Raw genomic sequence first — 72,089 nt, 5'->3', positions numbered from 1 at the left:
TTTTTTTTAAGATTCTGTTTACTTATTTTAGAGAGAGAGAGAAAGAGAGAGAGAGAGCAGGGGTAAAAGGAGAGAAAGAGGGACAGAGAATCTCCAGGAGACTCCCTGCTGGGCACAGAGCCCATGACCAGTCTGGTTCTCATGACCCTGAGATCATGACCTGAGCTGAAATCAAGATGTGGACACAAACTCACTGAGCCATCCAGTCACCTCTTATTTTAGTATTTATGTTGGGTAAATTTTAAAAATTACAGTAGAAAATAAAATATGACTTAGCAGACATTTAGTTGATTTCTCACACAATCTTTTTCAAAAACATAAAACACATTTAATCTTTTTTTTTAATTTAAATTTATTTTTTCAGTGTTCCAAGATTCATTGTTTATGCACCACACCAAGTGCTCCATGCAATACCATCAGGGAAATTCAAATCAAAACCACAAGCTTAATCTCTTCAACATGTCAATGAATCTATTGAATAAATGGGAATTTATGATGAATTTAATTCCTGGCATATAGGTTATTAGCATTTACTTCTGTATCAGTTTCCATGGTAAATTATATCAAATATCAATTTTTCCTAATTCAAATGACTTCTTGAGAGATAGAATTATGTTTTATTTTCTCTAAAACTAGAGTTACTCTAAGTGTCAATCCTTAAAACACATAGATGCCACAATTCTATAATTCTCCCAATGTTTATGCCACTATGCCTGTTGGTTTATACCATAGAGGTGATTAAGTTGTTAGCTCAAGGCTATCTTCCATATGTGCCAGTGGTATTTGATCTTGTCTATGCCTATAGTTACCATACATTTCTCTTGTCAATACTCTTGTTTCAAATTAAATATATGCCTTTTAAGTGAAGTTCTGTCATAAATATAAGTAAATAATTAGAAGTCTTATCAGTGTTTGAAGCTGTTTCCATCTCTTCAATTCTGATTATTCCCCAATTCCCTTTGGTATCTCTGTTTCCACTTGTTGTTTTCATTATTTTAATTAGCCTGGAACGCCTTATTTGGCTTCTTTTGAGGCATCTTTGCTGTTGCTGTTTTCTATATTGTATTTGGGTCTTAGATTATGGTATTAATTTTGATGACATTGATTAGGGGAAGAAACTGGTTTGTTACTATGTTGTGTGTCTTCTGTAGAATTTATATAGATTTAAATATTATTACTTTCCTTCCTTCCCTAGAACATTGAAGGAAAGACTAAGTCAGAAGTGGAGATATGTTTACTTACTTGGAAATATATTTTATAGTTTAACAGTGAGGGAAGCCACTATGCGTGAGTTTGGTTTGAAAGAAAAAGGAGTTTGATTAAGGTGAGATTAGGATGTATTCTTAAACATCTTTAAGAGGGTTAATATGACTACATTATTGGCACAAAGCAATGAAACAAGTCAGAAGCTGTAGTTAAATATTTAGAGGGCTTTCTTCTTTGATTTTACACTGCTTTGTTAAAACTTCAGGTTCTTTGAAAGAAATGTCATCTTCTTTGTGAAATCATTAAAAGCTTGTTGCACTTGCTTATTCCTCAACGTGTAAATGAAGGGGTTCAACAGGGGTGCAACAGAAGTGTTGAGCACTGAAACACCTTTATTTATGGCTACCTCTTCTTTTGCTGATGGCTTGATATAGATGAAGATGCAGCTACCATAGGAGATGGAAACAACAATCATGTGTGATGAGCAGGTAGAAAAGGCCTTTTTTCTTTGTTGGACAGAGGGGAATCTCAGAATTGTCCTGACGATGTATGTGTAGGACAGAAATACACACACTAGGGTGATAATGAGTGCAAATACGGCCACAAGGATAACCATTTGTTCTAGTACCCATGTATCTGAACATGAGATCTTTAGGAGGGGACCTGCGTCACAGCCAAAATGATCAATGGCATTGGAGTCACAGAATTCAATCTGGAGGCCCAAGCTTAGGGGAGGGAGAATGATCATCAAACCAGACACCCAGCAACAGAGGATTAATAAGGTGCACACCCTATTGTTCATGATGGTCATGTAATGAAGGGGTTTACAGATAGCAACATAGCGATCATAGGACATGGCTTCCAGGAGAAAAAATTCTGTTGCTCCAAAGAGAAAAACAAAAAATATTTGACTTGCACAAGCATTGTAGGTAATAGTATTGTCCCCAGTTGATATACTGTATAGGAATCTAGGAATACATACAGTGGTAAATGAGACTTCTAAGAAAGAGAAATTTCTAAGAAAAAAGTACATAGGGGTTTTAAGATGAGAGTCTACCAATGTGAGGGTTATAATTGTCAGGTTCCCTGTTACACTCAAGATATAGGTGAGCAATAGAAAGATAAAAAGCAGGATTTGCAGTTGTGGGTCATCTGTCAGTCCCAGCAGGATAAAAGTTGTTATTGCTGTGTAGTTTCTCATCACTGACTTTTGACATCTATCCATCAGCATGTGAAAATAAGAGAGATTTTTATGAGATCAATATTTAAATTCTGTAAGAAAAAACTGACTATAAAAGGCTAGCAAACCAAGTCTACATTTATTTTCTCATTTCACATCATAATCAATATTACCACTAGTCCAGTTAGCCTTCCTGAATATTCCACGCCTGAGCAGTAAAGATTATTCAGAGTTCATGTTTCTGTAAAACAATGCAACATTTTCTCAGATCATTCTTTGCCCCTCGAAATTTGCATCTGTACATGTTGATTGTTTATAATTCATCACATGGATTGGATTTACAAATAAGTTAGAGCAAAAAAAAAAAAACGGTGGTTTTTCTTAATGTGTACTTAAATATTGTTTATCCAAGACAAATCTTGGATATATATCATATCCAGATAACAAAGAACATGACTTCTCTTCAGTTGTTATTATCAAGGATTGTTTTAACGGTAAGATGCATTTCTGCTGGAAAACAAACAACAATGACAACAAAATGCAACACTGGACCCTGAGATTTTCCCTAATTTCGTTATTCTTATCTGCTTGTATTCATTATCTTAACTCAAAGATGGTTTGATATACAACTGTTTTATCTTCCATGTCAAAAAAGGAATATCTTCACTATGGGTACATGTTGTTTTTCACTTGACTGTGGCTCCATATCTCTCAAAAGCCCTGAAATGCAATCTATGTTTAATACCAATAAATACAGTCTTCCAGAGCTATGCAGCTTTTTATTTCTTATTTATTTATTTATTTTTTTATTTTTAGAGAGGAAGAATGAGGATCAGGAGAGGGAGGGAGAGAATTAAACAAGTTCCATGCCCAGTGCAGAGCCCAACTCGGGGCTCAGTCTCATTAACCTGAGATCATAACCTGAGCTGAAATCAAGATTAGAGCATTTAACCAACTGAGCTACTCAGGCTCCCCGCAGGCTATGAATCTTTAATTGTGTGTTTAATTTTTTCAAAAAGATACTATCATCGTCACCTTCTCATCTTGCCCCAACTTTGTTTAGGTCTTCAGGCTCTGCAAACTTTCATGTCCAACCTCCCACTGCTCTAACATCCACAGGAACATTATTACTATTGAAGTCATTGGCATATTTTTTTGTAGTTCCTTTGCCTGACATCCCCACAATTTTTTTTTTTAAGTTAAGATTCTGTCATGCTTCAAACTGATTCCATGCCATCATCCTGACTTTCTTCCTGACTTTCTCTCTATTTTTAAAGATTTTATTTATTCATTTGACAGAAAGAGACAGAACACAAGCAGAGGGAGTAGCAGGCAGTGGAAGAGGGAGAAACAAGTCTCGTAGAGCAGGGGGAACCTGATGTGGGATTTGACCCCAGGACCCTGGGATCATGACCTGAGCCAAAAGCACTTGTCCAATTAACTGAGCCACCCAGGCACTCTATATCTTTCTTTTTACTGACCTACAGTCACCTCATTCTCTATTCACCTATGAAGTATTTCTGTTCCCCAATATTTTATCTTGAGATCCCTCTTTTCTTGCTTGCTCTTTGTTCTTCTTCCTACTGCATGCTCTACAAGAGGATTTCACTTCATACAATTGATTTTATTCTCATTTATATGCATTCCAAAGGCCAAAACTTTTCCAAATAAAACAATTGCTAAGTGCACATTTCCAGTTGACTGTTCCATGGACACTTCATACACCATGAATTCAAAGTGAAATCATGGTCCTTCTCTAAGCCTTATTCTCTTCCAGTGTTAACTATTTATTGATGAAGATTAGTCTCTTGTGCGTAGCCTGCAAGACTCTTCATGGACAGGACCTTCCTTATTTTCTCACTTTATCACTTACATATTCCTTACCTTTCTTTCTGCTAACTTAAATTCCACAAACATTGGCAGCTTGTATTCTTCATATTTTTTCAAAGTCTCTCTCCTCTTCCCTTCCCTTTCCTTCCTTTCTCTTTTCTCCTCTCCTCTCTTCTCTTCTCTTGAATGGCTATCTTTTTTTTCTCTCTTCTTTTTTTTCTCAAGGGCTGTTTTCTCTTCCAGGGCTACTCTTTGATTAAGTCAATTGGTCCTTCAGAATTCTCCTTAGTATCAGTTTTCCAAGGAAATTTTCATTCACCCTCCCAGAGTATGTGAGATTAGGATACCATGTTATTTCTAAACACCTGTTGTTTACTCCTCCTTGGAATAAACCACATGGTATACTTCCATATGCTTATACGTCTCCTCTATGTTTCTGTACACTTTTCCAAAATAGAGGTTATTTTTTGTTATGTATGTGTGAACTGGAGGAAAAAAAAGAGTCATCTATATACTTTGACTAAGCTATCCTCTTTAATGCCTATTTTGGTCAGGATTTGGTCAGCATTCTTATTTTTCTTTATGGTGATCAAGAATTTCATATGATGTTAATGTCTGAGCTCCACCCAGACAATTAAGGAAGTGTGTTGCCCAGCCTCATCACTCATATCCATGCCTCCATTCCAATCAGTGCTGTTATAGAATGTACAGTCACCTCATTTATATATTTACATTATGATTGGAGATACACATGAAGGATGAGTAAAATATTGACTGGCTCCCTTTTCTTATATCATGAGTCTCTTTTTGTTGATATTATATGTGACCATTATGTATATTATTCAACAACAGGAAAGGACTCTATTTCTGTTTGTGGAGTCGTAACCACTCCTAGTCCTCAATAAGCGTTAATTATTTATAATGGAACTACGAGAATATGTCCTATATGAAAACAGTCTAGGGTTTCTGCTATTGCTCCATTACTAAAGGACATGGTATCTTCCCAGGAAACATCAAGCAGTTTGCTATATGAGTGATTTTTCACTAGATTGGTTTTAAAATAATCCCTGCAAATGAAAGAGCCCTCTGAGTGTGGCAATATTAATTCTCTCTTCCTAAGGACATGTGCCTTCTAAAGACTTATGAGCTATATAAGTCAAAGCAAGCCTTGTTTTAAAGGGACCATCACAGGAAAATGGATGCTCCTGAAGGGACTCTAATTAAAAAGTTTGGAAAAGGAAATAGTGTGGACAGGATACAACTAAAGTGAAGACACTAGCACAGCTGCTGGCCAACATGAAGGGCACCTGGGGGGTTCAGTCAGTTATGTGTCTGCCTTTAGCTCAGGTGATGGTGCTAGGGTCCTGGGACTGAGCTCTGAGTTGGGCTCCCTGCTCAGTAAGCAGTCTGGTTCTCTCTTGGCCTATCCCCAACCCGTCCCCACATACCGACCCAATCATGTGGTGTCTCTCTCAAATAAATAAATAAAATCTTAAAAAAAAAAAAGCTACTGGCCAACCTTATGTAAAGACAGCCTCTCAGATGCATTTCCATCATGCTAAAACTCCAAAGGTGTTTCAAAACATCAAAACTGTTTCTTTGATGACTCTTCCACTGCTAAAGAATGATCTCTTTGTGAGCCTCTCATACCAATCAATGGCTTATGCAAGGAAAGAAAAACAGGCTATTTGTTTTCAAACTTTCTGACATTTTTCATTTCCTCTCAATATTCTTTATTTGGGAAATTCTATTTTTGCTTACATTAGAAAGTTCAATTTATTAATAGTTTTTCGTTCATGCAAGTGAAATAGTGTACTAATAATTTACTATAGCTTATTCTTTGCCTTATCCTTTGATTCGGTTTATCTAAGAATTGATTCTCTCTAACTACTTCAGGACTCCAAAAAGGGCAATAAGTAGAACTAACTACAAAGGAACTAAAAGTTGACATCCTGCTCTCATCTCCTTTTTCATATTTCCCTCTGGGTATACAGCAAGCAGAAGTTGTCCTGGTGGAAATACTCTTCTCAACTTTGCTATCCTGAACAGTGTTCCATGAACAATAAAAATGGTTTCTCTCTCCTCATTCATCAAATTACTCAAATTATTTTTATTGAAGAATTAGATTTTAAGAGAACATTTCTGTTTAACTAATAGATGTCTAGGAGGGGTTGTTTTCGTTCTGTTTAAGTTTTTCATCATAAAAGAATATTTACAAATTAGAAAATATTAACATTTTAAGCAATGTAATATTCTTTCTGGGTGCAAATCCCAGGCATATTTCTGTATGTTTTTGAAACTACACTGCGTGGGTGACTACTTACGGATGCAAAGTATAGCTCTGGCTACTTACGAAGGGCTACTGCATAGTTCATAATATGTCTACTACAATTTTCCACATTAAAAGTTAAAACAAGCTTAAGTAACCATATTACAGAAGAAAATACCAACAAAAATTACTTTCTATTATCTCTTAAGGGAGAAAATAATTCTCATGTCTACCTACAGTACTTACTCTTTAGGTAATTATTCGTGGTTTTAGCTGGCAGCTTTTTCCTGTTTCTCTATGGTTTGGGGAAAGAGATGTGTAATAGAAAGCCCAGGTCCAATGGGATCAAGTCACAGTCCCTCTTCAGGCATTTTCTGGAGGAACTTGAGTTCCTTAAGTTTCCTGTTTTCACTCTCATTAGAGACTCTTATTTTAAACCTTGGAAGCATTTTCTTTGATCTCTGTCATGAAGGGAAGAAACTTAATGTAAGGGAGGAGAACAAACACATTTTCTCTGGGTTTTGGAAGAGCTCTGATTGTTCTGAGCCAGGATTTGGCTTTCCTCCTCTAAAAATAATGATATTTATGTTCCTCAGCTCTATCTTCTGGGGTGCACTGGGATCACATGTATGAATAAAGTAAAGGATCCTTAGTGACCTGGGGTCTAATGTCACTAAGGAATCTTCTGCTTAATGAATGTTGGCAAAACAATTAAAATAGATAGCCGCAGGGATGTTGTCCTTTGAGACAGTAGGATAGAACAACAGCACCAGACAGAGGCCAGGTGCCCATCACATTAATGAGAAAAAGTGTGCAAGCCTGATTTAATTCTCTATTACACTTTCTAAAGATATGGTATAAGAGACTTTAATAATCAAAATATTTTGCCTTCCATAATCTCCCAAGTCATTTTTTGTTTGTAAATATTTAATATGAAAATATGTATTGAAAAATTACTATGTTCAATGATATTGCAGACTGAATTTATATTTTTTAATCACAGGAGTATTTACCTACATTTGAAAACCAGGGAAAAATATATATGGCAGGCATATTTTATTCTACCTACAGATGATGCTTGATAAGACTATGATTACATGGATGACTCAAAAACATTTCACTCAAGTAAAAACCATGGCTCTAATAATTTCTGCTGTGAAATATCTGCCCCCCAAAACTTGCAATATGTATTAAAAGGGACCCATCTGAAAATACTTTAAGACATAAACTAAGGTTTGAAGGACTGGTTAAAAAATGCTGCTCGTGATCCATTATAAAAGGGTAATAGAAATTATAGTAGTTTGGAGATGACTGTTTAGAAATCTTGAAAAACCTTATATGTTTACATATTAGTTGCTTTAGGAGTTATGGTTTGATGATTGTAGATTAGGGCTCATGATGAATATATTTGTCATGATTAAGAAAGAAAGCTCCTACATTTAAAGGAAGGAGAAAATGTCCTTGTTGCAAAATGCTTGAATAAATTAATCTAATCTCTCTTTATTATTACTTTTTATTATACCAGCATCACTTCTATGGCTTCTTTCCCTAATTTTCTTTTTTCTCTTCCTTTTTTTTCTTTTTCTTTCTTTTGTTTTTTATTATGCTCCATTAGCCACCATATAGTACATCATTAGTTTCTGTTGTAGTGTTCAATGATTCAATAGTTGCATATAACACCCTGTGCTCATCACAACACATGCCCTCCTTAATACCCATCACCTGGATACTCCATCCCCCTAACCCCTTTCCCTCTGAAACCCTCAGTTTGTTTCTCAGAGTCCAGAGTCTCCCTCTCTGATTTGTCTCCCTCTCTGATTCTTTCCCTAATTTTCATTTTATATTATAATTAAGGCAGTTATTTGTTGTTTAAGTCCTTCTTAATAATTTTTCACACAATAAAGTTTTTTTGCTATTAGGATTTATGTTGTGGGAGACAATATATTATATGAGTAGGTTCTTTTTTTTAAATTTTATTTATTTATGTGAGAGAGAGAGAGAGAGAGAGAGCACACATGAACCTGCACATGAGTGTGGGGAAGGGGCAGAGGGATAAGGAGACTCCCTGGTGAAATGGGAGTCTCAGGGCTCAATTAATGAGAAAATTGTTCCTCTGCTCTACCTTCTGGGGTGCACTGGGATCACATGTATGAATAAAGTAAAGGATCCTTAGTGACCTGGGGTCTAATGTCACTAAGGAATCTTTTGCTTAATGAATGTTGGCAAAACCATTAAAATAGATAGCCACAGGGATGTTGTCCTTTGAGACAGTAGGATAGAACAACATCAGGGCTCAATCCCAAGACTCAGGGCTCAATCCCAAGACCCTGGGACCATGACCAGAGCAAAAGGCAGACACTTAGCCACCCAGGTACCCTGGAATAATTTCTTACAATGCCAATTAGTACTTAAATTTTTGGTCTGGGGATTAGAAAGAGGATAAACAGTGAATTTAAGATTTCTAAAAACTATGATTTTATATGTTGGATTGTAAATAGTAAGAACAAATCATACCTTGCATGTAATATTGTGCAACTTCAAAAAGGTTTAATTCTTGATAGTTTTAAATTTTCTTTTCATCCCTTTATGTTATCTTTTTTACTAATGTATGTAATACATTATATATGTAATATATCTAATTAATATTTTTGCATCTAGAATGGCCTTGATCTTAATGAATATATCTTATAACAAGTCATCTTTTCCTCCCCACAGATGATTCTCTTAGATTTTGCAAACATATAATCATATTATGAGCATATTGTAATAATTTTTCCCTGGATTCACCGATGCGATTTACAATACCGTAGAGTTGTACTGTTGAACAATTTTTAAATAAGACTTATTTTAAAAAAAAATCTACCATGCATACAAGACAGTGTATCATTATAGAGTTATCCACAAGCTAGGTTAAGGAACAGAACATTACCTGTATCTTAGAAACCTCCCATTTGTCCATCTCTGATTACAGTCGTCTTTATCCCTAATAGATGAATTCAAGGGCCACTTAGTTTCTGTTTGTACTCTTCTTCATCCTGCTGTTTGTCTGAGAAGGCTGACCGGGATACACTGTATGCAGGAGCTCCTTTCTCTGTGGATTTGATTTTCGGTTCAGACATTGAGAGCCCCTTATAATATCATCATCAACTATTGTATCAAGATTATGCAATTCTCATTTTTTACAATGTGTAGATACTCCCTTAGCTATGCCCTGAAATGTCTTTGTAGAACTGGTATACATTTCTTAAATATTTGAACCAGTTGTGGAAGTTGTATTTTTTTGTAGAAATTTCAACACTATTTATGAGTTTATTGGCAGAATTGCAATTATTTTTGTTTTATGACTGCATTATGTATAGTCGTGTGCACTCTATTTCCTAATATAATGGTTGAATTCCTCTCTTCTTTTTTTTTTTTTTTTTTTGGTCACCCTTGGGAAAGATTTAATTATCTCATTAGTCCATTTAGACTTTCCTCTTTTGGCATTGCACGTTTTAAAAAAATTTTTACTCATTGTCTATTTGCTTTTTCTCTATTTCGATCATATGTGCTTTAATATGTATTACTTTCTTCCTTCCAATTTAGTTAGGTATAATGTCATGCCTTTTTAAACTTCTTTGGATTAATGCTTAGCTCATTGATTTTGAGTTTTTGTCATTTATTTTCTAATGAATTTGGATCTAAATATGCTGCTAATCACCACTCTATATTTACCCCACAAGTTTGTTACTTCATATCTTTATATGACATAAAATGTTCCTTCTAATATTTGTCATGATTTATTCTTTGACCACAGTCATACTTCAATGCTATTTCATTTTTTCCAAATGTATGGTGATTTTCAATAGTTTTTTTCTTTAACACAATTCTGTTCAGAATTTATCTCGTAGGTTATATTTGTTAAATATTTTTTCCACATTTACTATTGTCTATTATCTTTATCAGTTACTGAGAATAGTTTGTTAAAATACTGTGGATTTGTCTATTTCTCTTGAAATTTCTAATCATTTTGCTGTGTATATTTTGAGTCTATGTTATTAAAGACATATGAATTTACAATTACATTAACTGTGGAAATTTTGTCATTATGAAATCTTTGTCTCTAGTGTTTTTTTAAAATTTGATCTTGTAGGATACATGCCCTTATTATTATCATAAGCATACAAGCTTTCTTTTTTTCAGTGATTGTATTATGTAAATCTTCCATGCTTTTACTTGATATCTATCCTTATATTTTAGATGCATCCCTTCTAAGAAAATGCTTTGAAAAAAAAAGCTGTTCAAGATTATGTATGCTTAGTTGGGGGAATATAGGTTATTACCATTTTTAAACAGCAGATTCCAGAGTTCATATTTATGCTGTGTACATTATATGAGTTGTGACAAATGTACAATGTCATGTATGCGGTACTATATTATCATACAAAATAATTTCTCTGGCATAAAAGTCCCCTATGCTCCACCAATTTATTGCTTCCTTTCTCTCTCTTCTAGCCCCTGGTAACCTCTGATCTTTTTGCTATATCCATAGTTTGCCATATCCAGAATATTAGAGAGTTGGAATCCTACAGTATGTAGCCTTTTCAGATTGTCCTCTTTCTTTCTTTTTTTTTTTTAAATTTCTTTTCAGCATGACAGAATTCATTGTCTATGCACCACACCCAGTGCTCCATGCAATGCGTGCCCTCCATATATACCCACCACCTGGCTCCCCCAACCTCCCACCCCCGCCCCTTCAAAGCCCTCAGGTTGTTTTTCAGAATCCATAGTCTCTCATGGTTCATCTCCCCTTCCAATTTCCCTCAACTCCCTTCTCCTCTCCATCTCCCCATGTCCTCCATGTTATTTATTATGCTCCGCAAATAAGTGAAACCATATGATAATTGACTCTCTCTGCTTGACTTATTTCACTCAACATAATCTCTTCCAGCCCTGTCCATGTTGGTACAAAAGTTGGGTATTCATCCTTTCTGATGGAGGCATAAACCTCCATAGTGCATATGGACCACATCTTCCTTATCCATTCGTCTGTTGAAGAGCATCTTGGTTCTTTCCACAATTTGGTGACCATGGCCATTGCTGCTATAAACATTGGGGTACATTTCTTTTTTAGTGGTGGTAAATATTCCACTGTCTAAATGTACTATGCTTTATCAATTCACCTACTGAGAGATATCTTAGTTGCCTTATCAATTCACCTACTGAGAGATATCTTAGTTGCCTACATTTTTTTGGCAATTATGAATAAAGCTGCTATAAACTGTGTAGTTTTGTGTGAATGTAAGTTTTCAATCATTTGGGTAAATACTAAGAAGTACAGTTGCTGGACTGTATAGGAAAGAGTATGTTCTCTTTTAAGAAATTGCCAAGCTTTATTTTTCCAAAGAGACAGCACCATTTTGCATTTGTACCAGCAATAAATGAGATTTTCTGTTGATACTCATCCTTACAAGCATTTGGTATTGTCAATGTTTGGATTTTAACCTTTTTAAAAAGCATTTAGCAGCACCCCATTGTTGTTTTAATTTCTAATTCCTTAGTGATATATGATATTGAATATTTTTTGGTGTGCTTATATGCCATATGTGTATCACTTTTGGTGAAGTGTGGATCTTTGTCTATTGTTTAACTGAGTTGCACATTTTCTTATTGTTGAATTGGAGTCTCAGCAGATGTCCCAATGGAAAACTAGCCTTAAATGATGACAATCTTAATGTGAGGAAGGATATTGATAGTGTTCCAATTATTTAACCATACTTTAAAATATATTTTTCCATCTTTCTTTTAATTCAGAGTATACATGTTGATAATAAACCACTTAGTCCAGTACTATCAGAAATGGAATACATATTTATTTAATTCACCTTTTTCTTTATTTTATTCTTAGAGAAAGCTAAATTCCCAGCTTAATCAGATGCCACATTCTTAACCTATCTCTTAGTTGACTTTCTTATCCTTCCCTGGGTGAAACTTCACTAGTGTCTTCTGAAATTCACATGCATAACTTGCTTATGACAAATGGTATGATACAGAATGGAGAAATGGTATGTTTTTCAGAATCCTGAAGGAAGAACACAGTAAGATAAAGGGTAACAGAAGTTCAGTTCAGTAATGTAACGACTTTTGAATTTGTTGCAGTTTTTATTTAATAGTTTTCCATTAACAGAAGAGACCATTTGGCTGTGAAATAAATCATATGGCTATGAAAAAGCACAAAACAAGTAAATAATATTCCACCAACCAATGCTTAAGCATATTGACAAAATAAAAACAAATTAATGAGGCCTGAGGTTCTAACACATTGAAACCTGGAGCCATAATGTGGAGAGTTGTAGAATTTGAAAGCAGAGATAAATAAAAATGAAGAAAAGACACACTGACTGAACAAAGATTTTTAACCTACCATGTGTTCAAGGGGTAGAAACACTGAGAAATCTCCAGTGAAAATATTTGGACCTAGAAATTTCTTTGGGGAAATTTTATTTTTTTTTAATTTTATTTATTTTTTTATTTATTTATTATTTTTTTTCCATTTTATTTATTTTTCAGCGTAACAGTATTCATTCTTTTTGCACAACACCCAGTGCTCCATGCAAAACGTGCCCTCCCCATTACCCACCACCTGTTCCCCCAACCTCCCACCCCTGACCCTTCAAAACCCTCAGGTTGTTTTTCAGAGTCCATAGTCTCTTATGGTTCGCCTCCCCTTCCAAATTTTTTTTTTTTAATAAACATATAATGTATTTTTATCCCCAGGGACCATGTTATTTGTTATGCTCCACAAATAAGTGAGACCATATGATACTTGACTCTCTCTGCTTGACTTATTTCGCTCAGCATAATTTCTTCCAGTCCCGTCCATGTTGCTACAAAAGTTGGGTATTCGTCCTTTCTGATGGAGGCATAATACTCCATTGTGTATATGGACCACATCTTAATTTTATTTTTTTTTAAAGATTTTATTTTATTTTTTTGACACAGAGAGAGATCACAAGTAGGCAGAGAGGCAGGCAGAGAGAGGAGGAAGCAGGCTCCCTGCGGAGCAGAGAGCCGCATGCGGGGCTTGATCCCAGGACCCTGAGATCATGACCTGAGCCGAAGGCAGCAGCTTAATCCACTGAGCCACCCAGGCGCCCCGGGGAAATTTTATTTTTAATCATGAGCCCAATTTACCTAATAATTACAAAAATATTAAAATTATTTATTTCTTACTGGGTAAGCTATGGCAGTTTGTGTTTTTTGAAGAATTGGTCTACTGCATCTGCCAAATTTGTGTGCATAAATTTGTCCATAATCTCATATTCTCACCACATATTATCACAAAATATCATAATATTTGTTCATAGTATTCTCATATTATCACTTGGATGTCTGGATTGTCTCTAGGGATATACCTTGTTTCACTTTGATATTGGTAGTTTGAGCCTTTCTTTTATTTGTCTCTCTCTCTTTAATTCTTACTAGATTCTTGCCAATTTTATTGATATTTACAAAGAGCTTTTTTTGTTTCATTGATTTTTCTCTATTGTTTTTCTGGCTTTTTCTTTCTTTCTTTTTTTATATAGCGTTTTTTAAAATAGATTTTATTTATTTGACAAACAGAGATCACAGGTAGGCAGAGAGGCATGCAGAGAGAGGGGGAAGCAGGCTCCCTGCTGAGCAGAGAACCAAATGTGGGGCTCAATCCCAGGACCCTGGGATCATGACCTGAGCTGAAGGCAGAGGCTTTAACCCACTGAGCCACCCAAGCGCCATTGGTTTTGATTTATTGTATTTCTGCCTTTCTTGTTGTTCTTTCTTTCGGCCTGCTTTGAGTTTATTTGCTCCTCCTTTCTATGTTGAATGAGGAGAACTTAGATTATTGAGTCAAGACTTGTTTCTTTTCTTTTTTTATGTATATATTATTCTTTTTTAAAATTTTATTTTTCAGTATATTATTCTTTAAATTATAGGTACATATGTATATATTTAAATGTTTCAAGTTTTTATTTAAATTTCATTAGTTAATATATAGTGTAATATTGGTTTCAGGAGTAGAATTTAGTGATTCATCATTTACATATTACACCCAGTGCTCATCATAACAAGTGTGCTCCTTGATACCCATCACCTGTTTAGCCCATCCCCCACCTGCCTCCCCACTTTTCCTATTTTTTTTACTTTTTTCCTTTTAACATATTTCTTTTTTTTTATTTAATTTTATTTTCAGTGTTCCAAGAATTATTGTTTATGCACCACACCCAGAGCTCCATGCAATACCTGCCCTCCTTAATACCCACTACCAGGCTTACCCAACCCCCACCCCACTTCCCTCCCAAACCCTCTGTTTCTCAGAGTTCACAGTCTGTCATGGTCCTACTTTCTAATGTAAGTATTTCATGCTATTAACTCTTATCTCAGCAGCGCTTTTGCACTGTCCCAAATTTTTTGATATTTTTCTTTTCATTTTAGAGTTTTCGTAATAATTTTTCTGTCCCACCCTCTTTTTCCTCTCCTTCAGAGAAGAGGCTGATAAGAATGTTTGATCTTTCGTTATTGTCCGAGGGATCCCTCTGGCTCTGTTTATTACTATTATTATTGTTATACTTATTAATATTCAGTTTATTTTCTCCCTAATTCAAATTGTACATGTATTTTTTTTTTTTTGTCAAGCTCTGAATCTATTCTCTGTGGCTTCCATTCTTATGTTGAGACTGTTTATTGAATTTGTTTCTATAACTAAATCTTTCATCCATATTCTTCTCTGCACCTACCTGGCTTTTCTTCACACGAGCACACAACACCTCAGTCTTTCTGGAAATGTTTGTTTTTTCTACCTTATATCTTCAGATCTTCCCACTTTCTGCTTTTCTGAGAGCTTTATGAATTGTTTGGGAAGGAAGACAGCTGTCAGCATTTGCTCACAATCTTATCAGAACTTCCTCAGATTTTCAATGTTCATCTTTGGAGTAATTTCAGTTTTAGGATCACCAGAAAATAATCTTTAAGGCACTTCTTTTCCTTCATCTGATTAGTACTTTTAATTTATTGTGTTCCCATTTGTTGTTTTTGTAAAATGCTCAAATAAATCCAACTCAATGTTTAAAAATTTGAAACTTCAAGTACTTTATAGTTTCAATGATTTTTTTTTCAGTCATAAAATTTCGAGTTGATTGTTTTTTATGTCTTTTATTCTTTGTTGAGGATTTCTTCCTTTCTATTTCTTTCTTTCTTTCCTTCTTTTCTTTCTTTTTTTTCTTTTTCTCTTTCTCTCTTTCTCTCTTTCTTCCTCTTTCTTGACTATCTAATTTTTCTTTTTGGCCTGTGTCTTCATAATTGTTCACTGAACTATTTTTACGATAGTTGCTTTAAAATATTTATTAGATAATTCTAACACCTCTTTCATTGCAGTGCTGCTTTTGATTGATTGTCTTTTTTTCATTTAGTTTAAGATTTCCCTAGTTATTGGTATTACAGGTTATTCTTTTTATTGAAATCTGGATAGATTTGCTATTGTGTTAGGAGTCTCTGGATCTTACTTAGACTTTCTGTTGTAGCTGGCTTCCTCTGAGACTGGTCCAGCAGTAGAAGGCAAGAACTCAACCCTGTTGCTGCCAGATGTGGGTGCCCTACTTGGCCCTTCTCATCAAGGTGAAGGGGGTGTTCCTGATTAACAGCTGGTCAGTATAGGATTTTTAGGTACCCACTGACCTCTGCTGGTAGGAAGGAGAAGAGGACACCTTAAACTTTTGAACCCTGGTTTTGATGTGTTTTCAGATATCCGTGTATAAAAGTAGATGGGATCCTTGCATGTTGGCAGTTCCAGACATGCTGTAGAAGAGATGGTTTATGGGACCCAACTCCTTATCTGGTTTATCACTAGGACAATTATATCTTAGATGATTTTATATAGCAAAGGTGTTGTTTTTTCTTAGCATACTTTTTTTTTTTGTGGTTGTAGGTCAAAAAATGTGTGGATAAACCCACTACTCAAGCACTTAAACACAGCAAAAATTAGGAGGTCATATATTTAGGCCTTGACTTAGGAGTGGGTTAACCATTGCTTTAGATGTCATTATCTCAGAATACAAGATTAAACTCTGTGATAAAATTTTTAAAAGGGGGGAACAGAGAATGAGAGACAAAATACTATCAACAGTTAATTACAGAAGACAAATAGTTGCTGGTAAACTTGGGAATGAAAGCAAAACAACGGAAAAGAGAGGAAAAGTATGTTCCTCAAATCCAGGGATGAAGAGTATTCTATAAAAGAGAGATTATATGTCAAAATAATACCAAATATTCATTGAGATCTTGAAATAAACACTTTAAATGACCTAATTTATCCTCATCAAACAAAAAAATCAATAAAAATCTGGCTATGGATTATTATTCACCCAATTTGATAGTTAATAAAAGCAAGACACTAAGTGGTTAAATAAAGCTTGTACAAGTCTTTTAAAGGGAGTTAAACATACCGTAAAAACACACACAAAATAAACATAGTCAGAATTTAACAGTATTGACTTAGTATAATCTAGTAGAAATACATTTGGACTATAGATTTAGACTTGTCACAGATGCTTTTAGGTGAAGGGGTGTTTCATCATGTATCTTTATGTCTAGGTAAAAAGAAAAAAAAACAAACAATGGAGAAAAGAACAATGATTTTTATTATCTATATCATCCTGCTTTTGTCAGTGTCTTAGTATACTGATGATAAGAGTGTGGCTCCTTCTCATAAAACACCTGGCAGTCTCAGGCACTAGTAACAATTTTTAAGTGATGGTAAATGCACACACACACACACACATGTAAATATATATGTATGATCAATCATGTATGGATATAATTGAATAACTAAAAAATACTAGTGCCATAGGCTTTTTTTTTAGCTTTTTGAATAGATTTGCAGTGATAAACATCAACACAATATATATGAAGCACATTTATGTAAGAAGTGATTTAGTAATTCTTTGTTATATCATGGGAAAAATACTACAAATCATTCCATAATGATTTTGTGTTTAAATTCATTGAAGGAGAACTTATAATATAAAGACATTGAATCCAAAATAAATAACTTTATTCCTGAGGATTGATAAAAGTAAGGAGAGAGAAGAAATAAAACAAAGAACTATCTATTGGCTTCTCATGAAAGTGTTGTGTGTATAGTGTTAACATAAGAAACAAAATGGTTGGTTATCTTACCAGAAAAAAAAAAGAGTTTATTTGGGAATCATGAGTGACAGAATTGCAGTTTGGGTCATGAAGGCTATAGGCAAATCCAACCAAGAAGAAGGATGTTATTTTATGGAAAAGAAAGCGAACCATAAGAGACTATGGACTCTGAAAAACAACCTGAGGGTTTTGAAGGGTCAGGGGTGGGAGGTTGGGGGAACAGGTGGTGGGTGATGGGGAGGGCACGTTTTGCATGGAGCACTGAGTGTTGTGCAAAAAGAATGAATACTGTTACGCTGAAAAATAAATAAATAAAAAAAAAAAAGAAAGTGGAATCTGAGAGAAGTTGTTTTGAACAAAAGTTCACTGGAGAAGAGCAAGAATTTAGAGTGATGATGATTTCTCATTGGCTGAGTTGCAGGGGTAGTCAGTTTATTGTAGGAGATGCAGTGTACATCTTTCCGTGTTGGGGCCTGTAATTAATAATTATTTTCTGCCCTCCATTTTTTGGTGAGGTCTATGATCGACAATTCTTCCTGTAACTGACATTGAGTGGTAAGGCTCCTCCCTTTCAGCTTCCTCTTTTTGCATCCCAAGTCCACTTCTGTGAGGTTTCCTGCTTTTAATTTTCACAATATTTTAGCTATAAATATTTTATTTTATTTTATTTTATTTTCCTTTTTTAAATAAACATATAATGTATTATTAGCCCCAGGGATACAGGTCTGTGAATCGCCAGGTTTATGCACTTCAAAGCACTAAACATATCACATACCCTCCCCAATGTCCAAAACCCCACCACCCTCTTCCTATCCCCCTCCTCCTGGTCACCATCAGTTTGTTTGTGAGATTAAGAGTCTCTTATGGTTTCTCTCCCTATCCCATCTTGTATCATTTATTCTTTTCCAACCCCCTAAACCCTGCATGTTGCATCTCCACTTTCCTCATATCAGGGAGTTCATATGATAGTTGTCTTTCTCTGATTGACTTATTTCGCTAAGTATAATACTCTCTAGTTCCATCCATGTAGTCGCAAATGGCAAGATTTCATTTCTTTTGATGACTGCATAGTATTCCATTGTATGTATGTACCACTTCTTCTTTATCCATTAATCTGTTGATGGACATCTAGGTTCTTTCCTTGGTTGGGCTATTGTGGACATTGATGCTATAAATATTCAGGTGCATGTGCCCCTACAGATCACTATGTTTCTATCTTTAGGGTAAATACCCAGTAGTGCAATTGCTGGGTCATAGGGTAGTTCTATTTTCAACTTTTTGAGGAACCTCCATGCTGTTTTCCAGAGTGGTTGCACCAACTTGCATTTCCACCAACAGTGTAAGAGGGTTCCCCTTTCTTCACATCCTCGCCAGCATCTATCATTTCCTGACTTGTTAATTTTAGCCATTCTGACTGGTGTGAGGTGGTATCTCATTGTGGTTTTATTTTGTATTTCCCTGATGCCGAGTGATGTGGAGCACTTTTTCATGTGTCTGTTGGCCATCTGGATGTCTTCTTTGCAGAAATGTCTGTTCATGTCCTCTGCCCATTTCTTGATTGGATTATTTTTTCTTTGGGTGTTGAGTTTGCTAAGCTATTTATAGATTTTGGATACTAGCCCTTTATCTGATATGTCGTTTGCAAATATCTTCTCCCATTCTGTCAGCTGTTACTTGGTTTTGTTAACTGTTTCCTTTGTGGGGCAAAAGCTTTTGATCTTGATGAAATCCCAATAGTTCATTTTTGCCCTTGCTTCCCTTGCCGTTGGCAACGTACCTAGGAAGAAGTTGCTATGACTGAGGTTGAAGAGGTTGCTGCCTGGGTTCTCTTCAAGGATTTTGATGGATTCTTTTCTCACATTGAGGTCCTTCATCCATTGAGTCTATTTTCCTGTGTGGTGTAAGGAAATGATCTAGTTTCATTATTCTGCATGAGGCTGTCCAATTTTCCAACAGCATTTGTTGAAGAGGCTTTCTTTTTTCCATTGGACATTCTTTTCTGCTTTGTCAAAGATTAGTTGACCATAGAGTTGAGGGTCTATTTCTGGGCTCTCTATTCTGTTCCACTGATCTATGTGTCTGTTTTTGTGCCAGTACCATACTGTCTTGATGATAACAGCTTTGTAATAGAGATTGAAGTCTGGAATTGTGATGCCACCAACTTTGGCTTTCTTTTTCAATATTCCTTTGGATATTCAAGGTCTTTTCTGGTTCCATATAAATTTTAGGATTATTTGTTCCATTTCTTTGAAAAAAAAAAAAAACAGAAGGGATTTTGATAGGGATTGCATTAAATGTGCAGATTACTTTGGGTAGCATAGACATTTTCACAATATTTGTTCTTCTAATCCAGGAGCATGGAACATTTTTCCATTTCTTTGTGTCTTCCTCCATTTCTTTCATGAGTACTTTGTAGTTTTCTGTGTATAGATTCTTTTCCTCTTTGGTTAGGTGTATTCCTAGGTATCTTATGTTTTTGGGTGCAATTGTAATTGGGATTGACTCCTTAATTTCTCTTTCTTCTGTCTTGCTGTTGGTGTAGAGAAATGCAACTGATTTCTGTGCATTGATTTTATATCCTGACACCATACTGCATTCCTGTACAAGTTCTAACAGATTTGGAGTGGAGTCTTTTGGGTTTTCCACATATAGTATCATATCATCTGCAAAGAGTGATAGTTTGACTTCTTTGCTGATTTGGATGCCTCTTAATTTCTTTTTGTTGTCTGATTGCTGAGGCTAGGACTTCTAGTACTATGTTGAATAGCAGTGGTGATAATGGACAATCCTGCTGTGTTCCTGACCTTAGCAGAAAAACTCTCAGTTTTTCTCCATTGAGAATGATATTTGCGGTGGATTTTTCATAGATGGCTTTGATGATATTGAGGTACGTGTCCTCTATCACTACACTTTGAAGAGTTTTGATCAGGAAGGGATGCTGTACTTTGTCAAATGCTTTTTCAGCATCTATTGAGAGTATCATATGGTTCTTGTTCTTTCTTTTATTAATGTGTTGTATCACATTGATTGATTTGCGGATGCTGAACCAACCCTGCAGCCCTGGAATAAATCCCACTTGATCGTGGTGAATAATCCTTTTAATGTACTGTTGAATCCTATTGGCTAGTATTTTGGTGAGAATTTCCCCATCTGTGTTCATCAAGGATATTGGTCTGTAGTTCTCTTTTTTGGTGGGATCCTTATCTGGTTTTGGGATCAAGGCAATGCTGGCCTCATAAAATGAGTTTGGAAGTTTTCCTTCCATTTCTATTATTTGGAACAGTTTCAGGAGAATAGGGATTAATTCTTCTTTAAATGTTTGATAGAATTACCCTGGGCCTGGACTCTTGTTTATTGGGAGATTTTTGATGACTATTTCAATATCCTTACTGGTTATGGGCTTGTTCAGGTTTTCTATTTCTTCCTGGTTCAGTTGTGGTAGTTTATATGTCCCTAGGAATGCATCCATTTCTTCCAGATTATAAAATCTGCTGGCATATAGTTGTTCATAATATGTTCTTATAATTTTTTCTCTTTCTTTGGTGTTGGTTGTGATCTCTCCACTTTCATTCATGATTTTATTTATTTGAGTCCTTTCTCTTTTCTTTTGGATAAGTCTGGCCAGGGGATTATCAATCTCCTAGTTTCATTGATTTGTTCTATTTTTTTTTTTGTTTTGTTTCTATTTCATTGATTTCTGCTCTGATCTTTATAATTTCTCTTCTCCTGCTGGGTTTAGGCTTTCTTTGTTGTTCTTTCTCCAGCTCCGTTAGGTGTAGGGTTAGGTTGTGTACTTGAGACCTTTCTTGCTTCTTGAGAAAGGCTTGTAACACTATATATTTTCCTCTCAGGACTGCCTTTGCCATGTCCCATAAATTTTGAACGGTTGTGTTTCACTATGATTTGTTTCCATGACTTTTTCAATTCTTCTTTAATTTCCTCATTGACCCATTCATTCTTTAGAAGGATGTTCTTTTTTTTTTTTCATTTTATTTATTTTTTCAGCGTAACAGTATTCATTCTTTTTGCACAACACCCAGTGCTCCATGCAAAACGTGCTCTCCCCATTACCCACCACCTGTTCCCCCAACCTCCCACCCCTGACCCTTCAAAACCCTCAGGTTGTTTTTCAGAGTCCATAGTCTCTTATGGTTCGCCTCCCCTCCCCAATGTCCATAGCCCGCTCCCCCTCTCCCAATCCCACCTCCCCCCAGCAACCCCCAGTTTGTTTTGTGAGATTAAGAGTCATTTATGGTTTGTCTCCCTCCCAATCCCATCTTGTTTCATTTATTCTTCTCCTATCCCCCTAACCCCCCATGTTGCTTCTCCATGTCCTCATATCAGGGAGATCATATGATAGTTGTCTTTCTCCAATTGACTTATTTCACTAAGCATGATACGCTCTAGTTCCATCCACGTCGTCGCAAATGGCAAGATTTCATTTCTTTTGATGGCTGCATAGTATTCCATTGTGTATATATACCACATCTTCTTTATCCATTCATCTGTTGATGGACATCGAGGTTCTTTCCATAGTCTGGCTATTGTAGACATTGCTGCTATAAACATTCGGGTACACGTGCCCCTTCGGATCACTATGTTTGTATCTTTAGGGTAAATACCCAGTCGTGCAATTGCTGGGTCATAGGGTAGTTCTATTTTCAACATTTTGAGGAACCTCCATGCTGTTTTCCAGAGTGGTTGGACCAGCTTGCATTCCCACCAACAGTGGAGGAGGGTTCCCCTTTCTCCACATCCTCTCCAGCATCTGTCATTTCCTGACTTGTTAATTTTAGCCATTCTGACTGGTGTGAGGTGATATCTCATTGTGGTTTTGATTTGTATTTCCCTGATGCCGAGTGACGTGGAGCACTTTTTCATGTGTCTGTTGGCCATCTGGATGTCTTCTTTGCAGAAATGTCTGTTCATGTCCTCTGCCCATTTCTTGATTGGATTGTTTGTTCTTTGGGTGTTGAGTTTGCTAAGTTCCTTATAAATTTTGGATACTAGCCCTTTATCTGATATGTCGTTTGCAAATATCTTCTCCCATTCTGTCAGCTGTTACTTGGTTTTGTTAACTGTTTCCTTTGTGGGGCAAAAGCTTTTGATCTTGATGAAATCCCAATAGTTCATTTTTGCCCTTGCTTCCCTTGCCTTTGCCGTTGTTCCTAGGAAGATGTTGCTGCGGCTGAGGTCGAAGAGGTTGCTGCCTGCATTCTCCTCAAGGATTTTGATGGATTCCTTTCTCACATTGAGGTCCTTCATCCATTTGGAGTCTATTTTCGTGTGTGGTATAAGGAAGTGGTCCAATTTCATTTTTCTGCATGTGGCCGTCCAATTTTCCCAGCACCATTTATTGAAGAGGCTGTCTTTTTTCCATTGGACATTCTTTCCTGCTTTGTCGAAGATGAGTTGGCCATAGAGTTGAGGGTCGATTTCTGGGCTCTCGTGCAGGAATTCAGTAAAGTGTCAGGATATAAAATCAATGCACATAAATCAGTTGCATTTCTGTACACCAACAACAAGACTGAAGAAAGAGAAATTAAGGAGTCAATCCCATTCACAATTGTACCCAAAACTATAAGATACCTAGGAATAAACCTAACCAAAGAGACTAAGAATCTATACACAGAAAATTATAAAGTACTCATGAAAGAAATTGAGGAAGACACAAAAAAATGGAAAAATGTTCCATGCTCCTGGATTGGAAGAATAAATATTGTGAAAATGTCTATTCTACCTAAAGCAATCTACACATTTAATGCAATCCCTATCAAAATACCATCCATTTTTTTCAAAGAAATGGAACAAATAATCCTAAAATTTATATGGAACCAGAAAAGACCTCGAATAGCCAAAGGAATATTGAAGAACAAAGCCAAAGTTGGTGGCATCACAATTCCAGACTTCAAGCTCTATTACAAAGCTGTCATCATCAAGACAGCATGGTACTGGCACAAAAACAGACACATAGATCAGTGGAATAGAAGGATGTTCTTTAGTTCACATGGAGTTGAGCTCTTTTGAAATTTCCTCTTGCGATTGAGTTCTAGTTTTCAAGCATTGTGGTCTGAAATTATGCAAGGAATGATCCTAATCTTGATTTCAGTTGAGCCCTGATTTATGACCCAAGATGTGATTTATTCTGGAGAATCTTCCAGTGCACTAGAGAAAGATGTGTATTCTGTTGCAGTGGGATGGAATATTCTGAATATATCTGTGATGTCCATATTGTCCAGTGTGTCATTTCAAGCCTTTATTTCCTTGTTGATCTTTTGCTTGGAAGATCTGTACATTTCAGTGAGGGGTGTGTTAAAGTTCCCTACTATTAGTGAATTATTGCCAATGTGTTTCTTTGATTTTGTTATTAATTGGTTTATATAGTTGGTTGCTCCCACGTTAGGGGCATAGATATTTAAAATTGTTAGATCTCCTTGTTAGACAGACCCTTTGAGTATGATATAGTGTCCTTCCTCATCACTTATTATAGTTTTTGGCTTAAAATCTAATTGATCTGATATAAGGATTGCCACCCCAGCATTTTCATGATGTCCATTAGCATGGACATATTGTTTTCCACCTCACTCACTTTAAATCTGAAGGTGTGTTTGGGTCTAAAATGGGTTTCTTACAGATAGTATATGGATCGGTTTTGGGTTTTTTAATCCATCCTGATACTCTGTGTCTTTTGATTGGGGCATTTAGACCATTTACATTCAGGGTAACTATTGAGAGATATGAATTTAGTGCCATTGTGTTGCCTGTAAGGTGAGTGTTATTGTATATTTTCTCTGTTCCTTTCTGATCTACTACTTTTAGGCTCTCTCTTTGCTTAGAGGACCCCTTTCAATATTTCCTCTGGAGTTGGTTTGGTGTTTGCAAATTCTTTCAGGTTTTGTTTGTCCTGGAAGCTTTTTATCTATCCTTCTATTTTCAATGATAGCCTAGCTGGATATAGTATTCTTGGCTGTATGTTTTTCTCATTTACTGCTCTGAATACATCATGCCATTTTTTTCTGGCCTGCCAGGTCTCTGTGGATAAGTCCGCTGCCAGTCTAATATTTTTACCATTGTATATTACAGACTTCTTATCCTGGATGCTTTCAGGATTTTCTCTTTGTCGCTAAGATTTGTACATTTTACTATTAGATGACTGGGTGTGGACCTATTCTTATTAATTTTGAGGGGGATTCTCTGCACTTCCTGATTTTGATTCTTTGCCATATTAGGGAAATTCTCTACAATAATTCTCTACAATATAGCTTCTGCTCCCCTGTCTCTTTCCTTTTCTTCTGGAATCCCAATTATTCTGATGTTTCATCTTATGGTATCACTTATCTCTTAAATTCTCCCCTCGTGTTCCAGTCATTGTTTGTCTCTCTTTTGCTCACCTTTATTCTCTGTCATTTGATTTTCTATATCACTAATTCTTTCTTCTGCCTCTTTATACTAGCATTAAGAGCCTCCATTTTTGATGGCACTTCATTAATAGCTTTTTTGATTTCAACTTGGTTAGATTTTAGTTCTTTTTTTTTCTCCAGATAGGGCTTTTAAGTCTCTGGGCAGGGTTTCTCTTATGTCTTCCATGCTTTTTTCAAGCCTGGCTAGCTCCTTGAGAATCATCATTCTGGACTCTAGATCTGACATATTATCAATGTCACTAGTGATTAGGCCCCTAGCCTTTGGTACATCCTCTTGTTCTTTTTTTTTTTTTTTTGTGGTGAGTTTTTCCACCTTGTCATTTTATCCAGATAAGAATATATGAAGGAGTGAATAAAATACTAAAAGGGTGGCAAAGACCCCAGGAAAATGTGCTTTAAACAAATCAGAAGAGACCCTAAATCGTGGGAGAAAGAAAGAGGGTAAAACGAAATTCAGAAAAAGATAAAATTAAAGAAAAGGAAAATAAAAAATATATAAAAAAGAAAAAAAAATAGATTAGATTGGTGACTAGAACAGGGTCACCCACTTAATTTTGGAAGTATTTTGGTCTCTTAGAAGAAGCTACCTCCCAAAATTTAAAAAATGAAAAACATGTATATGGGTAAACACTTTGAATGGATGACTATATGACTATAATGACTATATATAATATATATATATATATATTATATATATATATATATATATAATATATATATATATATATAATGACTATAATGACTAATGAATGACTATAAAGATGAAAAAAAAATTTTTTTTTAGTTTCTAAAAAAGGAGTTGATAAATTGGTTGGGAGAATAAAGAAAAAGAGTGTGGAGAGAATTTGCTCAGACTGGAGACTAGAAAAAGCCCGGTTTTAGATTTAGAGTGTATTTTGATCTATTATTAGAAGTTATACCCCAAATTTTTTAGAAGAAAAAACCCTAGGTGTATACAAAAAATAAAATTAAATACAATGAAGGATAAAATATGACTATAATAATGAAAGTTCAAAAAGGATTTTTTTAATGAAAGTTATTGTTAATATAAACTAGTTAAAAAACGTTAAAAGAGGAAAGGGTGAAAGTTAAAAAAATTTAGTGGAAGAAAAAAACTAAAATTAAAAAAAATTAACTTTGCAAGACTAAATCATGGGGAGAAAGCCACGAATTCCATGCTTTGCTTTCTCCTCCTCTGTAATTCCGCTGTTCTCCTTGGTAAGTGAACTTGGTCTTGGGTGGATTTCTTGTTGATCTTCTGGGGGAGAGGCTGTTGTACTGATTCTCAAGTGTCTTTGCCCGAAGCAGAATTGCACTGCCTTTAGCAGGGGCCTGGCTAAGTAAGCCGCTTGGGTTCACTTTCTGGAGCTTTTGTTCCCTGAATGCTTTCCATAGTGTTTTGGAGGACTGGAATGAAAATGGCCTCCCAATCTCTGGCCTGGAGGGGCCAAGAACTTGGGGCCACACTCCCCAGTGCTCCCTTGGAGAAAAGCGCTCAATCACTGCCGTCTTCCTGGCCTCCAGCTGCACTCCGAGCTCACCCAGCCTGTGACCAAGCATCTCTGTCTCTAGTACACAGCTCCACCTGGAGTCTCCAAATCCCACAGATCCCTGAGCTATTACAGGGGCATCTCCCTGGATCTTGTGTGGTCCCCACTCACAGAGCAGTATCCTGTGCCACAGATTACAGTTCAAGGTAACCCCGAGTTGAGAGCTCACTCCTCAGCTCCGTCTCTGTAGCTGGCTTCCCCGTTCTAATACCTATGAGCTCTGCCACACTCAGATACCCCCGATCCTTCTGTGACCCCATGGGACCTGAGGCCATGCTGTTCCTGCGTGGGTTTCACCCCGGTCTAGCCTCTGGAGTAATGTCCTTCAGTGGAGCAGACTTTTAAAACTTCTGATTTTTGTGGTCCATTGCTACATGCCCCGTCCCCGCCCACGGCACTCTATCTTCCCATAGCTTTGGATTCACTTCTCTGCCAGTCCTACCTTTCAGAAAGTGATTGATTTTCTGTGTCTAGAATTGTTGGTCTTCTCTTTGATCTCATATTGGATTTGTAGGTGTTCAGCATGGTTTGATAAGCTTTCTAGCTGATCTCCTGCTACTGATGTCATCTCAGCCTGCTACTTCTCTGCCATCTTGACTCCCCCCCTCTGGTTTTGAATCTTGCCTCAGCTGCCTGAAAACTGATTCTTTAAGATTCATGTGAGACAGTTCCACTGTTGGTTCCACAAGAGAAGTATTCCTCAGAGGCTAACTTGATATAATTATACTTGACTTTATAAGATAGAGAATTATTGAACAGTGCCCTTCAAACCTGTGAGCTAGTCAGATATAAAGTAACTGTGATGGCTATGTAATTTAAATTCTCTCCCATCATAAGGATACAACGGACATGTCTGAATAAGAAGGAGATTGTGTAGCCATAGCATGTACCATTTTATGAGGTTGTTCATGGCTAGTAGGATGGTTTCTTGCATTTTGGAAGATGGGATTAGATACAGGGTTTTAAAATATCTGTATTTTGCAATAATTTTAGATTGAGAAAACTTGCAAAATAATACAGTTTGTTTCTATATTTTGCTCAGCTCTAAGTCCAATATCTTATACAACCATAGAATATTATCAAAATTAAGGAAATAGCTTTGGTACAACACAAATAACTAAAGGACAGACTTTATTTGAATTCTCATCAGTTTTCCTGTCCATATTTTTTACTTGCTGAGGATCAAATCCCGAATCTTCATTGTATTAGAAATCATGCTCCTTAGTTTTCTCCAATGTGTGAAAATTCCCAAGTCTTCCCTTGTTTTCATGACCTTAATGTAGTTGAAGAGCGCTGATCAGGATTTTATAGAATGCCTCCCAATTTGTTTTTTCCACTGTTTTCTCAGGGTTATATTAAGGTAATACATTTTGTGGAGAATGCCACAGACATGGTATGCTCTTTTCAGGTATTGTATTATATCAGGGAGTATATAATATCTACATCTTATTACTAAAATTAGTTTGTTAACTTAGTTAATGGGTGTCTTCCAGGTCTCTCTATCATAAAGTTCTCCTTTTAAATTATATAGCATTTTGGTGGAGATACTTTGATACATGTTGGTATGGTTGCAAATTTTGGTACAGGGGTAGTATTCCATAATCTTATGATTAAAACTCAGTCTTTAGTGAGCTTCTGTTCCTCAGCCTTCAAAAGTGTTTCTGGTAAAATCTTTTCCCTTGGAGTGTAGGCCTTTGTGTGAAGAATGTTCTGGGATTTTTTTCAGAATAGTTACTCCTCCGTATTCTTGCCTGTTTCAAGAGAAGTTCTCTCTTGGTTCTTCAGCTTGAGGAACTGGTGAGACTAGTGGAGGCAAAATCTAGACAAGTGTGGGGACCCTCTCTTACAACAATCCTCAGTCTCTTCTCATTCTCATGGTCATGAGCTCTCAATTGTCCAGGAATAGGCCAAAATTGCTATTAGCATTCCTACCTATATATGGTTGCTCTGGCTTATGCTCTGTGAAATTAGATATCAACAGGAACTCTGGATTATCCTGTATCTCTAGATTTCAGGGTGTCATTTCTCTGCAGTTTTACTTCCACCATGGGTTCAAGTAAAGTTATTGACCTTTATGAAGCAGAACGGATGGCTTTCAAACTCTAAACAATGGAGCTGAAACAGGAAGTCAATAGGATTTTTTTTTAAAGGTACTTATGTTGTCTGCATAAATAAAAGGGGTTTTGCTTCTTCCTTTTTAGTATGCATACTTTTCCCTTTTTTAAACTTTATTACATAAATTAGAATCTGCCCTAGAATATATATGTTTTAAAGATTTACTTATTTATTTTAGAGAGAGAGCATGGGGTGGAGGAGCAGAGGGAAAGAATGAGTGTGGAGCCCAATGCAAGGCTTGATGTCATGACCTTGAGATCATGACCTGAGCCAAAACCGAAAGTCTGATAATTAACTGACTGAGACACCCAGGCACCCCAGAATCTAAGTACATTATTAAGTAGAGGTAGCAAGAGTGACCATCCTGGCCTTATTCTTTTCTTAGGAGAAGATTGTTCAGACTTTCATAATGAAATAAGATGTTAACTATAGTTTAATTCTTTTTTTCTTTTTTCTTTCTTTCTTTTTCTTTCTATAAAACTATATTTTGGACGTCCTTTGGTATTTTCCATTTATTAGATCTGCTCACTTAGTGTCTTTTGTTTTTTGTTTTATTTACAGTGTAATATTGATTTCAGATGTACAATTTAGTGATCCAATACTTCATAGAACACCCAGTGCCCATCATAAGTGCACTTGGAGAGTTTTTATTAGATATGTATGTTTGATATTTTTCTGTAACTATAAAGAAAAATTCCACTTGACCAAAATTAATTTAACTTTTTACATATTCTAGATTTATTTGTTTTTATTGTACATACTTGCAGCTTACTCATGAGTGAGATTTGCTATGATATGTTCCTAATAATGTCTATTTCCTCATTTTTCCTCTCAGGATAATACTATTCTCATGGGTTAAGTTGGAAAGTATTCCCTACTCTAATACATTCTGGGACAGCTGCATATAATTATTAGTATTGCTTTCTTTTTTTATTTTCTTTTCAGCATAACAGTATTCATTGTTTTTGCACTACACCCAGTGCTTCATGTAATACGTGCCCTCCTTAATGCCCACCACCTGGCTCCCCCAACCTCCCATCCACCACCCCTTCAAAACCCTCAGGTTGTTTTTCAGAGTCCATAGTTTCTTTCTTAAATATTTCATAGTAGTCACTGGTGAATGTGGAATTGTCTTTGTGAGATATTTCCTAATTATAATTTCAATTTTCACACTAGATATAGAACTATCATCTACTTTTTTCTAGATTGGGATTTTATTGTTTCTTTTCTTGAATGAGATTTTGTTGTTTTCCATTTCATTATGTTTTTTAATTAATTGATATAAATTTGTTAAAAAATCTCTGTATTATTTGTTTATTAACTAGAATATCAGTGATATGACTTTGGTCTTCTCTGATAATGATAATTTGTATCTTCTCTGTATTTTCCTCATCAACCAGCCAATAAACTTATCAATTTTGACGCTATTTTCAAGAAATCAGATTTGGTTTTATTAATATATTTCTCTAATAATTTTTTTATTATGTTATGTTAGTCACCATACAGCCCATCATTAGTTTTTGATGAAGTGTTCCATGATTCATTGTCTGCGTATAACAACCAGGTCTCCATGCACTATTGATATTTTCTTATTTTTCTGTTTTCTATTTCACTGATTTCCTCATTGGTTTTTATTATTCACTTTCATCTTGTTACTGTGGGTTACATTTGCTTTCCTATTTTGATGGTTGATTGAGGTGGAAGCTGAGGTCATTGATCTTAGGATTTTCTTCTTTTCTAATTTTAGAGTCTTAAGTTTCTTTTTAAGTAATGCTTTAGCTGCATCCCACAAATTTTGTTATGTTGTAATTTTATGTTTATTTCGTTCACATGGCATTTTCATTTTTCTTTGATTTCCTTCAACCCAGGGATTATATATATGTTAGTTTCTAAATATTAGTAGATTTTCCAGATATCTTTCCAAAATTGATTTTGAAGTTAATTATATAGTATTCAGTAAACGTACTAGGCATGACTGAATTGTTTTAAACTTATTGAGATGCTTTTGTAACTCAGATTATGACCCATTATGATAATGTTTTGTGTAATACTGGAAAGAATGAGTATTCTGTGGGTGCCAGGGTGACTCAGTGGGTTAAAACCTCTGCCTTTGGCTCAGGTCATGATCCCAGGGTCCTGGGATCAAACCCCCCATGGGGCTTTCTGCTCAGCAGGGAGCCTGCTTCCTCCTCTCTTTCTGTCTGCCTCTCTGCCTGCCTCTCTGCCTACTAGTGATCACCGTCTGTCAAATAAATAAATAAAATCTTAAAAAAAAAAAAGAATGAGTATCCTGTTGATGTTGGATAGAATGCACTGAAAAATCTCAATTAGGTCAATTTGGTTGATAAGATTGTTCAAGTTTTCCATAGCCTTACTGTTTTGCGTTTTCAACCTTTTATATTAATTGTTGAGTGTATTGAAAAACTTCTGACTCTAAATGTGCATTTGAGTGCTACAGTGTTAAATTCAACTGCATTTGTCAAATTGTGGTGGATATGCAAACTTAGATTACTTATGGAGTTAAGTTTGGTAAAAATCAATGAAATCGTAATGTGAAAATTAACTTGAGACATAGAATTTCCCATTCAATTTAATGAATGTTTTATTATTATTTGCAAATTATATTAATAAAATTTATAATATGTCTGTGTATTGTTTCTGATAATTGGTTTTAAACACTAGCATGCTACTTTTCTCTGCCATATGCATCGAAGCATCAGGACTTTATTGAACATCACACTGTTGGAGTTGTACCTGCATCAAGAGATGCAAAGCAAGTATTTAGGTTTATGCAGAATCTCCAAAGCAACGAGTGGAAAAATGAAAAGCTTTGTAAAATAAAGAAAGAAATAAGAACACAATTCTGGAATAGGTGGAAAATTTACATCTATGATACCTAAGAAAAGAATCCACTGTGCTTCCCAATTCTAACTAAAGTTACTGTCAAATTGAGTAAAAAAAATTTTATAAGCAGATATAGTAAATATTTTTGCTGAGGCACACTTGTAAATATCACAGACATCTCAGACATTCGTGCTTTTAGAATTTAATTTTCGCCTGTTTTTGATTCTTCTAATGAGTGAGAAAGGGAAGCAAAGCACGGAGAATTCAAAAAATATTAAAGAATAATGTTCTGATGGGAAGTTATATGATTTCATGTGTTGATGCATTGTTTGTGGGAAAGGACAACAAAGAAGCAAATGGGCAAATATTAAATTTAGTTTCATTCTTGTAAGTGTAGAGCAGTAATTAAGAACTTCTTATAGGAAAGATTTATGTCAACTTTTGGATAGCACAAACATGCTTGAATCTACACACTCCAATGTCCGTAAAAATTCTGAAAAAGACATTTTTCATTTTTTTAAAGATTTTATTTATTTTTTTGACAGATAGAGATCACAAGTAGGCAGAGATACAGGCAGAGAGAGAGGAGGAAACAGGCTCCCTGTGGAGTAGAGATCTGGATGCGGGGCTTGATCCCAGGACCCTGGTATCATGACCTGAGCAGAAGGCAGAGGCTTTAATCCACTGAGCCACTCAGGCACCCCACATTTTTCATTTTTAAAATAATGAAACCCTATGAACACTGGAAAACATTTTAAGATACCATCATCAGCCAGAAATTTTGAGAACTACCTGGGAGATAGAAAACATATAGTTTTAAGTTCAAAAAAGAAAAGAAAAAAGGAAGAAAGTAAGAAAGAAAAAAGAAAAGTAAAAATAAGAGGAAATTGGATCATAGGAAAACAGGTTCCTTCCAAGGGGTCGTCTGATAAGCTCCAGGCTCAGCATCAGCACATTAAAAGAAAGTAATGGGCTGTGGCATAATCATCATTGTAGTAAACTCAAAATGCTTTGTGTTGAAACTATTGGGATTCTACAGAAATGGTAATGCCATCCTTGTAGTAACTTTGGAATTTAGCTGCAAAAAGATATTAAACAAGCTTTGTTGTAATATTAAAGGATTAAATTCATGATGAAGATATGATGCCTATGCCCAAATAGCATAGATCAACATTTATAATATAAAAACCGCAGGAGATACAAGGACAAAAAAAGGCATACTAGACATAGGAGACTTTACCTCACAGGTGAAATTACTTTAATACTTGATGCTTACACACTGGGAGAAATACCTTTTTAAGATTGCTTTGGATTTTGCCTAGATTTGATTGGTGTACAAAGAGAAAGTTCTTCCAATGACTGTTGAAACTAATTTCTGATGAAAAAAGTAAATAATTTCAGGGGAGGAATCAAGATGGCAACGAAGTAGCAGGCTGAGACTACATCAGGTAGCAGGAGATCAGCTCGATAGCTTATCTAAACACTGCAAACACCTACAAATCCAACGGGAGATCAAAGAGAAGAAGAACAGCAATTCTAGAAACAGAAAATCAACCACTTTCTGAAAGGTAGGACTGGCAGAGAAGTGAATCTAAAATGACGGGAAGATAGACCATAGGGGGAGGGGTCGCCTCCTGACAAGAAGCGGAGCAATGGAGTACAAAATCAGGACTTTTAAAAGTCTGTTCCACTGAGGGACATTGCTCCAGAGGCTAAACTGGGGTGAAGCCCATGCGGGGTCAGCGTGGCCCCAGGTCCCACAGGGTCACAGAAGGATCGGGGGTGTCGGAGTGTCGCAGAGCTGGCAGGTGTTAGAATGGAGAAGCCGGCTATAGAGACAGAGCCGAGGACTGAACTCTCAGCTCGGGGTTACCTTGAACTGGTAGTGGGCTGGGTGAGCTTGGACTTAAGCTGGAGGCTGGGGATAAGGGAGTGATTGTGTGCTGTCCTCTGGGGGTGCACTGAGGAGTGGGGCCCTGGGCTCTCGGCTCCTCCAGGCCAGAGACTAGGAGGCTGCCATTTTCATTCCTGTCCTCCAGAACTCTAGGGAAAGCGTTCAGGGAACAGAAGCTCCCAAAAGCGAACCCGAGCAGATTACTTAGTCGAGCGCCTGGTAAGGGCAGTGCAATTCCGCCTCAGGAAAAGACACTTGAGAGTCACTACAACAGGCCCCTCCCCCAGAAGATCAACAAAATATCCAGCCAGGACAAGTTCATCTATCAAGGAAAGCAGGTTCAATTCCTAAGACAACAGCGGAATTCCAGAGGACGAGAAAGCAAAGCATGGAACTCATGGCTTTCTCCCCACGATTCTTTAGTCTTGTGGTTAATTCATTTTTTTTTTCAATTTGTTTTCTTTCTTTTTCCTTCATCTGCTAAATTTTTTAAAACTTTTACCCTTTTCTTTTTTAACGTTTTTTGACTAGTTTATCTAAAATATATATTGTTTCTTTCTTTTTACATTTTTTCTTTATTTGTTTTATTTTTTAAATTTTTTTCTTTTTTTATGAACCTCTTTTTATCACCTTTCTCCCCCCCAACAATTTGGAGTCTCTTCTGATTTGGTTACAACGCATTTTTCTGGGGTCTTTGCCACCCTTTTAGTATTTTATTTGATCCTTCATATCCACTTTTCTGGACAAAATGACAAGGCAGAAAAAATAACCACAAACAAAAGAACAAGAGGCAGTACTAAAGGCTTGGGACCTAATCAACACAGACATTGGTAATATGTCAGGCCATGAGTTCAGACAATAGGTCCACACCCCGTCACCTAATAGTAAAATTTACAAGTCTTAGTGACAAAGAGAAAATCCTGAAAGCAGCCCAGGAAAAGAAGTCTGTAACATACAATGGTAAAAATATTAGATTGGCAGCAGACTTATCCAGAGAGACCTGGCGGGCCAGAAAGAGCTGGCATGATATATTCAGAGCACTAAATGAGAAAAACATGCAGCCAAGAATACTCTATCCAGCTAGGCTATCATTGAAAATAGAAGGAGAGATAAAAAGCTTCCAGGACAAACAAAACCTGAAAGAATTCGCAAACTCCAAACCAGCTCTACAGTAAATATTGAAAGGGGTGCTTTAAGCAAAGAGAGAGCCTAAAAGTAGTAGATCAGAAAGGTACAGAGACAATATACAGTAACAGCCACCTTACAGGCTAATAATGGCACTAAATTCATATCTCTCAATAGTTACCCTGAATGTTAATGGGCTAAATGCCCCAATCAAAAGACACAGGGTATCAGAATGGATAAAAAAAAATAAAAAACATCAATATGTTGCCTAGAAGAAACTCATTTTAGACGCGAAGATACCTCCAGATTTAAAGTAATGGGGTGGAAAACAATTTACCATGCTAATGGGCATCAGAAGAAAGCTGGGGTGGCAATCCTTATATCAGATCAATTAGATTTTAAGCCAAAGACTATAATAAGAGATGAGGAAGGATACTATATCAAATTCAAAGTGTCTGTCCAAGAAGAAGATCTAACAATTTTAAATATCTATGCCCCTAACGTGGGAGCAGCCAACTATATCAACCAATTAATAACAAAATCAAAGAAACACATCAATAATAATAATACAATAATAGTAGGGGATTTGAACACTCCCCTCACTGAAATGGACAGATCATCCAAGCAAAAGATCAACAATGAAATAAAGGCCTTAAATGACACACTGGACCAGATGGACATCAAAGATATATTCAGATCATTTCATCCCAAAGCAGCAGAATACACATTCTTCTCTAGTGCACCTGGAACATTCTCCAGAATAGATCACATCCTGGGTCCCAAATCAGGCCTCAACCGGTATCAAAAGATTGGGATCATTCCCTCCATATTTTCAGAGCACAATGCTCTGAATCTAGAACTCAATCACAAGAGGAAAGCTGGAGAGAACCCAAATACTTGGAGACTAATCAGCATCCTTCTAAAGAATGAATGGGTCAACCAGGAAATTAAAGAAGAACTGAAAAAATTCATGGAAACAAATGATAATGAAAACACAATGGTTCAAAATCTGTGGAACACAGCAAAGGCAGTCCTGAGAGGAAAATATATAGCAGTACAAGCCTTTCTCAAGAAACAAGAAAGGTCTCAATACCCAACCTAACCCTACACCTAAAGGAGCTGGAGAAAGAAAAATAAAGAAACTCTAAACCCAGCAGGAAAAGAGAAATCACAAAGATCAGAGCAGAAATCAATGAAATAGAAACAAACAAACAAACAAAAAACAATAGAACAAATCAATGAACCTAGAAACTGGTTCTTTGAAAGAATCAATAAGATTGATAAACTCCCAGGGGCACCTGGGTGGCTCAGTGGGTTAAAGCCTCTGCCTTCGGCTCAGGTCATGATCCCAGGGTCCTGGGATCGAGCCCCGCATCGGGCTCTCTGCTCAGCAGGGAGCCTGATTCCTCCTCCTCTCTCTCTGCCTGCCTCTCTGCCTACTTGTGATCTCTGTCTGTCAAATAAATAAATAAAATCTTTAAAAAAAAAAAGATTGATAAACTCCTGGCCAGATTAATCAAAAAGAGAAGAGAAAAGACCCAAAAAAATAAAATCATGAATGAAAGAGGAGAGATCACAACTAACACCAAAAAAAAATACAGACAATTATAAGAACATACTATGAGCAACTCTATGCCAACAAATTTGACAATCTGGAAGAAATGGATGCATTCCTAGAGACATATAAACTACCACAACTGAACCAGGAAGAAATATAAAACCTGAACAAGCGCATAACCAGTAAGGAGATTGAAACAGTCATCAAAAATCTCCAAACAAACAAAAGCCCAGGACCAGACGGTTTCCCAGGGGAATTCTACCAAACAGTTAAAGAAGAACTAATACCTCTTCTCCTGAAACTGTTCCAAAAAATAGAAATGGAAGGAAAACTTCCAAACTCATTTTATGAGGCCAGCATCACCTTGATCCCAAAACCAGAGAAAGATCCCACCAAAAAAGAGAACTACAGACCAATATCCTTGATGAACACAGACGCAAAAATTCTCACCAAAATACTAGCCAATAGGATTCAACAGTACATTAAAAGGATTAATCACCACGATCAAGTGGGATTTATTCCAGGACTGCAGGGTTGGTTCAATATCCGCAAATCAATCAATGTGATAAAACACATTAATAAAAGAAAGAACAAGAATCATATGATACTCTCAATAGGTGCTGAAAAAGCATTTGACAAAGTACAGCATCCCTTCCTGGTCAAAATTCCTCAAAGTATAGGGATAGAGGGCACATACCTCAATATTATCAAAGCCATATATGAAAAACCCAATGCAAATATTATCCTCAATGGAGAAAAACTGAAAGCTTTTCCGTTAATGTCACGAACACGGGAGGGATGTCCATTATCACGACTGCTATTCAACATAGTACTAGAAGTCCTAGCCTCAGCAATCAGACAACAAAAAGAAATTAAGAGGCATCCAAACTGGAAAAGAAGAAGTGAAACTATCATTCTTCGCAGATGATATGATACTATTTGTGGAAAACCCAAAAGACTCCACTCCAAAACTGCTAGAACTTGTACAGGAATTCAATAAAGTGTCAGGATATAAAATCAATGCACAGAAATCAGTTGCATTTCTGTACACCAACAACAAGACAGAAGAAAGAGAAATTAAGGAGTCAATTCCATTTACAATTGCACCCAAAACTATAAGATACCTAGGAATAAACCTAACCAAAAAGGCTAAGAATCTATGTGCCTAAAACTATAAAGTACTCATGAAAGAAATTGAGGAAGACACAAAGAAATGGAAAAATGTTCCATGCTCATGGATTGGAAGAACAAATATTGTGAAAATGTCTATGCTACCTAAAACAATCTACACATGTAATGCAATCCCTATCAAAATACCATCCATTTTTTTCAAAGAAATGGAACAAATAATCCAAAAATTATATGGAACCAGAAAAGACCTCGAATAACCAAAGGAATATTGAAAAAGAAAGCCAAAGTTGGTGGGATCACAATTCCGGATTTCAAGCTCCATTACAAAGCTGTCATCATCTAGACAGCATGGTACTGGCACAAAAACAGACACATAGATGAATGGAACAGAATGGAGAGCCCAGAAATAGACCCTCAAATCTATGGTCAACTAATCTTCGTCAAAGCAAGAAAGAATATCCAATGGAAAAAAGACCGCCTCTTCAATACATGGTGCTGGGAACGTTGGACAGCCACATGCAGAAAAATGAAATTGGACCACTTCCTTACACCACAGACAAAAATAGACTCCAAATGGATGAAGGACCTCAATGTGAGAAAGGAATCCATCAAAATCCTTGAGCAGTGGGGCGCCTGGGTGGCTCAGTGGGTTAAGCCACTGCCTTCGGCTCAGGTCATAATCTCAGGTCCTGGGATCGAGTCCCGCATTGGGCTCTCTGCTAAGCAGCGAGCCTGCTTCCCTCTCTCTCTGCCTGTCTCTCTGTCTGCTTGTGATCTCTCTCTGTCAAATAAATAAATAAATAATCTTTAAAAAAAAAATCCTTGAGCAGAACACAGGCAGCAACCTCTTCGACCTCAGCCGCAGCAACATCTTCCTAGGAACATTGGCAAAGGCAAGGGAAGCAAGGGCAAAAATGAACTACTGGGATTTCATCAAGATCAAAAGCTTTTGCACAGCAAAGGAAACAGTTAAAAAAAACAAGAGACAACTGAAAGAATGGGAGAAGTTTTTGCAAACGACATATCAGATAAAGGGCTAGTATCCAAAATCTATAAGGAACTTAACAAACTCAACAACCAAAGAACAAACAATCCAATCAAAAAATGGGCAGAGGACATGAACAGACATTTCTGCAAAGAAGACATCCAGATGGCCAACAGACACATGAAAAAATGCTCCACATCACTCAGCATCAGGGAAATACAAATCAAAACCACAATGAGATATCACCTCACACCAGTCAGAATGGCTAAAATTAACAAGTCAGGAAATGACAGATGCTGGTGAGGATGCAGAGAAAGGGGAACCCTCCTACATTTTTGGTGGGAATGCAAGTTGGTGCAACCACTCTGAAAAACAGCATGGAGGTTCCTCAAAATGTTGAAAATAGAACTACCCTATGACCCTGCAATTGCACTACTGGGTATTTACCCTAAGGATACAAACATAGTTTTCGGGGCGCCTGGGTGGCTCAGTGGGTTAGGCCGCTGCCTTCGGCTCAGGTCATGATCTCGGGGTCCTCGGATCGAGTCCCGCATCGGGCTCTCTGCTCAGCAGGGAGCCTGCTTCTTCCTCTCTCTCTGCCTGCCTCTCTGCCTACTTGTGATCTGTGTCTGTCAAATAAATAAATAAAATCTTTAAAAAAAAAACAAAAAAAAACATAGTTTTCTGTAGGTGCACGTTCACCCTAATGTTTATAGCAGCAATGTCTACAATAGCCAAACTATGGAAAGAACCTCGATGTCCATCAACAGATGAATGGATAAAGAAGAGATGGCATATATACACAATGGAATACTATGCAGCCATCAAAAAATTTGAAATCTTGCCATTTGTGACAACGTGGATGGAACTAAAGGGTATCATGCTTAGTGAAATAAGTCAATCAGAAAGACAAATATCATTTGATCTCCCTGATATGAGGACGTGGAGATGCAACATGGGGGGTTAGGGGGATAGGAGAAGAATAAATGAAACAAGATGGGATTGGGAGGGAGATAAACAATAAATGACTCAATCTCACAAAACAAACTGGGGGTTGCTGTGGGGAGTGGGGTTGCGAGATGGGGAGGGGTTTATGGACATTGAGGAGGGTATGTGCTATGGTGAGTGTTGTGAAGTGTGTAAACCTGGTGATTCACAGACCTGTACCCCTGGGGATAAAAATATATTATATGTTTATTGGGAAAAAAAAGAAAGAAAGGATGAATACCCAACTTTTGTAGCAACATGGACGGGACTGGAAGTGATTATGCTGAGTGAAATATGTGAAGCAGAAAGAGTCAAGTATCATATGGTTTCACTTATTTGTGGAGCATAACAAAAAACATGGAGGATATTGGGAGATGGAGAGGAGAAGGAAGTTGAGGGAAATTGGAAGGGGAGGTGAACCATAAGAGACTATGGACTCTGAAAAACAACCTGATTGTTTTGAAGGGGGTGGGTGGGTGGTTGGGGGAACCAGGTGGTCAGTAATAGGGAGGGCACGTATTGCATGGAGCACTGGGTATTGTGCAAAAACAATGAATACTGTTACACTGAAAAAGAAATAAATAAATAAATGTAAAAAAAACCCGTAAATTTTGGCATTCTTTTTAAGTGTTATCCTCATTTATGTGACATCTAATCATTCATGCTCAGAAAATTTTTAGGGCATGGAAATGGAAAGGATAGTTGAACTAAGTGAGGCCAAAATAGAATAAACGGAGAATCAGATTTGAAGGACAGGAAGTTGAATATCACAGTGATTGGAGAATATAACAATGTTAATATTGTGTTAGACATAGGTTCTATTTAAAATTGAGGTCATGAATTTCTTTATTACAGTGTATTTAAGAAGCATTTGTTGGTTAAGTTCTTAACGACTGCTTTACCTGCTGGTTCCTTAAAGAGTAAATAAAAGGATTTAGCATTGGGGCAACAGAGGTATTGGGCACAGCTATATCCTTGGTCAAACCCACTCCTTCTTTTGCTGAAGCTTTGACATACATGAAAATGCAACTTCCATAAGAAATAGAGACAACAATCATGTGTGAGGAACAAGTGGAAAAGGCCTTTTTCCTTTGTTCAGCAGAGGGGATTCTCAGAATCGTTTTAAGGGTGAATACATAGGAAAGAACCACTAATATTAAGGTTACCATGAGTGTGAATACTGCAAGGAAGAACCCCATGAGTTCTAGGAATGCTGTGACTGTGCAGGAGATAAATAGCATAGGAGAAGAGTCACAAGTGAAATGGTCAATGATGTTATAGTTGCAGAAATCCAGTTGAATTCCCATGATCACAGGTAGAAAGATAATGAGAAATCCAGCTAGCCAGGAACTAATTACAAGCTGGTTGCAGACTCTGCTGTTCATTATTGCTGTGTAATGCAATGGCTTGCTGATAACTATGTACCGATCATAAGACATAGCTGTCAAAAGAAAAAATTCTGTTGAGCCAAGGAGTATGAAGTAAAACACCTGTGCCATGCAGGAATTATAGGAAATGGTCATATCTCCTGTTATAATGCTGACCAGAAATCTAGGAATACAAACTGTTGTGAATGAGATTTCTAGAAAAGAGAAATTCCTAAGGAAGAAATACGTGGGAGTTTTAAGGTGAGGATCTACCAGAGTGAGGGTTATAATTGTCATGTTTCTGGATAAACTCAGTAAATATGTGAAAAATAGAAATAGAAAAATAAAAATATTTAGTTTGGGGTCATTTGTTAATCCCAGAAGAATGAACTCTTTCACGATGTTTGATTTTTCATTTCTTATTGCTGACTTCATCCAAGTCTATAAATGAAAACAAAAAGCAATCATTTTTGTGAGTTCAGGATTTTTTTTTTAACACTTCTTCTGGTTTAAGAAATATGTAAGACATATAATGGAGCAAGGAATTGTCCATCAAATTGTATTGAATTTTGAAAATATATATGATCCAGCACAAAGAAACTTATGCCTACTACCTTCCTCTTAGACCACTAGCCATTTAACATTGAGTAAGTCACTTGGTAGGTCTCATGAACACATCTGTATATGAAAAATATACTTAGGGGCACCTGGATGGCTCAGTGGGTTAAGCCTCTGCCTTTGGCTCAGGTCATGGTCTCAGGGTCCTGGGATCGAGCCCCACATCGGGCTCTCTGTTCAAGCAGGGAGCCTGCTTCCCCCCCCCCACCTGCCTTTCTGCCTACTTGTGATCTCTCTGTCAAATGGATAAATAAAATTTAAAAAAAAGAAAAATATACTCAATCAAATGTTTTACTTTCTGTTAAAAATTTGATCATATGTGTTTGGAAACTATAATACATAAGATATTTTTTTTTTCTATGAAAGTATTATACTATGACCACATGTTATAATGAATTTCCTCAAAAAAGAACATTTGAAATTTGCTTTTCAAATAGTTTCTACAATTTATTTGAGATGTTTCATATCAGTCCTACCTAAGTAGAGAATTAATAACTTAACAAAAGAATCAAGTTTATAAAATCTGAAATTTATATAATCCTAAACAAACCAAGAATTAAAACTTTTCCTTTCTGAATTAAATAACAATCTACTACTTTTTAGAAGATATTCAAAGAGAAACATTTAGGTGATTTAAGTTCCAAATTGATTAGCAAATGGAAAAAAATAAGTGAGGTAAGAAATGAAAAATATATTTATAGTTAAATAATCTTCTGTGCTAACAGTCTGCCTTCTCAAGTCCAAATACTCTGTTGCCTTAGTTTCATTGAGTGTCAGTGTTTGAGTCTTTCCTTCTGGAGCATTTTATAGACTTCACAATTTGTTTCTGCCTTTAATTTCATTACACAAGAAGCTATTTCTGCAGTGTGTAGGTAGAATTTGGCAGGATGATCCTGGTCACAGAGAAAGATGAAACATATTGAAGAGTACGTTTAGGAAAAAGTTTATTCCTGACATTGGGGAGACCCTCATAGAAAGTTGACACAGCCCCAGTTGCTGGTAGAAGCTGCAAGCAAAGTATTCAAGAGGTTCTGTAACTGGTGATCCAGGAAACAGTTGGTGACACAGTGGAAACAGGTTTACAGATTGTTTCATGTAGTCAATCCATGTTTAGTTTGAAAGGCTGAGACTCAAATGGTCTTGCAAAAGTTTTTCATTGGGTAGCAGTATCTCTGGCACTATGCCATTGTTTAGGAGTCAAGCCTGAGGTATGGAGAGGGGGACCAGCATCAAAATGGGCCTCTGCTCTAAGTTTCTGCCTGGTACATGGAGAACTAGAGACTGAGCTTTCCTGGAATGTGGGTAAGACTCTCAAATAAATTAAAAGTAAAAGAAGGAGAAAAATGTGGGATTGAGGCAGTAGTTACAGTGAAATAGGCAAACAGAGATGACAAAGTTGTATATTTTGCTGGTTAATGAAGTGAAGCTCTTCTTTCAAAAGAAGGAAAGGCTCATGCCATGAGTGATAATCAAGAAATAACAGTTATAGGAAGAGGTCATCTACATAGGAATGAAAAAAAAATTTTTTTTAAGAGAGAAAATCCTTAAAATGTAGGGAACTATCCTAAGTTACAGAGTCCAAGAACCAGCATTTAGTATCTCTTATTTTCCAAAATTTACATGAAAATAAAAATATCCTAACTCTAGATGCTTGGGAGACCTATTAATACAACATTTTACCTGACTCCCAGTAACTTTGGTAAAATAATGATGAATTGTAATTTTTTAAAAAACAAAAAACAATAAACAAAAAAACAAAAAACAAAAAAACAAACAAACAAAAATCTTATTTTTCCCTTCCAGTGGGAAAAGTTTTCCAACTCTTGTTACCAAAACAGACTGGTTTTATCTGCCCTCTCCGCCCCCCTTCCCCCTCTCAAATAGTCACAGTAGATTCTTGCAGGAAAGCAATTAATTGTCTCTGGAGAGAGATGTTCGTGAGGAGTATATTCTAAAGTTTAGTTGAATAATTTTAAATAGGTAGCCTTGGGAAATGTTTCTTTAATAAAATAAGATGTCAGAGAGGTGTAGAGGTACAGAGAATAGCAGTGAGGTAAAAAAACAGTCTTAGAATTTTCATATTGTCAATGTTGTATTATTTCTTTAAAAGATTTTATTTATTTATTCCAGAGAGAGAGAATGAGAGAGAGCATGAGAAGGGAGAAGTCAGAGGGAGAAGCAGACTCGCTATGGAGCTGGGAGTCTGATGGAGGACTTGATCTTGGGACTCTGGGATCATGACCTGAACTGAAGGCAGTTGCTTAACCAACTGAGCCACCCAGGTGCTCAATGTTATGTCACTTTTACCTGAGATACATGTTTGCTGAGGCACTCTAATCCAATTACATGTAAACTTGTGAAGAAGCAGAAAACTGCAAGAAGAAAGGGCCACAAGGATATAAAATGTTCTATTCAAATATTTCGTTCATAAAAATATATTGACAATAAACAAATAAACAGTCTATTTGGAGTATACCAAAAAACCCCACAACTTTTTGCATAGTGAAGGAAACCATTAACAAAATGAAAAGGCAACCTCCTGAATAGGAGAAGATATTTACAAATGATATATCTATAAGGAGTTAATATACTAATACATAAAGAAATTATACAACGCAACATAGAAAACCCCCAAATAACCCAAATAAAAAATTGGACAGAGATTCTGAATAGGTGATTTTCCAAAAGAAGTTGTACAGATGGCTAATAGGCACATGAAAATGTGCTCAACCTCATGAATCATCAGGAAAATACAAATCAATACCACAATGAGATATCACCTTACAACTGTCAGTATGGCTAGAATCAACAAGGTAAGAAACTCTGCTGGTAAGAATGTGCAGGAAAAGAGAATCCTCTCATACCCTTTGATCAGAATCTAAATTGTGGCAGCCACTGTGGAAAAAAGCATGGAGGTTCCTCAAAGAATTAAAAATAGAAATACCATAAGATTCAATTATCTAACTACTGTATGTTTATCCAAAGAAAACAAAAACATTAAATCAGAAAGATACATGCACCTCTCACTTATTGCAGCATTATTAACTATAGCTAAGATATGGAAGAAAGCCAGTGTCCATTGATAGAAAAATGGAAAAAGATGTGATTATATATATGGTGTCATTTATTTCACTAATTCTGTTTTCGTGGCTTCTAAGCTATTTGTTCTAGGCTTCTTCCTGATCTTTTTTCTCTGTTTGTCCGCCAGATCACTATTCTATCTTCTGTCTCAGTTACCCTAGCTTTTAGAGAATTTAGATTTGATTGGAACTCATTGAGAACACTGTGAACATCATCCCTGATGGCTTTCACTTCTGCCCTAGTCAGAATTATTGGAATCCTTGAAGAGGAGGAAAAAGCAAGAAGACTAGAAGATATAGTTGAACAGATTCTCCATGAAATTTTCCCAATCTCATGAATGGAACCAGCATTCGTGTACTAGAGGCAGAAAGGTTCTCCCCCAAGATCATAGAATCTAGAAAGACCTGAAGACACCTGATAGTGAGAATGATGAATCATAATGTAGACAGGAGCTCTTGAAAGCAGGTAGGACAAAGAAATTCCTTACGTGCAGAGGAAAACCCATCAGAATAATGTCAGACCTGTCCACAGAAATCAGGGAAGCCAGAAAGGGCTGGCAAGATGTATTCAGGGCACTAAATGAGAAGAACATGCAGCCAAGAATACTTTATCCAGCAAGACTGACATTCAAAATAGATGGAGAGATAAAGAATTCCTGAGATTAGAAAGGTTTTAAAGAGTATGCATCCACCAAGCCGACACTGCAGGAAATATAAAGGGGGGGGGTTTATAAAAGAGGAAAAATCCCAAGAATATCATTGAAAAGAAATATATGGAGACAATCTATAGAAACAAAGACTTCAAAGGTAACACAATGTCAATAAAAATATATCTCTCAATAATCACTCTCAACGTGAATGTCCTAAATGCACCCATTAAATGATACAGGGTTGCATATTGGATAAAACTACAAGACCCATCCATATGTTGTCTTCAAGAGACCCATTTTGAATCTAAGGATACATCCAGACTGACAGTGAAGGGATGGAGAAGCATCTTTTATGCCTATAGGCCTCAACAGATGGCCAGGGTAGTGATTCTCATATCAGAGAAATTAGATTTTAAACTAAAGACTGTAGTCAGAGATACAGAAGGACACTACATCATTCTTAAAGGGACTATCCACCAAGATGATGTAACAATTGTAAATATTTATGCCCCCAATATGGGAACAGCCAATTACATAAGAAAACTATTAATCAGGATAAAGAGTCATATCAGTATGAATCATTTATAGTAGGAGATCTTAACATGCCTCTCTCAGTCATAGACAGATCATCCAAGCAGAAAATCAATAAAGAAACAAGTACAATGAATGACACATTGGACCAGATGGACCTCATAGATATATACAGAACATTCCACCCTAAAACAACAGAATACTCATTCTTCACGAGTGGACATGGAACCTTCTCCAGAATAGACAACATACTGGATCACAAACCAGGGCTCAGCCGATACCAAAAGATTGAGATTATTCCCTGCATATTCTCAGATCACAATGCTTTGAAGCTGGAGCTCAACCACAGGAAAAAGTTTGGAAGGAACTCAAACACCTGAAAGCTAAAGACCACCTTGCTTAAGATCAACCAGGAGATCAAAGAAGAACTTAAACAATTCATGTAAACCAATGAGAATGAAGACACTTCGAACCAAAACCTATGGGATAGAGCAAAGGTGGTCCTAAGGGGTAAATACATAGACATTTAAGCCTCCCTCGAAAAAAATGAAAAATCCAGAATATACCAGCTGTCTCTATACCTTAAAGAACTGGAGAATCAACAGCAAATTAAACCAACTCCACACCCAAGAAGGGAAATAATCAAGATTAGAGCAGAGATAAATCAGACAGAAACTAGAGATATAGTAGAATTCATCAATGAAACTAGAAGCTGGGTTTCTGAAAGAATCAATAAGATCGATAAACCATTGGCCACACTAATCCAAAAGAAAAGAGAGAAAGCCCAAATTAATAAAATTATGAATGAAAGGGAGAGATCACAACTAACACCAAGGAAGTAGAAACAATCATCAGAAGTTACTACCAACAGTTACATGCCAAAAAGTTAAGCAACCTAGATGAAATGGATGCATTCCTGGAAAACTGTAAACTTCCAAAATTGAACCAGAAAGAAATTGACAACCTGAATAGACTGATATCTAGTAAGGAGATTGAAGCAGTGATCAAAACCTTCCCCAAAACAAGAGCCCAGGACCTGACAGATTCTCTGGGGAATTCTACCAAACTTTCAAAGAAGAAATAACACCAATTCTCCTGAATCTTTTTCAAAAAATTGAAGCAGAAGGAAAACTTCCAGACTCTTTTTATGAAGCCAGCATTACCCTGATCCCCAAACCAGGCAAAGACCCTACCAAAAAGGAGAATTTCAGACAAATATCCCTGATGAATATGGATGCTAAGATTCTCAACAAGATCCTAGCAAATAGGATCCAACAGCACATTAAAAAGATTATCCACCATGACCAGTTGGGATTCATCCCTGGATTGCAAGGATGGTTCAACATTCAGAAATCAATCAATGTGTTAGAACAAATCAATAAGAGAAGAGAGAAGAACCACATGGTCCTCTCAATTGATGCAGAAAAAGCACTTGACAAAATCCAGCATCTGTTCCCAATTAAAATGCTTCAAAGTATAGGCATAGAGGGAACATTCCTGACCTTCATAAAATCTATCTATGAAAAACCCATAGCAAATATCATCCTCAATGGGAAAAACCTCACAGCCTTCCCGTTGAGATCAAGAACATGCCAAGGATTCCCACTCTCACCACTCTTGTTCAACATAGTATTAGAAGTCCTAGCAACAGCAGTCTGACAACAAAGAGAAATAAAAGGTATCCAAATTCGCAAGGAAGAAGTCAAACTCTCTCTCTTTGCAGACGACGTGATACTTTATATGGAAAACCCCAAAGACTCCACCCCCAAACTACTAGAACTCATTTAGCAATTCAGCAATGTGGCGCGGTACAAAGTCAATGTACAGAAATCAGTGGCTTTCTTATACAATAACAATGAAAACACAGAAAGGGAAATTAGAGAATCGATTCCATTTACTACGGCACCGAGAACCGTAAGATAATCAAAGACATAGAGGATCTGTACCCGAGGAACTGCAGAACACTCCTGAAAGAAATCGAAGAAGACACAAAAAGATGGAAGACCATTCTATGCTCTTGGATTGGAAGAATAAGCATTGTTAAAATGTCTATACTGCCTAGAGCAATCTATACTTTTAATGCCATTCCGATCAAAATTCCACCAGTATTTTTCAAAGAGCTGGAGGAAATAATCCTAAAATTTGTATGGAATCAGAAGAGACCCTGAATTTCTAAGGAAATGTTGAAAATGAAAGACAAAATTGGCAGCATCATGTTGCCTTATTTCAAGCTTTACTACAAAGCTGTGATCCCCAAGATAGCATGGTACTGGCATAAAAGCAGACCTGTAGACCAGTGGAACAGAGTGGAGAGTCCAGATATGGACCCTCAACTCTATGGTCCAATAATCTTTGACAAAGAAGGAAAAAATATACAGTGGAAAAAAGACAGTCTCTTCAATAAATGGTGCTGAGAAAACTGGACAGCTGTACATAGAAGAATGAAACTCGACCATTCTCTTACACCATACACAAAGATAAATACAAAATGGATGAACGACCTCATTGTGAGGCAGGAATCCATTAGAATCCTAGAGGAGAACATATGCAGTAATGTCTGCCTGAAATCAGCCTGAGATCATAATTATACATGTCTGGATCTCTACAGCGGCAGAAGATGCCAGTGGGCAGGTAAAGCAGAGTGGGAATATCGGACTGATATTGGAAGATAAATAAAAGGGGGAGGGAGCCACCAGAGGCAACTGATTGGAAAGTAATACCCCAATACCAGAGTGCCCTGAGTCTGGTGACCAGAATTAACTTGGAGTCTGGTTGAAAGCACTCAAAAAGAGCAAAGGATCACAGGGGGAAATTGCGGGAATTGGGGCAGTTAGGGACAGGGGCTTAAGTCCCCAGACCCAGGACAGCCTCCCTGGCACTGAGCCAGAGAGAGTGTGTCAGAGAATCTAGTTCTTGGTCCCTGAGCCACTAGAGTGACAAAGAACGCGTGGGGTCTGGCTCCTGTGAGGGGCTGGGAGCTTTGCCAGATGGCAGAATGCTGCTCCACGCTATCAGAGCCTGAGACACGTGCCCCCCCCCCCCCCGGGAGAGTGCACGCAGGTGCCAGCCAGGTGCTCTTGGACCCACCCAGAAAGACCAGGCATTCCCAGCCTGGGCCAGTGGGAAATTCTCAGTTTGTGATCACTGCTTGGAAACTCTCTGGTGGTCTGGAGCTGCCCAGATAGCTGCCACTGAAGTGGTTTTGGGTACAAGCAGGAGATCCTGCATCCCCAGGGACTGCGACTCAGAACTTCTTTTTGAGAGGGAGATCGGGGTGCAGTTTGCTTTCCTCCAAACCTCCAAAAACCATCAAAAGCTGTCAAGGCAAGAGAAAAAAAAAACAACAACAAAAGAACAAACAAACATAAAAACCTCCAGAGAACAAAAGCCTGAGAAACCGGTTTTCTCAGAGCCCACCCCTTTGAGGAGGACTTAACTCAGGGAATATCATTGACTGAAAACCCACGTGGCAGGTCCCTCCCCCACAAAACCAACCAGGAAAGAGAAAAAAAAAAAAAAAGATGACAAGAGAACAACCACCACTACTTCATTGATACTTTGGTATTCTATAATAGTTCCTTATTTCTACACTTCTTAGTAATGCGTCAAACCCTCCCCCCTTTTTATATATTCAGTCTACTACAATGTGAGGTTATGCTTGGCACAAGTTGTATTCATTAGAATACAGGTTAACATGAGAGACTATGGACTCTGAGAAACAACCTGGGGGTTTTGAAGGGGTGGGGTGGGAGGTTGGGGGAACCAGGTGGTGGGTAATAGGGAGGGCACATGTTGCATGGAGCACTGGGTGTTGTGCAAAAAACAATGAATACTGTTACGCTGAAAAAATAAATAAATAAACCATTAAAAGAAAAAAAAAATACAGGTTAACATGTTAACATCAAATCACTGAATTTCAAAGACCATGCCATTTCAATGAATTCTCCTAGTCAACATATGTATTTTCATCTCATCTCTTCTCTTTTCTTTTCTTTCCTTTTGTATTATGTTAGTTACCATATAATACGTCATTAGTTTTTGATGTAGTGTTCCAGGATTCATTGTTTACATATAACAGCCAGTACTCCATGCAATAGGTGCCCTCCTTAATGCCCACCACTGGACTCACTCGTCCCGCTATCCTTTTCCCCTCTAAACCCCTCAGTTTGTTTCTCAGAGTCCATGGTCTCTCATGGTTCATCTCCCCCTGTAATATCCCCCCACTTCACTTTTTCCTTACTTCTTCTAATGTCCTCCATGTTATTCCTTACATTCCACAAATAAGTGAAACCATATGATAATTGACACATTCTGTTTGACTTTATTTCACTCATCATAATCTCCTCCAGTCCCATCCATGTTGACTCAAAAGCTGGGTATTCATCCTTTCTGATGGAGGCATAATATTCCATTGTACATATGGACCATATCTTGTTTTTCCATTCATCTGTTGAAGGGCATCTTGGCTCTTTCCACAGTTTGCCTCTTGTGGACATTGCTGTTACAAACATTGGGGTACAGATGGCCCTTCTTTTCACTGCATCTGTATCTTTGGGGTAAAAACCCAGTAGTGCAATTGCAGGGTCATGGGGTTGCTATTTTTTTTTCTTATTTATTTGTTTGTTTATTTATTTTCAGCATAACAGTATTCATTGTTTTTGCACCACACCCAGTGCTCCATGCAATACGTGCCCTCTCTATTACCCTCCACCTGGTTCCCCAACCTCCCACCCCCCACCCCTTCACAACCCTCAGGTTGTTTTTCAGAGTCCATAGTCTCTCATGGTTCAACTCCCCTTCCAATTTCCCTCAACTTCCTTCTCCTCTCCATCTCCCCATATCCTCCATGTTCTTTGTTATGCTCCACAAATAAGTGAAAGATATGATATTTGACTCTCTCTGCTTGACTTTTTTCGCTCAGCATAATCTCTTCCAGTCCTGTCCATCTTGCTACAAAAGTTGGGTATTCATCCTTTCTGTGGAGGTATAGTACTCCATCGTGTATATGGATCATGTCTTCCTTATCCATTTGTCCATTGAAGGACATCTTGGCTCTTTCCACAGTTTGGTGACTGTGGCCATTTCTGGGTAGCTCTATTTTTAATTGTTTGAAAAATCTCCACACTGTTTTCCAAAGTGGCTGCACCAACTTGTGTTCCCAACAACAGTGTAAGAGGGCTCCCCTTTCTCCACATCCTCTCCAAAATTTGTTGTTTCCTGCCTTGTTAATTTTTGCCATTCTAACTGGAGTAATGTGGTATCTCAAGGTGGTTTTGATTTGAATTTCCCTGATGGCTAATGATGATGGACATTTTTTCATGTGTCTGTTAGCCATTTGTATGTCTTCTTTGGAGAAGTGTCTGCTCATGTCTTCTGCCCATCTTTTGACCTGATTATCTGTTTTTTTGTCTACCCCTCTATCTTTTATTCGTTACTCAGGATACTGAAAGCTGGCATTTTTATCCACTAATCTACTATCACTGCTCTCCCTTAATTCATTGTTATTACTCTTCTTTTAGAAGACCTCCTTCCACCCTATTGCTCACATCTGGATAAGGTCATTCTGTTTAGACTCTACATTTTTTTAATTTTATTTTTTTAATTTAATTTTTAAAAGTTTTTAATAAATGTATAATATATTTTTAGCCCCAGGTGTACAGGTCTGTGAATCACCAGGTTTACACACTTCACAGCACTCACCATAGCACATACACTCCCCTAGACTCTACATTTTTTTAAATATTTTATTTATTCCTTTGACAGAGACCACAAGCAGGCAGAGCAGCAGACAGAGAGAAAGGGGGAAGCAGGCTCCCCGCTGAGCGGAGAGCCTGATGTGGGGCTTGATCCCAGGACCCCGGGACCATGACCCAAGCCGAAGGCAGAGGCCCGAACCCACTGAGCCACCCAGGCGCCCCTAGACTCTACATTTTTAATGTATTACAAAATAATCAATCTTTTCCTTCCATATGCTTCTACCATACTTCAGATCACTTTGATCTCATTCTCAATATGAAAACTTTATACTCTCACTGGAGTTCCTGTCTCCTGTTTTGATCATTTTAATACATTTTCCTCACTGCATGATAAGTTCTGAGATGCCACCTCAATTCCTATAGCCTAGGCAGACTGACTGCATCTCCTCTGTGTTCCTATATCCATCATCCCTACATCACAGCTGCATTGAATAGCTTCTTTACTGTTTGTCACCCAATTAGACTGTGACAATCTTGAGAGAAGGGGCCATCTTACTAGGTGGACTCAGATCTTATCAACTCAGATCTTATTGCATTTTTGGAATATGATAGTTTCTCAGTATAGTAATTAAACACACAGATATTTACAAAGACCAGAATATATTCTTTACTTCTATTTCAAATTTCTACTTAACAAAAGTCCTGTTATTCCTGTGGTTCATTTAGAAGATACTACACCAATGTTAAAGTTTCTTTCTTTAATATAAGAATTTGTATCATGCTCCTTTGACTATTTGGTGGCCTAATTTTTGAGTATTAGAGTATAGTCCCTCAGGCTGGGTGTTTAATCCTCTCTAGTGATCACAACTCCATGGAACTTTTCATTTAAAATCTAATATAGACAAATAACTATAAGCTTATGATGTCCTTAAAAAGTTCTAGATATGAGGTATTGATAATTTTCTGTTGTATTATATTTACTTGAACCTGTTAGTAGAAAGTGTCTCTTTTTTTTAAGATTTTTATTTATTTACTTGACAGAGATCACAAGTAGGCAGAGAGGCAGGCAGAGAGAGAGGAGGAAGCAGACTTCCTGCTGATCAGAGAGCCCAATGTGGGGCTCGATCCCAGGACCCTGGGATCATGACCTGAGCTGAAGGCAGAGGCTTTAACCCACTGAGCCACCCAGGTGCTTCAGTAGAAAGTCTCTTAATTATGTGGGGGATACTCTTCAATTTTACTGACAGCATATAGGCAAACTTGTTAGACTGTAGTCCAGGTAGACTAGAATTAGCATTTCTGTTGGATGGTATGGTATTAGATGGCTAGTTTCAACCAAAGCCTGTTCTTGGATTCCTTGTTTGACAGAGTGGTCTCAGATGGAAACTTTGTTACAAAAAGTAGCCTTCTGAATTTCTGGACATTATCAGAGAGGACAAACACTGAAATACATCATGGGCAAAAAACTTTTTAAATGTTCTGCAGTTGCACACTTGAAAAATCTGCAGTAGCCTATGTGAGAAACATGGAACTGTCACCCAGAGCCCACCCTCCTTTATTCTTACATTCATCTTCCTTTCATTCCCTATTATAACTTCCAACAAAAGTTCCTGCTGATCTTGGGTATTATCTCATGATGCAAAGCAACCTTTTGTCCTTCTAGTTACTTTGCTCAGAATCATGCCTCAGAAACATTCTGACAAATAAATTATATTGCAGTTGTAACTTACTAATTTTTGTTTAATATAACTAGGCAGGTCAGGGGTGGGAGGTTGGGGGAACAGGTGGTGGATAATGGGGAGGGCACGTTTTGCATGGAGCACTGGGTGTTGTGCAAAAAAGAATGAATACTGTTACGCTGAAAAAATAAATAAAATGGAAAAAAATTTGTTTAAAAAAAAGGTTTTCTTAGGTGAAATATCAACCAAGTTTTATTAAGTGAAAAGATGTAATTGTACAATTTAGATTGCATGTGTGAGTGTGAGTGTGTGCACTTATATTGGCAATTAGGGCAATAGTTACCGCATTATATGCCTATCAAGTCTAACCATTTTATTACTCACACATGTAACCAGTTCATAAAGCAAGCTTAGAAACTTCTTCATTTAATTCCATGATTAATATTCTTGGAAAAGAAATGGGATTCTGGAAATGAATTTAATTTCTCATATTCTTATGAACTGTCTAAATTTTTAAAAGTACACACACATACATAAACATGTGTCTGTATATAAACGTAGAGAGTTAGATGATAGATAGATGGATAGATAGATGATACACACAGTTAGGAAAATGACAAGAAATATATTAATTATTTTTCCAAATTTCATAAAAGAAAATAATTGATTTGAGAAATATGAACATACTTACACTTTGGTGTCTTGTTCATGCTCCACTTTTTATCCACACAGATCCTTAGTAGAACTTACAGTTAAATAAGAACTATCAGTAGTGACATGGATATAATGTAGCCTCACTTTCTCACATTCATTCAAAGGTAGCAGTGGATATGCATACACAAAGGTAGCAGTGGAAATGCATACACAAGCTATATAAATTTTTATATCTCTAGGGCTAACATTTATCATGAATTATGATATCTGTCTAATTGAAAAAAGAATCATTTCTTCATAATCTGACTGGCTACATAGAAGGAAAGACTAGTAAATGGCAAAGGAAAACTAGAAATTCTCTTTGATTTTTGAAAAGTTGATGGTTTGACCAAAGAATGTTAGCATGGGGAGGGTTTCTGAAAGTTTCACCAAGATAGGATTGAGGATGATTTACATATTCAAACTGTTATATAGGTAAGATCAACTAAGTTAAAAGGAAAAGTATCTTTGGTGACCCTACTTTAAAGACACTCAAGGATGTAAAATATAACTAATATAGAAAAATAAAACAAAAGAAAAGCTAGCTGATGCATGTGGGAATTGGGATAGCGTCCTTAGAGATTATAAAATGCATTAATAATACAAGATACATTATCAATGTATTGTCTTTGCCATTATCAATGTATTGTCTTTGCCAATTTGATGATCCAAATAATATTTTGTTCTTTTGTTCACTTTAATTCACATTTTTATTGCTAATGATATACAGCAATTTTGGTATGTTTATTGATATTTTATGATTTATTTATAAACATACTATTACTCTCCTTTCATTATTTTTGAATAAAAGTGATTCTTTATCCTTTTCTAAAATATTCACATATATTCAGGATATTAACTCTGTGCAAGGCTTATGTATTACAAATCCAATTTATTGATTTGTTATTTGACAATTAATATAATTTAGGGTGGTGGTGGTATACAGAAAATTTTTGTTACTATGTGGTAAAATATATTTCTTTTGTCTTATTATTTTTGAATCTGTTGTCATTTCTTGAAGGCTTTGCTTATTCTGATCTTGTCATATATTTACTTGTATTTTCTTCTGATAACTTTATAACTTACTCATATTAGTATCTATACTGTTGGATTGTAGTTGGTATAAGGTATGAGCATTTAGAATTCCCCCCCCAAATGATTAGACAGTTGTTTTAATGCCATTTTTGGGACTGAGAAATATACAATCTGGGCAGAAAAACCTACAGTGATATGTTTGCACCTATTACACAAAATGTTAATTTTTATCAAAATGTTAATAATCTATTAAATAAAGTTGAAAATTCTGAAAAAAAAAAACACAAAAACCCAGCATTACATGGACTGATATTCTAGTTTCTCATATGGTAGGCATTTAATCTCAACATATTTGCCTACTAAAATAGTAAAATGTCAAAATAAAAATAAAGGTCATTTTAACAAGAAAAGTGTTCATGGAAATAATGAGATGTGATTAAATTCCTGCAAATAGATGGAGTTTTTTAAAGATGAGACTGAATAAGAGGACTTTGGGAATAAGCAGAGAAAGAAGAGAGAATGGATCCATAGACTGAAACTTGAACCAATCCAGTAGGCAGAAGTCAGAAAAATAAGGTGTGATCAGTAGATTGGCTCCTCTGGTATTTTGGAATGTTCTCCTTGGTTTTAGGCATGGTAATGCTGTCAAAAGCTTTTTAGGATCTTTCAAAGGACAAAGTTAGATTGAGATCTGGAACACAACAAGATTGCCTACTCTCACCAGTCTTGTTCAACATAGTATTAGAAGTCCTAGCAACAGCAATCAGACAACAAAGAGAAATAAAATGTATCCAAATTGGCAATGAAGAAGTCAAACTCTCTCTCTTCACAGATGACATGATTCTTTATATGGAAAACCCCAAAGACTCCACCTCCAAACTACTAGAACTCATACAGCAATTCAGTAACGTGGCAGGATACAAAGTCAATGTACAGAAATCAGTGACTTTCTTATACACTAACAATGAAAATACAGAAAGAGAAATTAGAGAATCGATTCCATTTAGTATAGCACCAAGAACCATAAGATACCTGGGAATAAAGCTAACCAAAGAGGTAAAGGATCTTTACCCGAGGAATGACAGAACACTCATGAAAGATATTGAAGAAGACACAAAAAGATGGAAAAAAATTAATTAAGAAATCATTAGTTGACATTGCTGCCTCTAATTCTAATCCACCATTCTGAATTATTTTCTCATTTGTATTTGAGTCTCCTCCCTCTCTTTCTCTCTATAGATTCTTAGTTTTCAACATCAAAATATTTACTAATTTGCCCAATGCTAAAATTTGTGTAAAGTGAAATCAGAATGACTCTATCAGTATCACCATCGGTAACAGACAAACTAAAGTTAAAGATTTTTCATCCCTTTACTCTTTAGAATATATCTCATGGACAGTCAGTGATCAGAGTATGACAGTTTAAAGAGTTACACGCTAATTATTTCTGCATCTTAGATTATTACCCCTGTTGTTTGTTCAGTGTGAATTGCTGTTACTTCATTTATTTCTATTTTTGCTCAATTGTAGGTTGTTTCCTCTTTAAACGTTGAAATACATAAAATATGGTTGAAAAATCAAAATTTTATTTTAAAGGTATATTCAAAAAGCTTCATGGGTTCATTTCTTGAAAAAGCTTTTGCATTTATGAAGTAAGAATGTCAAATTTTCAATCATATATTTATTTATTCATTCAAAAAAAAGTTCAGCACTTACATCCTAGGTGTGTCATCAGGCATTAGATTGTTGATTATTTTCTAAATTAGCCCTTTCATCTATCATCTATCATCTATCTATCTATCATCATCTATCATCTATCTACCATCTAGCACCATCTCTATCATCCTTATATCCAATTATCATCATCTGCCTGCCACCATCTATCCATTTACTTAATTAGAAATATTTCATAATGGTTTAACAAACTGCACTTTGGAATTAAAGATCTAGTTGCAATTCTGTCTCTATATAATTTCTAAACTTCATCATGAGTGTGAGCATGTAAACTGATTTACCTAATTCTTGTTTTTTTCAATGGCCAAAAAAGTTAATAATCATGTGTACTTTGCCTATAATGATGATTAATTGAATAATGTATGTATGTCAGTCATCATGGTAGTTCATGCATAGTAAATATTCAATAAATGATAGGTGTTATAATGATTAGCAGTATTTCAAAAAGGTTGAAGTTAGATGTACATTCTCAATCACTGAAGAAAATATTCATTCTCTAAGCATGATATTAAGCAGAAGTTCTATTTCTTTTCTTAATATTGAACACATCTGCTAAAAATAAAACAAGTAGAAGTATTTGAGTTAGGTACCCATATGTTGTTCTTCCAGTGATAGATTCATGTAGGAAGCCACGGTAAAGCTCGAGACGAGAGCCAAACCAGGCTCGGACTTGTGCCTCCTCCAATGTCTCACTGCCTGATTTAAGGCAGAGGATAATGGAGTTGAGTTGCATTTGAGAAAGAGCCTGTGCCGTGCACTGCTTGCTTGCCTACGTGACTTCTCACATGTCCTCTAGATATTTGACCTTCAAAACAACCCAGATGCACTCGTTAATCTTCTAGTGGTTCTTGCTGTCCTGTTAGAAGCTATGAGATAATCTTTCAAGTGTGTTTCTAGTGGATGATGTTTACCATCCACCACCTGGCGCTGGTATGTCTGTAGTGAAAAATATTATGAAGCTGGTGTGTGAACCTTTAATCCTGCAGCAACACTTAATAAGTCACCCTTTCACTGTAAGACTTCTATGTACTCTCTTGTTTTTACTAATAAAGCGGCATTTGGTGGAAATCATCCCCTGTGCTCCTCCTGCCCCCATCTCTTTGTCTCTTTGATTTCTTTTCACCATCCTCTTATCCTCGCGTTCATGATCGATTTGTCACGTGGGCCGTGACAAGTGGTGCCTGAACAGGGACAGTGAGCACAGGTCAAGGGAGCACCGGGCATACACAGTTAAGTAGTTACCGCCATTCAGGTAAGAGCGGGAGACAGCAGGAGTATATAGTGGGGCACTCTCAGTCTGTGGAACAGGATCTCTTTGTGACTGCATTACAGGCTCTTTTAAAACAAAAAGGGTCCAAAGTCTCAAGGAAGGCTTTGCAACATTTTTTTGAAATTATTTCAGAACATTGTCCTTAGTTTCCTAAAGAGGGAACTATAAATTTACAATTATGGCAGAAGGTAGGTCAGGAAATTAAAAATCAGTTAAAAATTAGGGGCCCCAATGCCTGCCCTGAAGGAACAATGAAAATTTGGGAAGTTATTAGAGAGGCTTTAGATCCTCAACATTCTATTGATCTAATTTCCATCGCCTCTCAAGAATCCTTTCATGACTTAATAGAGGAAGAAACTCAAAACATATATGAAAGTTTAGGCATCATAAATAATGCCCCCCCCCCACCTGCGGCCACACCTGACTTCTTGCCACTTCTACAGGAGGGTCCCTTAGATGCCCCTGATGATGAGGTGTCTTTGGATGACAATAAGGAAATTCTCTTTGCTTCCGTTCCTCTTGTGGTCCCGTCTGCTCCTCCGATAGCCAATCAGATATCTGGCCAAGTCCAAGAACTCTCTTTAGAGCCAGTTGTCAGGTCTCAAGAAATTCAAACTATGCCCTGTAAACACAGTCAGACCCAAATGTCTCCGATTAAGACTTTCAATAAAACAAAAAAGGGCTTAAATACTGGATTTTCATTAATGCAGCATCCTCAATCTGGGGTGCCTTATAAAGAAGGAGAACTAATGACTAAGAGCCTGTTTTCAACTAGCTCCCGTTCCACTGTTTATTTTAAACAACTCCCTGAGAGAGCTGAGCCATTAAAAATTACTCCTCTTCAAAGATCACTTTTTCAGGCCCAAAAAGCAGGAGAGGATACCTCGGCCTTTTCAGCGTATCCTGTGACTCAGATGGCTAATGGTCAGAGAGTTTATAACAGTGTGAACTTTAAGATGTTAAAAGAAATAAAAACAGCCTCTTCCCAATATGGTCCCACTGCACCCTATACTTTGTCTTTGCTGGATAGCGTGGATTTGGAAGCTTTATGCCCAGGACATTGGAAGGTTATTGCATAGGCTTGTTTGTCGGGTGGTGACTATCTATTATGGAAGACAGAGTTTTTTGAGAGAGCTAATGAAATGACCATTTACAATTGAAGGACTAACATCCCACTTTCTTATGAGATGCTAACGGGAAATGGGGCTTACTCTGAAGTTCAGGCACGAATAGAATATCCTGAGATTGCTTACCAGCAAATTTCACAATGTGCTTTAAAGGCATGGAAACGACTTCCTTCTTCTTGGGCAAGAACTGAGGAATTATCTAAAATACGTCAAGGCCCAGATGAGACCTATCAAGATTTTGTGGCACAATTATTTTTTTTTTAAGATTTTATTTATTTATTTGACAGAGAGAGAGATCACAAGTAGGCAGAGAGGCAGGCAGAGAGAGAGGAAGAAGCAGGCTCCCTGCAGAGCAGAGAGCCCGATGCGGGGCTCGATCCCAGGACCCTGAGATCATGACCTGAGCCGAAGGCAGTAGCTTAATCCACTGAGCCAACCAGGCACCCCTGTGGCACAATTATTAAAGGCAGTGGGCAGAATTGTAGTTGATGGAGAGGCTGGAAAAATTATTGTTAAACAGTTGGCTTTTGAAAATGCAAATTCTGACTGCCAAGCTGCTATTCGGCCTTGGAAAAAGTCAGGCACATTAGAGGATTATATCCGACTATGTGCTTTAATTGGATCTTCTTACATTCAAGGGGTAACTTTGGCTGCCACCTTAAAAGGCATACTCCCTAGGGAACTGCAAAAATGAATTATGGACAGAGACTCTCAACAAAAACGTCTCTGTTTTCAATGTGGACAACCTGGACATATTAGGACTCGATGTCCTCAGATTAATGATGGTTTGGCCACCTTAAAGGTTTCTGGCTCATCCAAAAGTGGATGACCTCCGCCTCTCTCTTTGTGCCCTCATTGCTAAAGAGGTTACCATTGGGCAAATGAATGTCACTCATAAAAAGATCGGTTTGGGAACCCGATTCAGGGAAACTGGAAGCAGGGCTCGCTGCAGCCCTGCCAAACAATAGCAACAATGATTCCTCAGGTCTCTCCATCCGCGCCAACACATCTGACCTCCCAGGCATCGACAAATTATGCTGAGGTACCCCCTTCAGTGTAGGACTAGATTTGGCACCTGATGTTCCTGTACACATAGAGGCAGGCGAGCCTCCAAAAGCTATTACAACAGGAATCTGGGGGCCGCTGCCAAAAGGAACTTGGGGCTTGTTACTAGGAAGGTCTAGTTGGACTATGAAAGGTCTGTCTATTCACCCTGGAATAATAGATGAAAACTATACTGGAGAGATTAAAATCATGGCTACCTTGAGAGAAGGAGTGCTCTCCTTGCAACCTCAAGTTCCCTTTACTCAATTAATTATTATGCCACGAATGGAAACTAATAATCCAGCTGTAAAAGGCAGGAGAGGAACTGGAGGTTTTGGCTCAACTGATATATGTTGGGCTCAATTAATTTCTGCAGATAAACCTTGCTTGACTCTAACAATTCAGGGCTGAGACTTTTTGGGGTTAGTCGACACAGGAGTGGATGTTTCAGTGATTGCTTTCCAGCACCAGCCTAGAAATTGGCCTCTTGTGGATTTGGATACTTCCATTAAGGATGTAGGACAAGCTCACATTCCTAAGTTAAGTGCAAATTTTCTAAACTGCTGAAGGTCATCAGGGGGTGTTTCAACCTTTTGTGTTACAAATTGATCTTAATTTATGGGGCCATGATGTACTTGCAGATATGGAGTCTCTTTGGCCTCAGCTCTGATTCATAAAAATGAACAACATTCAGTTGCAATGGCTCTAATGAAGAAGATGGGATATAAACAGGGAAAAGATTTAGGAAAGAACTTACAGGGAGAGCCAGACCCACTCCAGATACAGTCACAGCATTGTAAGGCTGGTTTGGGTTTTCCTCAGGGCCACTGAAATCTCCTCATGCGCTGCCTATCGAATGGAAATCTGATTGTAGGAGCCTGGTTAGCAAAAAGAAGTTACTTAAAAACCCCGGATATAGGGGCGGGAAAGGCCAGATAGCCGTATTCAGTCAGAGGGGTGTGCATATATTAACTGTGGTAGGTTGAAATCCGATTGGCCACCTGTGTGTGGGCCGGGCTCAACCACCACTATAAAAGATGGTCGTGAGGCTGGAGTGGAGAGGTTTTTTTTTTAGCAAGAGCCGTGCACCACGGGGAGCAGCAGAGGCAGCGGCGCCACAGCAAGAGGCATCGCCCCGTGCACCACCGCGAGCTGTAACACGAGTGGCGCCGCCCTGTGCACCACCGCCAGCAGCAGCAGCAGCAGCCGGGGCGCCTCAGCGAGTGGCATCACCCAGTGCACCGCCCAGAGCAGCAGCGGCAGCGACGCCACAGCAAGCAGCACCGCCTCGTGCACCAGAGCAGCAGCGGCAGCGGTGCCGCCTTGAGCTGTAACATGAGCGGCGCCGCCCCATGCACCACCGCGAGCAGCAGTGGCAGCGGCGCCACAGCGAGCGGCATCGCCCCGTGCACTGCCCAGAGCAGCAGCGGCAGCGGCGCCACTGCGATGCCACGAGCGACGCCACCAGTGACGCCACCCTGAGCCAGAGTAGCAGCAGCAGCGCCTCGGCAAGCAGCCACGCCGCCTTGGGCAGTGCTGCCATCAGGAGCAGCCTCTCAAGAGCCAATGGTGCAGCCATGCCGGGAGTGGGTCTGTGGTACAGTGAGGGTGAGGCAGGGAGCCTCCTGGGGGGACCCCAGCGACTGGGAGGTGGTGGTCCCCAGCAAGACTCGGGCACCTACCAGTCAGTTTGGTTTCTAATGCAGTTTGGTTTCTAATGCAGTTTGGTTTCTGATGCAATTTGGTTTCTGATGCATGGCGCGAAATAAAACTTTGCTTGATTTTCGCTTTGTGTCAGTCTCGTTCCTTTGATCACGGACCCTAACACTGATGACCCTATATGGGTGGATCAGTGGCCCTTACATGCAGAAAAATTGGCAGCGGCAGCGACTTTAATGGAAGAACAGCTGCTTTTGGGTCATTTAAAAGAATCTTTTAGCCCTTGGAATACTCCTATATTTGTAATTAAAAAGAAAGCAGGAAAATGGTGACTTTTACAGGATCCAAGGGCAGTAAATGCCACAATGAAACCTATGGGGGCCCTTCAGCCTGCATTGCCCACACCATCGGCTATTCCTCTGCAATATAAATTAATTATATTAGATCTAAAAGATTGTTTTTTCACCATTCCGCTAGCCCCACAAGACTGTGAACGATTTGCTTTTACTATCCCCAGTACTAATCATAAAGAACCTGCTAAATGTTATCAATGGCAGGTCCTGCCTCAGGGCATGACCAATAGTCTTACTCTATGCCAGGAATTTGTTTCTCGTTCAATTTCTCCATTTCGGAGAATATTCTTCTAGTGGCTGAAACGGAGGAAGTTTTGCAGCAAGCCTTTGCCTTTTTAGTCGCTCAATTACAGCAATATAATTTAGTAGTTGCTCCTGAGAAGGTGCAAAAAATGGAGCCTTTCGAATATTTGGGATTTATTATTGAGAATAAAAGAATTCGTCCTCAAAAAATTTCTTTGCGTACACAGTCTTTGCATACTTTAAATGATTTTCAAAAATTATTAGGAGATATTAACTGGATTAGACCCTTTTTACATTTAACTCCTGATGACCTAAAGCCTTTATCTGAGATCTTAAAAGGGGATAGTTCTCCCTCCTCTCCTCAAACTTTAACCGAGGACACTAAAGCTGAGTTACAATTAGTTAATGATAAATTGTCACAGGCGCAGCTCTGTCAGTATGACCCTACCACACCAATATATCTGATACTGTTAATGCCATCCAAGTTACCTTTAGCAGTTGTATGGCAAGTTCACAGGCCTTTGGAGTGGATTCACTTAGCTTTGCACCAACTACATGTCATCACTGGGCAAATAGAGTTATTAACACAACTGATTAACAGAGGTCGCCAGAGGATTCTTCTTATTACAGGTAAGGAACCTAAATTTTTGGTCCTGCCTATGTTAACAACTGAGCATGTGCAAACGTTATTTAATTTTAATCTTGACTGGCAAATAGCTCTTTCTAATTATCCAGGACAACTTAAGTATCATTTGCCAACAGATAAATTATTACAATTTCTTTCCACTACCCCTACTATGATGAATAATCCTGTTCAAACACTGCCTCTCGCTTCTGCTATTAATGTTTTTGTGGATGCAGACAAGAGAGGGCATATTGGCATTCATAAATCTTCCTGCTCGGGTTAGAAATCTTTTCAGGCATTTTATGCTACTAAGTCAGTTCAAAGAGCTGAATTAAAGGCAGTACTATTGGCTTTAAAAAAATTTCCTGAACCATGTAATTTACATACTGACAGTCATTATGTGGCATGCACTGTTCCAATGTTGCCTACTGCTTATAGCCTACTGCTTATATCCTTACTAATGATGAAGAGCTTTTTTACCTCTTCACAAATATTCAACAATTATTAAATAAGAGAATTAATCCCATATACATTTCACACATCAGGACACATACTTAACTGCCCGGGCCTTTAGCTGAAGGCAATGCTATTGCAGATGCTTTAACACATATACAATTGGCAATGACCACTAAAATTGATCAGGCTACTCAAAGTCATGCCTGATTTCACCAAAATGCAGCCTCCTTGTGCAAGCAATTCCGGCTGACCAGGGAAGAAGCTTGGCAAATAGTTTAAAACTGTTCTACTTGCCCTATTCATCATCCTCAGCTAACTTACACTGTAAATCCTTGAGGCCTAATGCCTAATCATTTATGGCAAATGGATGTAACTATTTTTCCCCCATTTGAAAAATGTAAATATCTCCATGTTTCTATTGACACCTTTTCTGGGTTTATACATGCTACAGCACATCCTGGGGAATCTTTCACTGATGTTCAAAATCATTTACTTTCAGCATTTGCCACCCTAGGCACGCCGAAGGCAATTAAAATAGATAATGGGACTGCTTATACGTCCCAGGCTTTTCAGACCTTTTGTGCTATTTTTCAAATAGCACATTCCACAGGAATTCCATATAATTCTCAAGGTCAAGTCATTGTGGAATGTGCAAACAGCACCCTTAAATCCTATCTTAAAAAATTAAAAGAGGGGGAGATACTACAGGGAAAAGTGAGATATTCTCCACATATGCATTTAAATTCAACTTTATGTTTTTTAAATTTTGAATGTTGATGATATAGGCCGGACAGCTGCTGAGCGATTTTGGCATCCTGACTTTTCTCCACTGCCATACGTTCGCTGGAAGGATCCCCTGACAGGAATATGGAAAGGCCCAGATGCAGTACTCTGTAAAGGGAGAGGTTTTGTCTGTATTTTTCCACAGGATGAGGACACCCCACACTGGCTACCGGAGAGGTGGTGTCAACTCCTCCCCAGTATGACAACGCCTGGAGAAACTGACGCTGAACCAAAGAAGTCAGAGGAAGCGGCCAAGACGTCCTCCTCCATTCAGACAACAGCAGATGAGGAGTCTTATCCAGCAGGCTCTTAAAATTCCTGCACAGACTCCATCTAATCATGTTCTGCTTTCTCTCCTATCCACTTTACTTGCATTAATTTCCCACAAGGAGTACAGGCAATGCATTATTGGGCTTACTTACCCGCTCCGCCCATGGTCATCCCGTTACTTGGGACGATCCAACTCCTCCAGTCCACACTAACATAATTGATCAATTCTGAGGTCTTAGCTCAGAAGGAATAGATCATGCTGAGCATTATATGAATTGGACTGGGACATCAGCCCAAGTCCCCATTTGTTTCCAAGCCCCGTCTCAGAAACAAATCTTGATGAATGACTGCATGGTGGTCAAACAGTTTTCCCCATGTAGTATCTTACCTCAGAAGGATGCTTCACACCGGGGCGATCGTTAAGAGACTTGAGGAATGGAGACTATTTGAAATCACTGGTGAAGAGTCACCTACACTTTCTGGACTAGGAATGTTTCCCCCTGCTCATTCTTTCAGTCCTAAAAATCTTAATTTCTCTCTTCCACGTCCTATATGGAGTGAGTGCATGCAAGAAGTGCCGTGGCTTATTTCGCCTCCTGGAGTCCCAGGATTTGTCATTACCGACTGGTCAAAGAAGCCTTCATATCGTTCTAAGAAGGGCATCCTGCATCCTGGAGGACTGCGCTCTCCTCAATTGCAATCTCATAACGTGACAATACCGGGAGGACTATTTACTACAAAAGAAATGGTTCATTCTGAATTATGGAAACTAGTGACTACCTTGGGCCCGGTCTCTGTTTGTATGGGTGCCCATACCTTGGATCAGGCTACCCAAATGGACATTTTTTTCCTCTTTATTTATTTATTTATTTATTTATTTTTTTCAGCGTAACAGTATTCATTGTTTTTGCACAGCACCCAGTGCTCCATGCAAAACGTGCCCTCCCTATTACCCACCACCTGTTCCCCCAACCTCCCACCCCTGACCCTTCAAAACCCTCAGGTTGTTTTTCAAAGTCCATAGTCTCTTGTGGTTTGCCTCCCCCTCCAATTTTTTTTTTTTATAAATATATAATGTATTTTTATCCCCAGGGATACAGGTCTGTGAATCGCCAGGTTTACACACTTCACAGCACTCACGATAGCACATACCCTCCCCAATGTCCATAACCCCCTCCCCCTCTCCCAATCCCACCTCCCCCCAGCAACCCCCAGTTTGTTTTGTGAGATTAAGAGTCATTTATGGTTTGTCTCCCTCCCAATCCCATCTTGTTTCATTTATTCTTCTCCTATCCCCCTAACCCCCCATGTTGCTTCTCCATGTCCTCATATCAGGGAGATCATATGATAGTTGTCTTTCTCTGATTGACTTATTTCACTAAGCATGATACGCTCTAGTTCCATCCACGTCGTCGCAAATGGCAAGATTTCATTTCTTTTGATGGCTGCATAGTATTCCATTGTGTATATATACCACCTCTTCTTTATCCATTCATCTGTTGATGGACATCTAGGTTCTTTCCATAGTTTAGCTATTGTAGACATTGCTGCTATAAACATTCGGGTACACGTGCCCCTTTGGATCACTATGTTTGTATCTTTAGGGTAAATACCCAGTAGTGCAATTGCTGGGTCATAGGGTAGTTCTATTTTCAACATTTTGAGGAACCTCCATGCTGTTTTCCAGAGTGGTTGCACCAGCTTGCATTCCCACCAACAGTGTAGGAGGGTTCCCCTTTCTCCGCATCCTCGCCAGTATCTGTCATTTCCTGACTTGTTAATTTTAGCCATTCTGACTGGTGTGAGGTGATATCTCATTGTGGTTTTGATTTGTATTTCCCTGATGCCGAGTGACGTGGAGCACTTTTTCATGTGTCTGTTGGCCATCTGGATGTCTTCTTTGCAGAAATGTCTGTTCATGTCCTCTGCCCATTTCTTGATTGGATTGGTTGTTCTTTGGGTGTTGAGTTTGTTAAGTTCCTTATAGATTTTGGATACTAGCCCTTTATCTGATATGCTGTTTGCAAATATCTTCTCCTATTCTGTCAGTTGCCAAATGGACATTTTTGTAAGGACTTGTGTTCTGCGCCCTTTCCTCTTAGTTGTAGGACCCGGCGCTGTTTGTCCACATATGTATGAGGAAACTAGAGGACGTTTCCCAATATATCAAATTGAGTGTAACAATTGTATTTTGACAAATTGCTTACCCTTGTCTTCCCAGCCTTTGAAGACACCTCTGTTATGATATTCTTGGTTATGCAACCCCCATATGTTCTGTTACCGGTAGAGGTAGAGGATCCCTGTTATGCTAATTATGGTTATCAATTAGCTGTAGAACTACATCATCAAATTAATAGATTTAAACGTTTTTTAGGATTATTGTTAGCAGGAATAGCTGTACTAATTTCTATGATTGCTACTGTCACTGTTTCTGCCGTTTGAGGTTTTAATCCAGATAATATCATGAAACATTCCTTCTGGATTTTTATAATCATTTTTGTGATTCTCACTGCCCTCCTCATCAGCTGGTATATTTCTGTATATCAAACAGGCGGCAATGACTGCATACCCAAGCCCAACTTCATATGCTTGATTTATTTAAAAAAGAAGGGGGAGATGTGGGAAGCCGCGGTAAGGCTCCGGATGAGAGCCAAACCAGGCTCGGACTTGTGCCTCCTCCAATGTCTCACTGCCTGATTCAAGGCAGAGGATAATGGAGTTGAGTTGCATTTGAGAAAGAGCCTGTGCCCTGCACTGCTTGCTCGCCTACGTGACTTCTCACATGTCCTCTAGATATTTGACCTTCAAAACAACCCAGATGCATTCGTTAATCTTCTAGTGGTTCTTGCTGTCCTGTTAGAAGCTATGAGATAATCTTTCAAGTGTGTTTCTAGTGGATGATGTTTAACATCCACCACCTGGTGCTGGTATGTCTGTAGTGAAAAATATTATGAAGCTGGTGTGTGAACCTTTAATCCTGCAGCAACACTTAATAAGTCACCCTTTCACTGTAAGACTTCTATGTACTCTCTTGTTTTTACTAATAAAGCGGCATTTGGTGGAAATCATCCCCTGTGCTCCTCCTGCCCCCATCTCTTTGTCTCTTTGATTTCTTTTCACCATTCTCTTACCCTCGTGTTCCTGGTCGATTTGTTACACGGGCCATGGCAGATTTACATGTTGCAACCCCCCCCCCCAACAAAACCTCAAATGGAATTATCTTGGCACATATTATTGGTATCTTGGCACGTATTATTATGTATGATCCAAAATATTTTGGTAATTTACAGCACGACTTGCTGATTGTCTACATGATTGTCATGAAATGGGCAGTTTTTAATGTGACAACTCTAACAATTGTTTATCATCATGCTTGAAACAATAAGCTTATATTTAATGAAAGAATAAAGACAAGGTCAACTGGTGTTTTGTAGTTTCTTTGGAATGTTTTTTCATCTTTCTTATTTCTCCTTAGGGACATCTTCCCCTTAGATTTCCTGGGGAGATTCCTTCATCCTTTTAGGTATTTGGAAACTAATATATATTTCCCAGGTTTCAATCTATCATCTCAGCTATGATAATCTTCATGAATGTTTGTGAGGTAGGATTAGCTGGATACACATTTTATAAATTATAGAGTCTTAAACAAAGGAATTTATGAGAAATTTTTATTACCCAAGCCTACCATATATTCAGATATATGTGATAGTGCAGACAAATCACATTATTAACATTTCACACTTTATCTCTTTGGTTTGAATTAATATGAGATTATTTTATAGTAATATTCTGCCTACAAAATTAAATATTATTTCCTAGTGAGTATGTTTGCCTTTCATTATCTTTGATCCTTGCTCATGTAAACTATAGAAAAAAAAAAAAAAACATAAACTGCTCATGGTAAGTAAACTAGTAATGCTATTTTCTTTCAAAAATGTAAGAGTAGTTTCAAATATCATGTAAGTTATATACAAATAAATATCAGTGATAAAGTGATATTTTATTATTATTCCTTGTATAAAGCATTAATTATTGCTCATTTTCTATTTTCTAATTCCATAAATAGAGCTTCAAGTTTGATTTACACATTTCCATCTGCATTTCTAATATTTAAGTAGTTTAAACCATGCACTGTACTGAAAAATTGTGGAGGGAATGAGGATTATCCTAGTGCTTTCTGGATAAACAGAGTGCCTGACAACTCTACAAGTCAATCAAACATGACAAGGTCACAGGATATTTTTTCTTTGGAGAATTGGCTTCACATATTTTAATACAGTTTATAAAAATAGGAAAGACAGCTCTTTAGAGGTGCTAATTCTTATTAATACTTTGAGCAATAAAAACACAATTGATAATTTGTGTGGTTTATGAATTTGTATATGAGGTGATGGGCTAAATCATGTAAATGGAAAAATATTATGTATTCAATAATAAAAAGAAGAAAAACTTCAGAATAGGCAAAGATAACTGATTGACCAAACTAATAAGGGGTGTAATTTAAATATTTTTTTGTTTAAAGGAAATAAAACATACACCATATGATATAGTTTATTTTTTTTCTCTCTGCCAGTGCTTATGTTTACTTAGAAGTACCTTATTTATTTGGCAAATTGATAACAATTCCTCAGATTAATAGGGAAATGAAGTGCATCACTGATTTTTTTTTAAAAAGGTTTTTTTACTTTTTCAGTGTTCCAAGATTCATTGTTTATGCACCACACCCAGTGCTCCATGCAGTGTATGCCCTCCTTAATATGCACCACCAGACTCTATCCATTCCTCCACTGCCTCTCTTCCAAAACACTCAGTTTGTTTCTCAAAGTCCACAGTCTCTCATGCTTCATCTCCCCTTTCAATTTACCCCAATTCACTTTTCCTTTCCTTCTAATGTCCTCCATGTTATTCCTTATGCTCCACAAGTAAATGAAACCATATGATAATTGACTTTCTCTGCGTGACTTATTTCACTCAGCATAATCTCCTCCAGTCCCATCCAAGTTGACTCAAAAGCTGGGTATTCATCCTTTCTGATGGAGGCATAATATTCCATTCATCTGTTGAAGGGCATCTTGGCTCTTTCCACAGTTTGGCTCTTGTGGACATTGCTGCTATGAACATTGGGGTACAGATGGCCCTTCCTTTCACTGCATCTGTATCTTTGGGGTAAATACTCAGTAGTGTAATTGCCAGGTCATAGGGTAGCTCTAGTTTTAATTGTTTGAGGACTCTCGACACTGTTTTCCAAAGTGGCTGCACCAACTTGCATTCCCACCAATACTGTAAGAGAGTTCCCCTTTCTCCACGTCTTCTCCAACATTTGTTGTTTCCTGTCTTGTTAATTTTGGCCATTCTAACTGGCGTTAAGTGGTATCTCAATGTGGTTTTAATTTGAATTTCCGTGATGGCTAATGATGATGAACATTTTTTCATGTGTCTGCTAGCCTTTTATATGTATTCTTTGGAGATATGTCTGTTCATCTCTGCTGCCCGCTGTTTGACATGACTATCTGTTTTTTGGGAGTTGAGTTTGAGGCGATCTTTGGAGATCTTTATAGAACTTTGATATCAGTCCTTTGTCTTTAGTGTCATTCGAGAATATAATCTCCCATTCTGTGGCTTGCCTCTTTGTTTTGTTGACTGTTTCCTTTGCTGTGCAGAAGCTTTTGATCTTGAGGAAGTCCCAAAAGTTCATTTTTGCTTTAGTTTCGTTTGATTTTGATGACATATGTTGAAAGATGTTGCTGTGGCCCATGTTGAAGAGGTTACTGCCTATGTTCTCCTCTAGGATTTTGATAGATTATGCCTCACATTGAGGTCTTTAATCCATTTTGAGTTTCTCTTTGTGTATGGTGTAAGAGAATGGTCAAGTTTCATTCTTCTATACATAGCTGTCCAATTTTCCCAGCACCATTTATTGAAGATACTGTATTTTTCCCACTGGATATTTTTCCCTGCTTTGTCAAAGATTATTTGACCATAGAGTTGAGGGTCCATATCTGGGCTCTCTACTCGGTTCCACTGGTCTATGTGTCTGTTTTTGTGCCAGTACCATGTTGTGGTGATCACAACTTTATAGTAAAGCTTGAAATAAGGTAACTAGATTTATTTTAATTGAAAATATGGCTCTAAATATATAACCAATAAGGGTTCTGAATTCACATTATTTTTATTTTGCTATTATAAAATAATAAATTAGAGAAATTAGAGAAAGCATGTTCCACTGTATATTTCTTTGGTAGGATATTATTAAGGATGGCTGAATTTTAAAAAAATAATTTTTAATTTTTTATTAATATGTAATGTATTATTAGCCCTAGGGGTACAGGTCTATGAATTGCCAGGTTTCACACTTCAGAACACTTACCATAGCACATACCTTCCCCAATGTCCATAACCCAAACACCCACTCCCAACCCCCCTCCCCCTTGCAACCCTCAGTTTGTTTTGTGAGATTAAGAGCCTCTTATGGTTTGTTTCTCTCTCCATTCCATCTTGTTCATTTATTCCTTCTCTACCCCCCAAGCTCCCTACATTGTCTCTCAACTTCCTCATATCAGAGAGATCATATGATAATTGTCTTTCTCTGATTGACTTATTTCACTAAACATAATGCCCTCTAGTTTCCTCTACATTGTCACAAATGGCAAGATTTCATTTCTTTTGATGGCTGCATAGTATTCCATTGTATATATATACCACAGTTCTTTATCATTCATCTGTTTATGCACATCTAGGCTCTTTCCATAGTTTGGCTCTTGTGGACATTGCTGCTTTAAATATTTGGGTGCACGTGCCCCTCTGGATCACTACATTTGTGTCTTTAGGGTAAATACCGAATAGTGGGATTGTTGGGTCATAGGGTAGTTCTATTTTCAACTTTTTGAGGAACCTCCATGCTGTTTTCCAGGGTGGCTCACCAGCTTGCTTTCCCACCAACAGTGTAGGAGGGTTCCTCTTCTCTGCATCCTTGCCAGCATCTTTCATTTCCTGACTTGTTAATTTTAGCCATTCTGACTGGTGTGAGGTGATATCTCATTGTGGTTTTGATTTGTGTATCCTTGGTGCCGAGTGATGTGGAGCACTTTTTCATGTGTCTGTTGGCCATCTGGATGTCTTCTTTGCAGAAATGTCTGTTCATGTCCTTCTTTGCAGAAATGTCTGTTCATGTCCTCTGCTCATTTCTTGAATGGATTATTTGTTCTTTGGGTATTGAGTTTGATAAGTTTTTTGTGGATTTTGGATACTAGCCCTTTATCTAATGTGTCGTTTGCAAATAATAATGGCTTAATTTTTAATAAAAAATATAAAGGCCCTATAATTTAGAAGCTCTTTGAAAGTACTTTATTTTTAATTATGCTTATTTTTGTATATATTTATGGATATCATACCTTCATGTATCAGATACAGATTGGGGTCAGTTTGTATAAACATTTTTGCAATTTTGTGTCTAAAATACATTTAGAAGTTTTTGAATCACTTCAAAATGTAATTATCTGAATGACTAAAATTATTTAAAGAATTGCTTATTTTTAAATATTTAGATTATTTTCTACTCTTCACTCAAAACTATGCCATGACATATAGCTTGTATGTAATATGAAAATTTAATTGCCTTTTGAGAAGGATAAATATTCCATTATATACCCTAAACATTTTTTCCTTTCCAAAGGAATAACATTTTTTTTACATTATTGAACTTATTATTACAATAGCTTCAATTTATTATTTGATATTCTTTTTTGGGGGGAGGGATATTCTTTATTCATTCTTAAACAATAAAAGACCCACCAAAATTTCAGTCTTAAGAGCAGAGTGATCTTTTCCTCAGTAGCCATTAGTATGTTCTTCTTGCTCAGATTCATTACTGGACTTTTTTAAATGTGGTTATATTTGCTTCATATTGTTTCAGTTTTTTTTT

General features: G+C 37.4%; 1 protein-coding gene and 1 pseudogene across 1 annotated transcript; both read right to left on the bottom strand.

Annotated features, from left to right (window-relative positions):
• Positions 1-1,459: 1,459 nt before the first annotated feature.
• Positions 1,460-2,407, bottom strand: LOC123946431 (olfactory receptor 6C2-like). Its single transcript, XM_046011834.1, has one exon. The coding sequence runs from the start codon at positions 2,405-2,407 to the stop codon at positions 1,460-1,462; it is 948 nt and encodes a 315-aa protein (XP_045867790.1).
• Positions 2,408-40,104: 37,697 nt separating this feature from the next.
• Positions 40,105-57,586, bottom strand: LOC123946430 (annotated as a pseudogene).
• Positions 57,587-72,089: the final 14,503 nt, after the last annotated feature.

This window comes from Meles meles, chromosome 7 (genome assembly GCF_922984935.1).
Source record: "Meles meles chromosome 7, mMelMel3.1 paternal haplotype, whole genome shotgun sequence".
NCBI lineage: Eukaryota > Metazoa > Chordata > Mammalia > Carnivora > Mustelidae > Meles > Meles meles.
The sequence above is the reverse complement of the archived record's forward strand: the minus strand, read 5'-3'. Positions and strand labels throughout refer to the sequence as shown.

Excerpts from the sequence above, each read along its gene's own strand:
- LOC123946431 (XM_046011834.1), bottom strand. The coding sequence starts at position 2,407 with ATGAGAAACTACACAGCAATAACAACTTTTATCCTGCTGGGACTGACA.